Source organism: Echinococcus granulosus (genome assembly GCF_000524195.1).
Source record: "Echinococcus granulosus chromosome Unknown EG_S00007, whole genome shotgun sequence".
NCBI lineage: Eukaryota > Metazoa > Platyhelminthes > Cestoda > Cyclophyllidea > Taeniidae > Echinococcus > Echinococcus granulosus.
In genome coordinates this window covers 384,488-447,776 of record NW_020170387.1, presented here as the reverse complement: position 1 = coordinate 447,776, position 63,289 = coordinate 384,488, and the positions used below count along the sequence as shown (strand labels likewise).

The window sequence follows — 63,289 nt, the reverse complement described above, 5'->3', positions numbered from 1 at the left end:
GGAGAATACGAAAAGACAAGCGACTTTGTCTTCTGATCGGCATCAGAAAGTGATCACAGCGAAAGCTTGACGACGGAGAACTGTGTAACCCAATGAAAAAACACTAAATAGTTGTCGAAGTGTAACGGCATATGAGAAGGCAGTTACTTGGAGGGAGACAGGCAGACGAAAGACGATATGTGGGTAAACAAACAGGGGAGGTGGAATGCATTGACGGTAGGTTAAGTGGATTTTTAACTACGCAGTCCCTTCACCCTCTCCATGTACTGCACTTCCTTTTAGGCAGTATGGCTTATGCCTGGCCTTTCAGCCTTCCTACTCGCTTATACTTGACCACTTGTACACTGGTGTGCCTTAGTACGGCTTCAGAGGTGACTCAGGGTACTAAAGAGGAAAGATGGTCCTTGTGATGCATTGTAGAGAAGGTCAGGCAAAGATCGCAGAGACAGAGGCGTTTAGGCTTGATGGATGTGTACTTAGACAGTGGGTGAACACAAACAGCCAAGCAGTTAAAACGCCAACGTTAGCTACTCAAGGAGAAGAGAATGAAATGCGCTAAGCAAAGATTGTTTACCAGGTGAATAGACAAACTACATTTTACACTACCAATCCCGTAACTCACTGCATATAGGAGAAGATCAAAATCATGAAGAATTTTAACGCAGTTTAAATTTGCTTTAGGAATTGTGGGTTATTTCTCAAAAATGAGGGTACGAGTAAAATTTGCGTAAAGCATTTATTGATAACTTGTTCGAAAAGTTACAAATTACTACCCTCTCATAGGTCAGAAAACGAACCGCTCTTTTTGTAACACTCCTCAAGCGAATTGTGACTCATTGAAATAATCATACCTATTCGTTACGAGGTCCAGCAAAGGTCCGGCTTATTTTGTAAACGTCAGATGTCTACTGAGGGTGTAAGCTACTGCCCCTAGAAACAGCTAATGAACGCAGAGACGAATAGGTAAAATGACAAAGAACTGAAGGTAGAACTGTCTTTTGGATGGGAAAACAAAAAAAAATAACGGGCTAAAATTGTAGGCGAGCAAAAAGCCATTATGGCACAGGAGCGTACATGCACAAGCTCCGCTATGTACTGGACCGAAAAATCATAAGCTAGGAAGTTTACATTCTCTCATCGGTATAACTATTGATACGCAGAGGACTAAGAGAGCAGACGCAGCCTCAGAAAGGTAGACGGGGAAATGGATGAAGGAATAGGAAAGGAGGATCAAGAACCATGTAGAGGAATGGACGTGCTTTGTTCAGCTGAACAACATTTCGTATAGTTTCATCAAAGCTCATTTGAACGTAATTTGATTGTCAAGTTTAGGCAATGAACAAAAATAGGTTCTGCTAATTCGTATGACGCGCACACTGGAAAAGCACAACCTAGCATGGTCTTCATCGGGATTTTAGCCAAAAGCGGAATGCAGTAGTCCAAAAAACGGCTATATACTACTAAATTATGTATCATCAGAGCAAGAATATTCCGTTTCTGTCTTATTGTCTTGATGACCCCGATTTTTTCGTGGCACGACTTATTGTAAACTGATAAAGAACATAGGTCACGCATATGTGACACTGCTAACCAATGTGAATACGAGAGACTGTCTGCGCCTTTTTATGAAGGGTCTGTTCAGCCTGCCCTTTGAACTGATGAATGAGTGATAATTGGTAATCTCCGCATAACGGAAGCTATGGGATGTGTTGCGACCTGTAAACGAGTGTTTTCGGGCATCTAAACATTTAAAGCATTTCTAACTGTTCTTTTATACAAATGGATGGCAAAAAAGATTCGTGAACTAATCAAGTAGGTATATTGGGGCCTAGTGGTTAGTTATCCTCCATCCAGCTGAGAGAAATCTGGTGAGGCAGAACCATTAGTCAGGGACTAGAACTGATGTGATCGATAGGACAGGGAAATAAAAATAGGCTTACTCGTAAAGAGGAGAAAGATATCCCATAAAATGCAAGTATTGATGATGAAAGGACTGGTGAGAATAGCAATGGCAGACAGCTTGGCGAAAAAAGGGGAGCAACAGGAAGGGAGAGAAATAAACAAGCGAAAAGGTAAGGGCTAGAAAAAAGTAAGGCATGAAGTACAGAGAAATGGACAGAAGTGCATGATGGAATAGCACTGCCTAGAGAATAGAAAAAGTGACTTACATGGGGCACGCGCTGTCCATAGAGCATGGTGAGGAAATCGGCATCTGTGGAATCGAGAGGGCCTTGAGTGGCGATGTAGTTGGGAGGGGTACTGAAATCCGCAGTTATTGTGGCGCCCGATGCGTTATGCAGCGGCGCTTGTACATACGAGGCGTTTACGTGGGCCGCTCTTAGCTTCCCACGCTGTCAGTAGAGGATGAAGAGAAAAGGAGATAGTGAGAGATTGGGGGTGTGGGTGTACATCTAAAAAAATCTTTATCGTTTTATTATTCGCCCTTCTCTTCACCTATTCTTATACACTTTAGCCCGATCCTTAATTTTGATCCTGCGGTCACATGTCCTCAACCTTCCACTTTGTCTGCCTAACCATCCTCCCACCCACCTACATGTTTTTTCCTCTGACTACTAAGCTGTCTACTTGTCTGTTTGTATATTCATTCAATTACAGAAGTGCTGACTGCCCTCCTGTTAAAATACTTCTCATTCCATTTGTTCAGCCACTTCCCTGCAACTCTAATACATCACCTATCTCTTCATCTGTTTGTTTAGCAGAGAAAATGTGATAGGAGAATTGGGTAACCTACCACAACTGCAGGTTTTGGGTCCCTTAAAGGAAGCGGCTACTTACGCCCCAGAATTACTAATGACTGGTCATCTAAAATAGATGTGTTGATAAAAAATCTGCGTTGTTCCTTCTGATCTATGTAGAGAAAAACTTAACTATCGTACATTTAACCTACCAAAATGTATTAACTGTTTGATTGAATGGATAAAACGGAGATCTATTAATTACTAATGTCGCTTTGTCATGAGCAGTTAAACGTGGTGCAACGAGGTGGGTTCACGCCCAATAGGGATTTTTAATTTTAACGCAAATAATGCCAAATGGAGCTATACCGCAGAGCTACTCTACACGATCATTACTGTCGTAGCAGCCGACACATATGTGTTGAGAAGCAAATTGCGATGTCAACTAAGACATAAAGCTTTTGATTGCTAAGATTTACCAGCGGAGAGGATTCCAAGCAGAGAAGGAGGAGTTACAACGATTGGATCTCTAGCCGCTCAACAATGCCCTTGTTTGACTTAAACTCCCATCATTGATGAAAGTCAGGCTTGACCACTAATGGTCGCCTTGAGAAATCTCAACTTATACTGGTGAGCTGGAAACATCAGAAGTTATGGCAAGCACACTTATGTTAAACTACAGGTGACGCTACTGGAAATGATTTTTCAAGGTCACTGAAGTGCTAGTAGACAACGGGTCTTAATAGAAAAACCCAGTTTTTTTGTAATCTGGTGCCTATGCATTCTATCCCCGGAGTAATCTGAAGACGAGAACATCAATACGGACGTCTTTAAATGCCGAAGAGTAGAAGTAGACTGGGGCTCTAAGTATTTCGATGAGCCCTGTCCTCGCAGCAATTATAAGTACATTAAAATCTAACCGTTTGCGACAATGGTTAGCCAAGGCAACCAAACGCGGGGTAGTGCTTATAATAATAATTAAGTAAACTTGCGAAGATTGGTCTGAGAAAGCGGTTACGGGAGAGAAATCTGAAACCCTTACTTGATCGCACCTCATTTGTCAAAGAAAACTGTTCAAATTAGGGTTACAGTTTCTGTACCATTAGCCATAAGTGACTGGAAGTATGGCCACGATTACGTTGCCTTTCACCCACTAGGCTTCCTTTCTGCCAGCTGGCACAACTATGATATCCGAAACTGTCACACGTTGACGTATGTGCCTCCGGTGCACGATTAATTTCTTCGCTATCCCTTTCCCTGGGTTTATTAATCAACTGAGCACGCGATGCAAAACAAAACGTTGTGCATTCAGTGCAAAAGAACAATGGACACGACTGGCCATTAGGACAGTGAGAAAAACTACTTTTGCATTAAAAAGGTGGGGACATAGTGGTAGTCAGTTTTCATCTCGAATTTCCATTCACTTAATAAAAGGGGCAAAATCCGCCCAAATTTCAGGTACGGCCTTAGCTTAACCTTGCTGGATCTCACATAGATGAAGTGGTTGCCACGTTAAATATTGCTGCTCACCAGTGCTCTATTTGACATGTCTCCCCTGATAGAAGAGTTTGCTCATGCAACAGAAGCTCAACTCCTCAGATCATCTTCAAGCGCTGACAAAAATAATGTCTTATCAATAGACAAATTCTAACTGATGCAGAGCACCTATACAGTGCTGTCAAAAGAAAAAAGTTCAATTTTCTTATCAGAATAAAAAAAAGTTGCAAATCAAATGTTACTTAAAGTCAGTTACGCGGGATGCCAAAAGACGTCTTTGATTTTGCTAATGCTAAAAGGGGAAAGTCAACAGAGCACATAAGTTTCACTGTTGCCAACAAGTTGCTGAATGTAAAAACACTGCAACGAATTGAAAGTGATTTCTGTAATGTAAAGTCCATAAAAAAACATGAGTATAAATGGATTCGGTAAGACGCTAGAGACCCACAACCCATATGGTATTCGAGAATTGGTATCAACTTAGAAGCTCAATACTTTGCATGAAAATATGTAAGAAAACAGATAAGCAAACGTGGCTTCAAAGTGTATGCAAATCTTAAAAAAGGCTCTGTTTGAAACATAGTTAGTTAACTGGAAAGGAAAAAGGGAATGCTCATTATAGGTGATACAAGCAGGATTCTCATCAGTGATGAGATTTCTATGAGTGATAAACTTGTTCCTGTTCGGATACATATACCAATAAAAGACCTTAGGTGTCACCCAAAATAAGACGTTAAAACAAATATGGTACTGTTTGTGGTTTTAGTAATTCGAGAATTCTAGCAACAAGAATTATGAATTCCTTTTAGATTAATTAAACACATTCATTTTTGTACCGGTTTAAATCATGCAAATTCGCAACATGTGTTACTGGCTGTGCACTGTAAACTAGCGATATTTTAGGCTGTAGAGTTAGTTACATACGAAATTTACTAATAAATGAAGTCGCCTCTTTCTTGGGAGTGGGATACTTGGGTGTCGATTAAACTGCGGGAGTTGAATAGCTGTTACAAATAAGCATACGATTAAGAAAACATAAATCAGCGCTGATATATACTTTAGCTTTTCTTTTAAAGCGTTTTGGATATTCATCAGGTTCGAAATAAGATATACAAATGTAGAAGGATATATATGACAAATCTAACTGCAGTATTTGGGTTATTTGCTTACTCTTCGTTTTGGTCTCACGAATTTCTAGGACTCTGCCTTTGTACTTCCACTGGGTGGCGTGACCCTCAGTCCAGGAATGTAACCCCCATCCGTCAATACCACAGTTCCTACCTTCGCATTATGACTTCTTCGTCTTTAGGACAGACTCTGGTGGCTACACTAACGAAGGGATAGGAGAATAATTCTACAATTATCAAATTGCGCATACTCAAGTGAATGATGCGCATGCAACGCAACGCTACTCGTTTGCATGCGTATTTATCTAAAAGGCATCTCTGATCTCCGTGCGATGCACTTTTAGTCATGCTCCTACGCAGTACTTCCACATTACGGTTTGTGAGGACACGTGGAATGTTGCATATCATAAGTGAATGATGTATCTCTCATTTTTTAATTTTCACTGATTCGTCGATGCTGACATGCTTAGCTATGAAATTCCGGTTAAACTTCATCTCTCCCTGATTCACTGGCTTCTTAAAATCTTCACTAATGAGCTACACTGGGTCTACGTCTGCACCCAATTTTCGGTCTGGTGAAGGAGTAGGCAGATCAGGTTCCAGGGGCAATGTATCAGGTAGGTTCAAGTTCATTCATGAGGAAACTAAAGGGTTAGCACCTAGGCAACTGGAGTTTTTAAAGTTCCTCATCGACTGATGACATAATAAATATTTTTTTAAAAGCACCTTTTAGGTGAGAAGAGGTTACTGTGCGTGAAGCCCCTGACTGAGATGATGCCATTGACCCCTGAAGAGGAGACCGACTCCAAACCTCGAGAAATAAATGGATGGACAGCAAATTATGTTGCGAAAGGAAACTAAAATGAAACCCTAGGAGCACACCCTCGCTAACTGCGCGTTAGTAATATTTATTTTGTCAATGGATTCGAACATACAATAACCTAATTTGCGAAATTAGATTTAAAAGTGAAGCGTTATCTTATTCACAAAAATACTTCATCATATATAATGTTATACATTGCAATAAAGGGACCGTTCATCCTAGTGTGTATTTTGCTTTCCTAATAGCCAGTGCTTCCAATCAGTTTCCTCCATTGTTCTTAAACTTTGTTAATCATGTGCTTCAAAATTAAGTATTTTTGGAATTCATAATATGCACCCACGTCTGACTAAAAAATACATGCGATAAATGAAGGATGGAATCAGATACAGTTATGTGTCTCTTCTTTGTTTACATTTGCGTCTGTTGGGGAAATTTAATGAGTAAACGATGGTTAAGAAACTACTAACGAAGAACGCACGAAAATCATGGACTGTTGGTTTGAACTTTGTATTCATCTACGCGTATCTAGCACGGGTGTGCAATGAAGTCGCTTAGCTTGTGCAGTTGTGGATACAGTTTCGTGTAAAGAATTATTGAATTTAATTGCAGATGGCATCCATTCTTGCAAGCAAAAGTAGATGCTGAGTAGCAATACTGTAGCTACAATCCAAAATTAGGGCTCTTTTAAAAAACTCTGCCAATAGACAATTATTCTTGTGATTAACAGTTCAGGTGACCCTGTTGCAGAGGCTCGGCGGGTTAAAGTATATTTCCTCCTCCACGAGAAATTTAACCGTTGCCTCTCCTGATTATTGGGTGGTTTGCAAAACAGTGACCACCTTGAGATATTAGATGCAGAAAACTCACAGACCGGAATGTCGAGTACAACACTCAACTGTGCCAGGGGGGAGACGCAGAGCTTAAACTTTTGCTCAATTGCCGGCTTCTTTGATTTTTGTAGACTGCGTTCCAACCAAACAACATGGTCGGCAACGTTGACTATTACCGCCTAGCTCTTTTATTATTCCACTAAACAATCTTCCATAGTGACACAACCTATCCAAATATCAAGGAAGACTCGGCTTGACTCGACTAGACTCGAAGTGTCACAGCACTCCACGTCTCGTTACCTCGTACTCACATCTGAGTTCGGGTTCTGGGTACTGAGACCGACTTCTGGGTCCCGAGAAAAGAGCTGCAAGTTGCAAGCCCTTGTTTTTCAAGGTCAAGCTAAGCCAAAACCGGCATTTCCGCCATTACAATCTGCTCTGCATGTGCTGGAAATGCGATCATCCAGATCAGAATGACGACGCCGTCAATGCAGATGGGTGTCTTTGCCGCTGGTCTGGGCGGACGCGACTGCCGACCAGCTGAATGTTAAGTAGCTACTGCTGAAAACATGCGGTGGTCGTCTCTTCTCACATTGATAATGTTTTGATTGTCCCCGGTCTTGACAATGCTTTTTGGTTAGCAAAATGGCGCATACAAAGTCAGTTTGACCTCGATACTAAACAACCAGAGGAAAAAAGGACAAGTCAGGGAAACCAAACAGGAGCACCAGTTTCCTGATGGCATAGAATGATCGAGAATTTATGCGCGAGATTGAGACCTACCTTGCAACAAATCAAAATGGGAGAGTTTTCTTAAAATTTGGATATCCCCGTTTCTTGAAAGTCTGAAATAAACACAACATGAAGACACCACTACCGCCACTGGAGTGGCGCCTGCCTTCACATTCATTTGCGACCAGTTGTACCGTTTTCCACCATTTATCTTTCCTACCATAGGCTAAGTGGCAGTGACACTATACTCGATACGTTAAGTGAACAATGGCTTAACTTTGAGTACTTGACACTCAAATACTTAAATTTCATTTTTTGTGTTTAACAATAATGTAAAGTATCAAGCTGACTTGGTAACACTCCAAGTCAGTCTTTTTTGTTATACTGAGTCTAACTTTCTCTAATTGATAGCCACAGACTACTATGCAGCATCTGACCAGGGTGGCTGCTAGGTGGACCCAGTCTCACCGATGTCCACATACAGAATGCATTATGATGCTTGTTCTTCCCAGCCTGACATCTTGCCATGAGAATGTATTCGTATGCTTAAACGGCAACTTCGGAATTTCCATCTTCACTTGTCGGTGACTTGGGTAAGCTGTGAACAAAGGTAGGCTATTTTATTCATAGGTATCGCTGATATTATCCACAGCGATTGAAGTGCCTTCTGCAAAATTTGGAGCAGATTTATTGCAACTTATAAATTCGCTCAACGAATTTCCTTCTAGACCAATTTTAAACCTATGAGTACTTCTACTGTCCAGGTTCTGCCTGGTCTATATTGACATGTTACGACATTTCTTTGCCCACTGTCATCGTTTTTCCTTCTGCTGATCGTAACGTAATAAATTTGACGTAAATCAGGAAACTTTGTTAAAGGAGTTGGAGAGCTCTAAGATTGACAAATAATCTGGTTGAACCATAGTTGAGGGACAAATTGCATGAATGCCCTTCTAATTGGATTGGCTTTTCAGGACTGAATGAGCTCCATTAAAAGCAAAAGCGCTGCAGAAGAAACGCGGCCTCATCAAACTTTGGAATGTGAACCGGACGACCTTGGTAGATTGATACTGTGTATAGTTTTGCCACAATACGATGCCGGTCGTATTATCAGATTCATAGGCATTACCGACTTCGGCCTCGACAAATGAGAAGGAAATTCCTCATTCAACACTCTACACTCAGTGAGGTATTGCAAATCGCTGTCGTGGGGACTTGGAAGGTGAAGTGATATTCTGATACACAAGTTTTCAGTCTTCTCCAGCTCTATCACTACTTTAATATGGACACCCATGCATAGCTAGAATATTCCTGCCCTACTCTCATCTTTCAAAGCACCATATACCGCCCTCATTGACAACTCGTAGGGCCAAATTTTATGTTTCGTTTTGTTACTAGTAAACACTAGTAATCTGGTTATTTATGAGCTTTTAAGGTTTCAGAGCACTTGAGAGTCCTTTGAAAATGCAACTATTGTTTGTCGACAAGTCCTATACTAGCGTGCATTTTAGCAGAAAAATTGAGTTGGTGTCCAGAATTCCATGATCCATCATTCAACCTCTATAAACACGTTTGTCCTCCTAAAGAAAATATTAAAAATACTAAAGCCATGCCATTGCTCTCTGTCACTTATGTATTTCAAAACTCTGCTTGGGATGAAGAGTCACCTAAAATTGCCCACTTGAGGCTCACTGTTGAACCCTTGAAGACATTAACTAGACTTTGGAAGCTCTAGGGCTTAGAAATTGTGATTAGGATGGCCTCGAAATGACAAAAGCTGTTGCAAGTGCCTGCACTCCTGAGGCATGTAAACGGAGGGGCGTAACTAATATCATCTGACTAGTGTGCAGTTAATAAATCCTCGCACAGTCCCCACACAATCTTTGCGATAGGCACTGCGCACCCCTATTTCAATTCGAACCCCAAAACCATTAGGCATACATCGACACCAGGTTGCATATTGTACAGGTTTTATAAATGATTAAGGCAAATGATATCTAACGACACGCCTCACGTCTGCTATGTAACGTACAACACTCTTGATTATATCGCCTCACTTTCGACTTCTTCTAGTTCATATTTATCATAAGCAAACTTGTAATTATGTGTCTTTGCTTGCTTTATTATAGAAAACTGAAATCTTAATTGCATCTTCCTTTCACTTTCGATGTCGTCATGGAAAGCACCGTTCTTTGGGAATGGCTACTTAAAATTACAAGTAATGCAGGAAGACGCAATGTGAGAAGGTTTTTGAGAACAATGAAGCAAAATGGCTTGAATAACTTTGTTATAGCCATTGACCGATGATCACGGGACGCTGCTAACAATTGCTAAAGCTACAACAAATAAAGTTGCAATGAGCGATTATGATGAGGGTAAAGATGGCATTTTTCACTTTGAGCTGCTAATTTAAGGTACATTTGAAGGAAAGAATTTAAAGCCATGGTCAGCGCGTCTAGTAAATTAAATCACGGTTTGGAACAAAGAAGAAGGAAAACAAGATTCTGCTTACTCTACACTTTTAGATTGCTTTTAAGTTGTAATAATGTACCAATCTGTAAGACATTATTCTAATCGGAGAGGATCCCAGCCAACTTACGCATGAAGTAACAGTTGATGGGAGGGGTTTCATACGAGGCATGGAGGAACAAGGTTAACTTGCTTTCACATTTACTCCTTTTCTCCTGCAGTGCTTTGCACCTAAAACCACAACAACGAGGGCAAAATACTTTTAAAAACAGCTTTTCCGGTAAAATTCAATTCAGGTAAAGTAAAAACTTCATTACTTTCACAAATAAAACAAAACTGAAACACTATTTTATGATTTCAAACTCCTAAGGGTCGTCAAAATCAAACACTTTAGGATCCATTTTCGGTCCGTTTGCATGTGAAATGCACCCTTACATTAAATCAAAATTCTACTAGCATAATAAAACTTCAGGTGCTAAGCTTCTGCGTCGCATTGTAAAGGTCAAACAAACTTGCATTTAGTTTTGCCTCTAGGGGAGCCAGAATGGAGGCGACAATAACCACGCCGCCATGGCTGACACCGCATTTGTCATTAAGTGTTAGGAAGGTAGAAGCACACGGCGCATGTCTACCTGGAATATTCCTTGACTTGGGCATTCGCGTAGTCTTCGCAGCTACGCAAGTTCAAGTCAAGTGAAGTCTACGCTCTAGGTTAACGACAGTCATCACAGCCAATTGTGTGTCAACGCTTTGCAGCTATGGACAATGAAGGTAATTTTTTGCTTGGCATTAATTAAGTGTCCACTTCTTGTCCTGACTGTGCCTGAAATTTGCATATACGTTTTGGGCAGACCTACATCCTAACACATTAGCATAAAAGGAAACTTCAGTTGAAAAAAGAGATTGGGCGCTTATTATTTGTGGTATGTTTTTGCAATAAAAATCAGATTTTAATTAAGTAATGTCTTCTTCACTCTGTTGCTTGGCTCTATTACTGAATTACAAACAAGTCTGACCCAGTGTCCAGTCTTTTATAGGTCTGTGTAACAATCACGAAATCTAAACTAGTCAACTGGTCAACTTGTTTTCAGGTTAAGTAATTTTCTCAGACATGGATGTATTTTATTAGAAATGCGTAAACTATACCATGAGAGCCGAAAACTGTGAAGTGGTGCTTCGATGTGCCCATATGTGCAAGGTGGGTTGGGTCAGTGACTCATTTCAGGCACCGGCTCTGGAGGCCAAATGTTGCCTCCATTTTCATCCTATTTGTTAGCAGCGTCGATTCGTTGCAGCGAAATAGAAGATAGGAAGACCTACTCGTCTCAGTAATAGTATTAATTGTTAACTTGAAAATGTATATCATCAATCATGTGGCGAAATGGCTTGAACATGTAGCGGGCAATCTGCACATTCGTCCCGACTTATTATTCGCAAACTTTGCACCTCTGCTGTAAATATCAACAGTTTAATTTAGCTAGCCACGTCTCCTTTAAAAATAAACTGATGTCTACATAAATTTCCAAATAAGTGTTTCCTTCCCAAGACGTAGTTGTCTTACTTAAAGTTCCCCGAATAACTTGTTTATTTCTTGAATGAAAATCCACTTCAAAAGTAGTTTAGCTGATTTTATAACCAATGTTAAAATGCAATACAAGCAACGGCATTCGATTTATCCCCAATTTTATTTTTACAACGTATTATGAAATGGGAATTATTAAAAAGCATTAACTTCAGGCTTCATAATTATGTATTTTGCTGATACTATTCCTAGACCTTGTAAACAGGAATAAATTTTTATTCTTACCATCGAATATTTAAGAGGTGTTGAATAGATTTGATGCATCAAATCTTGGATGGCGGTAACTGCGAAACCTCTTATCGTTTTGATCATCTAATTCAAAGCTTTTAAAAGTCTGTGGAGTTTTGGAACATAATTGCAAGAATACGCACCACAACCGACGAAAATACCAACCCTTAAAAAGGCGGTGGGTTTAAAAGAACAGAAGCAGCGGATGACTTTCCATTGCGCCTTCAAAATTATTTGCCGAACCAAGTAACTGTCTGGCAAATTTTTCAGTGTTCGGAGAATGTTATTTGGGCTCTTCGTCTAATGGGGTCGCATAAAATGTGCCCAGATCAAGTAAACTTGAAGTACATAGCCTCTTAATGTTCCTTAATTTATTTAGTAACTAATTCACGCAACACTCTTTGGAAGAATTACAAACCATTTACCACCTCTCTCTGAGATTTGATGCAGGCAATTCTGCTCAAGTAGATCACAGTGAAAGCAATGCAGGAAATGCCACTATCTCTATTTCCCATCGAAAAATTTACGCTATTGACAAACAAGAATGCTGCCAACGTTGTTTGCTACTAAAGCAACTTCGACAGAACTAGATAAATGAAACCGCTAAGGAACGTAAGTGGGTACCAAATAGGCCTCTATATTGCCAAATCGCCGTCGGCACATGGAAACAGCCCATTTGACGAGGTTTGATACGGACGATATACACACACCATAAGCAAGTGAAAAGGATTGAAAAAACCGGATTTTTGGACTCGCCAAATAGGATTCCGGATTTCGCTATGATTTGTCACCGTAGAAGTTGAAGGATTTGCTAACCAGGAGCATAAGTGCAAGCAACCACTTGCTAAGATTTGAGTAGCTCACATAAATTAACCATATTTCAAACAGTTATGATTTATGGTAATTTTGGTAATTCTTTTGGCATAATAATGAGGTATCAAGTGAAATTTAAGAATTTGGATCTTTATACAAAAGAGCGAGTTCCTCATCAGCAGTGGTGACTTTGCAAAGTATGAAGCAAAAGCAGATAAGAATGTGGTATTTGAATTAGGTGGGGAAATATACATAGCTGAATGGGTCAAATTATAAGTTCGTTAGGAGTTGGATGCTGTTCTAGTTAGTACAAGTATTCTGGCGTTCTTGAAGATGCGTTCCCCTACTAAGTCCATTTGCACTTAAGGTGTTGCATACACTCTTTCGCCTCAATAAAAAGGGGAACGAATGTCTTAAAGTAAGCTTGTTTTAATTAGTTGTACATCTGTGTGTACTAATTCTTGTTTTGTCCGTGATAATATAGTTCACTCGCAATTTCAAAAGCTATTTATGTTTTTTTAGAAGGTTATGGAAGAAGCACTTAAGTTATTTAAACCCAACTGTCAGAAGGTGTCATAGAAAAATCGTGAAATATGAGATCAGCTTTTCCTAGCGTCAAAAGTCCATTTTAATCAAACATGATACAGTGGCTACCATAACACCCTTTCCGGATAAGCAGGACAATAAATATGTGGCATTTAGTTTGATTCGTTTTGATTTTTTGCCTTGAAAGACACGATATAGCAGTCTCAGAATATGTAGCAGATATTGGAAAAGAACACTTGCTTTTATCGCCCTATGGGTGGTTCCACTACGGTCTCATATCTTAACAGAAAACTGTTCACGGGTTTTACAAGTCAAATGATTGGAGTGCAAAATATGCCGATTTGTGGAGAATGTCTCAATCAAATGCCACAGAAATGCATAAAACGAGCAGATCGGATTGGTCTCGCGGCTGAGAAAAGGTTCTGAAACCCCAAGGGGAAGAAAAAATCCAGCCTTTTGCAAAAACGTAGATCACCGTAAAAGCCCACATTCCAACAGTGAATAATGTCTTCTGCTAACCAGTCTTCTCTAGTCAGCAGTTCTAAACCAAAGGTGAAAAGGAAGCCATGGTAGAAATACTGCAGAATGACTACTTTTATACCGAGCCAGAGAAAGGTTCATTGCAACACCTGCAGGTTTTGCTGTGGCTTAGTATTATCTAAAAACGGTAAAAGCATATTAAAATTACCTATATATTGTAGATTTCATCATTTAATTTTATCAAGACTTTGTTCTTTTGTAGATTTGAATTTACTCAACTTTTGCTAAAATGATTTCTAAAAAAAATTACGAAAAGGTTTGAAGTTCAGGCCTCTCCTTCAAGGCATCGCTATGAACGCAGGGGATGCCCTTACAATAGATTCAGTGTTTTTAAACTTTACTTTTTTAGAGAATGGAACACTTTGACAGTCATCTATTGTCAATTCTTATGTGTTGTGGATTGTCTCGAGAAGGCAGTTTATACATCATGATAGGTTGTTTGAATATAGAGAGATGCTTTCTGTATTCTAAAAACGCAACTATTCAATAAAGGTTGAAATTTGACAACAGGCCAGCAAAACAGAGAAGGCTTTTTAACAATCGAAGTGTGATTTGATTAACTTCGTCGCTCGACTACCTTATCGTACATGTGCGTTATCATGTTTCCCGAGAACATGTCTGGAAAGGAAGAAAAATATCAAAGTACGTAAACATTCAAGACATTTGGCGTGGTGACGAAGGGAAAGAGTAAAATCCAGTCCTCCATTAGACAACCCTCCTCCATTGGATCACAACACTGATTACTGTCTTACATATGGTTGAACGAAACGGTGCATAACGCATTCAACACAATAAGCTGCCTATCCTTGGATTATTTTTTGATTAGACCATTCCGGTGACAGGTTTAAGGTAAAAATCAATCAAATTGGATATGTTAAAGGCAAAGTAAACCCTAAATTATAAGAGGATACATGCCTTCCCTATTTTGAATATTGGCGCGTGAAGGAAAAGCCATTTCTGCATTTCTTATCTTTCTCATGTCTGTCGCACAATCCACTTTGTTTGGTCATTCATATTGGCAAAAATGGCCTATTTGGTCGTCTCACCTACTAGTCGCCCCTCTACCCATTAGTGGCGACTGTTCTACTCGGAAGAAAAAAAATAGCCTGTTTACGTAAAATGCAAGGGGAACGAAGGAGAAGTAAGAACTGTGCAAAACTGCACGAAATTCTTTGGAAAATTTAGTGGCATAGATGTAGGTTAATGGGGTCCTTTATCGTCAAATACATTCCCCAATCTCTTGTAAAAGATGATAGCTAACTCAAACAGACGGAAGCCGGTACCGACTAAAAAAACCACCAATCAGCACAAATTGTTATTCAACGTGATATTTCAGACCGAAACTGTTACTCACTGGCAAATGGATTAGCACCGCCCATGTTGCATTAGGAGCACTATGTCAGAATCGCCCGTGACACTTCTCAGGGTGTAACGTATCTTCGGTTTTCAGACAAGCACATTCGAAAAAACAATTTTACAAAAGATTTGAAGACTATCTTAGTTAAAGTGTCAATGATGGAATAAGTTGTACCAGTAGACTATGCTGTAAGTCAGAGAAAAGGTGAAGTTGTAGGTAATGGAGTGACCTTTGTATAGCGTTTAGATAGCAATAACGAATTAAAACGAATTTCCAAATGGCACTTAAAGCGGATTTCACTCCCATGTTGGTTTTTCTATAAAGGAATGCTAAAAATATTTTTTATTTGTTGGTATTTAAACCTTTTTAGTGTTCTTACATCTGAAGCCTAAAAATGGGTAGATTGTAAATCTACATTTGCAGAACTGAACAAGATGATTTCCAAAAATACCGCATATATTCAAAGCGATGTACTCATCCAATGAAGTGAACTTTATATTTATTAGCATAAATGTTCGCTAAAGCAATTGAAATACCTTTTTTATAGTATGGTAAAAGATATTTAGCAGGCTTACCATGAATAGAACTGGTACCAAAAAGCTAGAAACACGAAAAAGCCCAACGTTGGTGGACATTGTCTTTTCCCGACTTTTCACTATCAATATTTTCCCAACACCCTTCTTAATAACTTTATTTTAAAACCGAAATTGTGGAAGATTGTCATGATTTGTAATTTGGGACCTGCAGGAGTGAATGTCTTGCTAGATTATGTTAGCAGTTTGAAACGAAATGTGCGCTGTGCCCAAAGCCTTTACATGGATATTAAGGAAGCAATCTGAAGGGCAAGTCAACTGTGCATTTTTTTCACATAATGTAACACCCGCATTCCACGTGGCTGTAGAGCTTTGAACCACGCAGCCACTTTTTACAAGGCTATTAATAGCTTCCCTACTTTGATAGCACTGTATAGTCATTGGCTGCAGGGTCGAGGGATCGACCAATGGGCTACGAAGGACGCTACACCTGATTGCATGGGTCGAAGAAACACCCCTCCCTGATTTGTCGATGCTCCGTGGGCGGGTCAAAGGGTGGCACAAAAGCAATTGGCCGCGTTGTTCATTTTCGGGAGCCCTGGTCTGCGTGGTTACTTTTCGGCTAAGCCAAATTTCACGATAAATCTGTAAGTAACTTTTGATACCCTCTTTCTAAGTTAAAAAATTACAATGCCGCTGATTTAGCTCAGCAAAACTTGTTGTACAATTTCAGTTATGAAATATGATGTGCCTGTTTGATTTTTCCGAAACTTATTGTCTAAAACACGGTTTTTGTCATCTATAACTTGACCATAATACAAGGTCTGGGAAATGCTGACTTGACACGCTAAATTAAGTTGGATCTACGAGTGTTTTGGCTTCAATCTAGGCTGTTCAATTAGTGATTGGACCGAATGCCTCCAGTTCCATAGTACCAAGTCTAAATCAAACCATAAGGAAGACAGCTAGAAGAATCAAGATTGGATGGATAGTTTTCGGGCGTTGTAAAATATTCATTCAAATTTGTCCTGTAGTACTTTTATTCACCTGTAACTGTAAAAAAGGGGACAATTTCCTTTGCACGCAATATTTTTCTTAAGTATTGGATGAACTACACACATTATTCCTGTTCGAACTCGCAACTCAGAGGTTGTGGTGAGTAATAATTTCCGAGAAATTTCACAATCCAGATGATGAACAAGCACATCATGGTACTCAAACTTTCTCCACCAAAATATAGCGTTAGGTAGTGTAATATTTGTAGAAATTTTGCACTTTTATTTTTCCACTTTTATGATGAACAACAATTATGCTTGAGGCATTGTAAAGTAGCATTGCAATGCGTTTTAGAGTTTGATGTTTCTGGGATAAAGTAGTTTTGAGTGTGTTTTACCATGGGATTAATCACAGCAACTTGTAAATAAAAACCGAAAGAATACGAATTATGCTGTTACTTTAGCGGTTTTATCTGCAAGAGGCACATGTCTTGTAGCGTGACAGGCTTACAGCTAGCATAAATCACTTTTCTGTGCATTCATCACAGAGGTTCAAAAAGAGAAGGTAAAATGCCGGGTTTAGTATTTCCGAATTTTTTGAGAAACGCAATTTGATGCATTCACTTAACAGGCAAGGCTCACTTATTTTGCATCGACATAATATCAAATTTCCAAAAATAGCGAATCATTTCTAGTGGAACATTAACTTCCATTGACCTAGGTTATCATGCTAACTGAGTGACCTCTTATGGAAGTAAAAACTATTTCCCAAACTCAACTAATTTTCCTCAAATGGTTTTCGCTTTTAATGTCTTTTTGCTTTTTTATTGAAGGACTATTCTTTGCCAATAAAACCATGGTTAGTCTTTGTACGTGCCAGATTTTCTGATCGTAAAAAAATATCCAAAACTTGCAACGACAATTAATTTGTGAACAAGTTTAGTGGTCTCACATGATGACTTTTAACTTTTGCAAGCTCTAGTCACCTCCTTTTACTAAAAGTCGGAATTGCTTAAGCTTGGAACAGGGTCTGATTTATTGGCTCTGTGGTCGATGCTATTCAACTTTTTATCCTATTTTTGCCGTTAAGTATAATTTGAGGATGTCGAAAATTCTTATCGTGTTTAGTAATTTACAGAACTAAACTAGGGTTTAAATACTTTACTGAAAAAAGATAGTAATAGTAACACCTTCAAATGGAGGCGCAAAATTTGCTTTGAATTTTTCACCTTACAGAGCGATTATTTACTGATTTAGCTACAATCAAATTTTGGCAGATTATTGAAAGTTAAAGGTGTAGAATGTCATGTATCCTTAAGTATATTTTTACTTGTCATGTTTAGGAACTTTTTTCCGTTTGTCTCACAGCATTCCCTTCTTGATTTTGATGCACCGTAGCGGATGTTTAGGGTACCTTACTTACGGAACCGTTGTGAACATAAGCTCTATTTAAGTGAAGTTTGGCAAGACTGACAGCAAGCTGGCAGGGAGGCTTCACTTGTTAATCGTTGAAAACATTATTTTAAAATACCAACTTTTTCTCGATTCACTCTATTAGATGCAAAGTTTACTCCAGGCAGCGAGGTGCAATTAGTGTCACTTCATTTTCACGGGCTCTTTGTGCCTTGATTCGTGCCGAGTGCAAGTCTCTGACTTGGCTTCGATAAAAAAGATTTGAAATAACTTTTTACGGAGAAGGCTCTCCTTATTCGTACTTTTTGCCTTGGCAGCGTAAAAATTATTTTTAAATCGGCGCTTTGATTTGCAAGTCCTTGAAACAACGTACGACCAATATGCACAAAACCTAATATGTTTGACATGGTTACAAGCCATTTCATCCTCTTTCCTTGTCCAAGGTATTAACTACCTTCTACTTTCCTTCCCTACTCAAAATTCGGCCGCTTCATCATCGAGGTTGTGCCGTTGACCTTTAGTACACGTCACCCATTGAGACGGCCTGAATTGTCAACAGGCGCTGCAAGAACTTACCTTTATTTTTAGTCCTACAATGATGGACGTCCCTGTTGCTTTTCGTTACATTACTCTACTTATGCCATCAATGAAAGCACAAATATTTCGCATTCAGGTAATCATGAAAATAAGCATCTAAATCTAAAGGGATCATTTAAAACGCTGAAATGCGGAATCTGCATCAGCATATATAAACTCCTTTTTGTCAAAGATTGGGGTAATTGGCATTTGCTAAGATTATATTCTTTCTTAAAGGTCAATATTGGCATAGCAATTGTGTAAGGTAAACCATCCGCTTTATGGATATATAATGAGTAGTATCCGCTTGGTTTCATCTATTCTTGCAAATCCTTAACGACATCGCTAATGACCGGTTTGCGAGCTACTTAAACAAAGAAGTATGTGAACAGAAATGAAATGAAGTCCAACAACCACACGCTGATTTTCTAGCAATGTCCTCATGGAATAGTCAAGCTGCAACATTATTCTCTGCACTAAAATTTACCCACTGATGATCGAGAGGACCGCATTTGCAACACTCTCAGATTTGTGTAATGGTTTTAAAGTCGAACTGCAGCACTACCCCACAGACTTGATGCTTATAATATTAAAATATATAGTTTAAACAGCTTTTAAAGGCTTTAAGGGCGATTGTGCGCAATATTATGGCAATTAGGTTCCTGCAATTATCACAAAAATTATAGCTCTACCAGCAGTGCAGATAAACTCTCCAGAAATAAGACCCTGGAATGTGGCAAATCAGATAAATGCCAACTGCCTCTTTACTTAGCCACTGAGGCCCACGCCAGATGAATTTTATGGCAATATCAAATCTACAGCGCAAATGAAATCAATCCCCTGGCGTGCCAGCGTTTGTACCAATCATCTGTCAGCGTTGGGACGTTCGCATTTACGATTGGCCAAGTGCTCCCCGAGGTCGAGGAAGATGTGATGATATATGTCGGTGTAAATACGCCGGAGATAGCAGAAGAGCTCTTTCTCGAAGCAAAGGGCGCGGGCAAAAAATTTTGACTTTTCTCCCTAATTTTTACCCTCCACGGGGACCATTTTTGACCAACTAAACAAATATACATTTCTCCTTACTCTCTTTTACTCCAACATTATGCTTGCTACCGTTGATATTACTGTTAAGGCACCCGATATGTTCACGGCTTCAAGACACGTTCAACGCTTGGCAGGCAACTTTTTGGACGACGTGGATGACTTTCAAAGAGCCTCACGGGCTGCCGATCGTCGCGCCATGAGTCACTTCGATGAGGCCGTAAGTCACCCCTAGTAACGCGCTCAGTAAATATAATCATCACCTTTGTGCTGCGTGGGTTATTCTAAACTATAAATGTCTTGAGTAATTACAAGTGAATTATTTGAACAAATGTAGTTTAAGATCAAAATGTAGCTTTCTGTTGGGGCAAAATGCTATCATTTTCTTGATAGCTTAAAAAGCAAAATACATTAGCTATGGCGGCGCTGCTAAAATAAATTAATATCCGGATCAGTCAATAAAAATTGTCAAGTGAAATTCGGAAGGTAAGTTCGCAAAAAACCTGTTCGTCGGTTGTGGATGTTCCTGAACAGCCGTCAGATTTGAAGAGTGTCTAAAGGGATTTCCGATTTCATGGCGTGGCACCTGCAGTCCGGCCAAACTCACCTCATGCGCCCACGACGCAGCATCTCAATTTCGCGAATAACCACCCGTCCGTCAAACTACTACCACGTGGAGGGACCGCGAGTGCGTGCGACTAGCGCGGAGCCACGCTACACCACCTACACTTCGGGGGTGCGTCCAGTGACAGTGGTGGGCTCGCGCTACCATCACTACTCGCCCTACTACTATTACCGCTACTACCCGCGCTACTATGTCCACGACACATACTACCCTAGCACTGCCACATATTACAACGACTACCCGTTCTACTCTACATCGGCGTGTAAGTACTGGCCTTACACCTCGAAAGCGCACTACAGCCACTACCTGCCCTCTACGACTTACTACACTCGTAGCAACGGCTCAGTATATGACTACACTCTGCCTACCTCTGGCTTGCGTGCTTCAGTCCCCTCCTGGGTACATGCACTTGTATTCTTTCTACTCATAGTTATATGTTCACTTTTTGCCCTGTTATTTTTTAATCCTACGCCCTCACTCCAACCTTATGCTCACGCATGAGTGTGATGGAGTATGTGTGATTGAAAAGAAGTCGTATTATTATCAAAGGCCGTTATTCAGCTTTTTTCGAGATTTGTATGAGACATAGGACTTCGGAACTGTCTTAAAGCCATTTAAGACATTCTTAAATGCGAAGTTTAAAACGATAGGTTGTGCCTTTAATTTTATCCTTCTGATATAGCATGGCAGAACGAGTTCATGCACACGGACTTGTTGCTAAGGCACTCTGCGAAATTTTGTGGTGATGTTTGCACAAAGGGTCTGGCCTACGTTGGATCCATATTCCGTTGGCTAAATGGTATTTCTTTTGTCCCCTTGATTGTAGGACATTGGCTATAGACCTCTGTCGCTGAGCCGTTGGTACTCATATAGCGATTTAGTAAGTAAATGGTTTGGATATGCACCTAAATGGCAGCATTCCGCGAGCATGAATAGCGATGCTTTTAGTCAGCGGTTGCGATTTTTATGACCCCACTTACGAAGTGCATTATTTTGATTTGAATGTGCTTGACTTTCACTCCTTCACTCAGTGTTTCCACGTTTTTTTGGTGACTATTTTGTTTTGGATGTTATTTACCTAGTCGTTTGTTGGCGTTTGGCATCATGCATCCCTATGTTTTCACTTATTATGTACACCCGCATACATAGCTACTTCATCTGTACACTATCCCCATGTACAAATCCCTCTTACTGAATTTAATAAATTCCTTGCCGAACCGTTCTTAATCAACATTGCCGGGGTGAGGTTCTCTCTAGAAGAGCACAAACCACGCTGCCATAGCAATCGTACTTCGACAGCCGCCTAACCAAAATGATAAGTTAACAGGACACTTTTTGTCAGTTCGAAGTCCACTTATGACTAAATAATCTGCAGGTCGACCCTCTGGTGGTGTATCCATCAAGCATTTCACCGCCTCCGGTGCAGATTTACGATTACCCGCGGCATCCCGTCCACAGAATGCGTTTCGGCTCTGTACCACCTGTTTCCCCCGCAGCGGCCGCTCAATACCGCCGCGCTGGAAGTGTGACCCGCGTTCCGCCACCGCCTATCAGATACGTCACGCAGTACTACTCCGATCTCACGGGGCCAACCCCCATCAATACGAAATACGTAAAACGTTCTACGTGACTTCTTTTAATCACTGATACCTTTTGGCCTTAAGTATCTTTAGAAATCTACAAATTATATAAATGTAGTCTCAATTAATGGGTTAGTTTCAAATCAACTATAAACTCACATGCACTGTGAAAACTTGTGTACACTGTGTTATTTCAATCACGCCTACGTCAAATCATGTTCCAGTAGCAATTTCGTTTATAATCTCTTAATACCTCGAATGCAGTGGGGACAAAATACACGTATACCTAGTCTGCCAAAAACTCTTGTCTTGTTGTCTTAACTGGGATGGGGAGTGATCAGGAGTTATTGCCTTTATTCATGTGCTTCTACGTAAACACTACAGCCTACTGAAGAAAGAAGGTTTGGGTCACTTGATCTCTGAAATAGCATAGGCCACACAGTGCTAGAAGCGGCTATAATTCCAGATATCTTATTGTTCTGGCGACCAAATGCAGATTATTTTTTACTATTAAAGGCAAAGCTTATTCTCCAACATTTATTAATTCAGTCAGAAATAACATGGAGCATCCCTTTAAAAACCTATAACTCTTTCCTGTCTAACCATGGCTTCTGAAGCTTTAGCTACCGCTTGCCGCTTGATAGCAAACTACATTGAAAATGAAGAAGAGTTTTCTCCTAAATTCACGGAAGTTACCACCTTGGTGTGATATTTGCTGTGTCATTTCCTTTTGGATCACTTGTTTTTATTTGAAATCCTTTGTTGCCTCAGTAGGAAACAGAAAGGATAGTTTAGAAGGCGTTAAAAGGCACACAAAAACCTTCACGTCGGAATCAATAGCATCTTTAAAACGGCAGCAAAGGGACACAAAAATATTCTAAGAGAATTTTGAACGCTGCTGTTTTAAGATGATGAAAGGCCATGATGTTTTGTTCTATTTTAGGTCTATCACAGTCCAGCTAGTCTACTTCCTAGACCCGGCTACAGGTCACGTTTCTACCGCATTCCAAACGGACCTAGCAGTTTATTGGACAGGACAATCACTGCGGAGGTGATGGCTGAAAGACGACGCATTGACGTGAGCTTAGCCATCTCCTTTTTCACAAACGTTGGTTATGAATCGATGAGCGCCAAGATTAGGCATCTTTTAGCAGTAACACCATTCTCTCCTCATCACTCATTTAAAACGTGAGAAAATTTGAAGAATCACATTTTTTGATTAGGACGAAAAATTGTTCTCCCACACTTCCGCAATCCCACGCGCATGAACTGCAACCATAAAGTGGGGAGGCGAGCTGTACAGCAGACAGATGAACAATATTCTCACATATATATAAGCAAAATTTCCAACACCAAATTCTCGGCCACTTGTCAGATGACGATTTTCTTAATTTCCAAATAATGTTAATTGGGAAGCTTAGACAATGGAAGTTGCCTGATACATGTAAAATCTCAATATTAGCCAACGCAATTAAATAGCGAGGCATTGAGGTTGCAATAAATTTAAGGTCAGGCACATTGGTTCAAAAAGCCAGTTTAACCCTTTATATTAATAAAATTAGTTGAAGTATTTGTCATTTACCTTATACCATTTTTACATCGGGCATTACTTTTATAACAGCGTAAAATGGATGATCTTCTGACCTACAAGCTTCCAGATGCATCGATTTACGACAGTTTGAAATCAAGTCTTCGCAAAGTACATGACAAAATGGATGTGCATCGTTCGTTGCTCGACCGATACTCAGCAATTGACATGAAAGACGGTCCCTCCTCTGTGGAAGAACGAGTTGCCTCAAAGTGCCGCGAGCTAGGAGAGCGCATGGCCAGATGAAGGAGTCAACAAGTGCAATTTATGCCCCTTGACTTAACTAATCTTTATTGAACCGTCTATCTCTATAGTCACTTACCTTGTTTAACCCTCCGCGCCTCAACCAGTGAAATATACTTAGGCTTGTGGCATGCTGCATGCTTTTGAAAATTGTCCGCCTTAAGTGCCTTTATTTCTTTATCGAAATCACGTTGGGCCTCCTTCATATGGTCATGCCTAGCTCCCCTATGAACGTTTCGTTTTCCTTCTATTCGCCCACCCCCACCTCCCCTTCGTTAGTGTGCTTCCTTTAATATTGCAAATGAAAGTGCCTTGGGTAATTGGTCATGTAGTTTATCCTGAACGTTGGGTGTTATGAAACATTTTCTGCCTACTGCATCGCTGTGATTTTAGCCACAACTTTTGTATGCACCAGGGGTCATATTCAGATGTCAACTTTATTTTTTCAACTTTCAGCTCGATTCAAGCCCACTGGTAAGTCGCATTGCTCTGTTTCGCATACTTCTCCTTTTTTATTTCACCACGTTATTTTTAATTGAACATTTCATTACCACTAGAACCTTCTTAGGACAACCAGCATCTCCTAAGCACCCCTTATCCAATTTTCCCCGCATTGTTATCTCAACCAGTAAGATGTTGTAATCACTTAACTGGGGTATTATGGAGTCACTCATAGTGGTCCACTCTGGTGGATACATATAAAAGAATCACATTACAAAGTATGTGGATCCAAAACACCTAGTCATACTTAATTCCTAAATACATTTCAAAAACTAGGAAATGAGGATGCAGGACGCAGTGACCAACGTTCCAATTGAGAGGATTCCGCGCGCCCGTGGTCCTGACTTAAAAACTACACCACTAGAGACCGAAATATACTACCGTCATCCTCAAACCACCACGGTGACTGCTAGTGCTAATCGGGCGTAGATAGAGGCCCGGGAGATTGCATGTGTGACATCATGGAAGTGTCTATATTTGCATGCTGACTACTGGAAGTAATCTGTACAGCTTTTGCCTCTCATCTTCTAACAATCTTCAATATGGGCACGCCTTAACACTGCGCTGACTGTATCATTAACATCTTGTATTACAGGGCTACCGGTACTACCGATACTACTAGTAGGCTGAAACACAACACGTGAGTAACAAGCCAACCACACTAGCACCTTACCAACGCCACCATGGCTTGTATTAAGGGAAATCTGTTGCAGGCGGCTACAATTATTTGCTTTGTTATTCGCTAGTTTTAGCAGTTTTAATGCTGCCTCCCATTGCTAACGTTTACCTGCTGCTGTGCAACGTTTGCTGAGTTACTATGCATTGTCAGTGCAGTTCAAAGATTCTAGGATATGGTTGAGCTTATTTTCAGAGGAGCTCTACCGATTACCATTTTGACTGTCACCAGGAATGTCATTCTGCTTTTTAAAGCTTACACGGGTTAAGATACACCGCTAATACCCAACGAATTTCTACATCAGTACTCATTTGCGCGCTGCATGCTTATGATTGATGAACCAACGACTAAATGCCTAACCGTTGCAAACTTACCTGTGCACAGCCTTACGATCGTGTACTCTAGAAGGTGACATATTTCCATCTTTTTTGTTTTAAGGGCTATGGACCACCTCTAGTTCAACCAACTGGCAGTTCAACAGCCGAGCTTCGTGGTCGTATTCGTCGTCTCATCTGCCGTTCGCGTAGAAACCCGCATCATTTTCGTTATCTCCCATCTTCCTACCCCTCTGCTTGATTGTGAGCACCGAAATTCCTTGCCCAAACGGACCCACTTGCCCTATTTTTCTGCCCTTACAGATATAAAAAAAGAACTTGTTTCCGTTTTTGCGTTACCCTTAATTTTGCCTATCCCTTGCGTCTAGACAGTTATTTATCAATGCTTATATATGCTGCTACTGGTGGTAGCAGAGACGTTCAACTTATAGATTGTGCTCTAATCTTATATTCACTAGTACTAAAAAAATGAGATTTTCTGCCCTAGAAGTCTATATGAAACTTGAAGAAGAGACTTGCTTGTTATGACTAGTCCTTACTCAATAAACCTTACGATATTTTCTTTTCGCGTTTTGTGATAAGTAGTGTTTTGGAGAGTGGAATTACTGTTTCATGAGGATTCTACACAACAACGAAGCAGCTTCGACCCTCCTTTATTCGCTGTTTTAACATCGCATTCATTTAACCGACATATGAGAGTGGCAATTGATAAGAAAGACTACGTTTTCAAAGTTTGTATTATTAATTTTTGGTAAAAAACGCCGCAAAGGAAGGTAGCTTGTCTTGACGAAGATGGTAGACGTGCTAATATCCTAAACAAACCAAATATTGTCATCCCACGTAACACAATTACTTCTGGTAATTTAAATCACTGTGTCTACTGAAGTTTGATCAAACTGATAGCGCTAATAAATAGTACAAAAGCCTCGTAAAGTTTCGCTGTATTTTCTTAGATTCTATTCATTGAAATACTGTTTGGTTCGATACAATAAAATATGGATGAAAATGTGTACATGTGCATCAAAAATGCTCAAAAGACAAATCAAATAATGCGTAATGCATATAATGCTGGAAGCCTTGGTTCTGACCAAACCATCTGCTTGAGGTGCCTATCTACCCATCCCATTCGTAAGCTTGCCTTAAAATGTGGTAGAATCGTTTCTACGGCCAATCCCGTTTTCAACTATCTTAATGCTATGTTTAATTCTGAAAATCCAAGCTGTTACAATCCAAAGATTTAAACGAAGGACTAGGGGCACAATTCCTTGCTGACAGATTGAAGGACTTTTATAAACATACCTACATGTATTTTGTCGCCAAAATGCTGATTGTTCCCCACCCATTTTGAATGTGTCCATAAATGTATTAACACAAGTTGACAAGCATTTATTTTTGTCGTCCAAGTTCAAAAAGTCCACAATTTTAAAGCCGAAAGAAGAAACCACATTTGAAGTGCATGTTTTGAAAATATGTACGCGATCATTGGCATAGGCTTAGGTAATAAACTTCCACTATATTTACAACTGTATATTTGCAGCAAGATGTTAAGAACTTGTTTTCTGTTTACTTCTCTAAGGAGGAATGCAGCTCGGTGCAGTGCACTTTGGTGACTTAAGTACTATGACCATCAAAACTGTCCAAACAACTAGTTTAAATAAACTCAAGAATTCACCTTCCAAGGCGTCTACGCAAAATGGATCTCACCTATAAGGGGCCTCAATAAGTTCCTCTAAAACCCTTTTACCATAATACATATTGCTCATTTTAGTTCATCTTTATTGCGTGACTTTAAGGTCACATATTAGGTAGTACTCAAAAGGTAAGTAAATGGTGGTTCTTGGTGCAACTGGCGGAATTTAATTGGATGAAATAAAACGCTCACCTCTACTTGACAATTTTTATTATGGAAATAAGATACACTTTAAGTCGTACTGATTTGGCATTTGTTTTGGTGGTCATTTCACGACACGAACCGATTAGCCTCCATGAGTCCTCCCTCCATCTTGCGGCATAACATTTCGGCCCTGTCTATAGCCTAACGGCTATTCCGCTGTTTTGGTGCGCTACATTGCGGCCTTGGGGTGACTGGGGGGGACACTACAAACCTGTTATTACTTCTACGTCTATTATTGTTGGCTTAATTAATCGCACAGTTGCTAAAGCTCTGGTAGTAGTAAACTGTCCTCTCTCAATGTTAAAAGAGCCTAGAGACAATAATTTGAGTCAAAGTTGGGAACACAACAGCTAAAGGAATGAAAACTGATGTTAAAGTTTTTTCTTTCGGAGAAAATGTACTTTAATTGCGCCTAGGAGTTGCTTGGACGCACTTTTGGGGCGGATAACAGGCTAGGGGTCATTGAAAATCTTTAGCGTACTTTGTTGTGTGTCGTAAGACGTATGTTGTGGATCTAAATGGTCAAATTATCTCCATACTTCCACTGGCTCGCATAGCTTTGTAGCAATGCAGCAATATAGCATTTTCATGCTTAGTTCAATGCTTCTGACGGTGACTACCAGTGCCTTAATATGATCCAGTATCTCATTCGCATGGGCTGCTTGATGAATGGAATTGCAAACACCACAACTGGGAAATGCAAGTTGTAAAGGACAATTCGAGGCCCGGGATAACGGTGCAGTTAAATGTAGCACCCGATTAGTCTATCAGAAGTTCGAACGTTATTCGTGATGCGGCAAAACTTTCCAATAATCGTCGTGGACGAAGTTCATTTGTGGGTAAAATTAAAACCTGAGAGTTCATGCTTAATTGGGAAACGGGATTCACAGTTGCAAACTAAGAATTCAGAATTTTGATTTTCATGAGGTCATATGTTGAAGTTTGCTTAGCATTCCGAAATACTGGCCGGAATCATCGGACAATGACCGCGTGGTCAGAACTTGTATATTTTATAGCCATATATAGAACACCGATATTGCTCAAAATTAGTAACCACTAAAAAAATGTCCTGAAATAGTGACTTAACTGCAGCCATGGGGTGGATTCAGGAAGAATTTACCATGATTCAGAGATGCCTTAAAATTTGAGGTGTTAAAAATATCTTTAACCGGAGGTGCCCAAATAATTCAGATGAAATGGTAGGCGACTTTATATCAGGGAGCAGAATAATGTGATCAGTAATAAAATCCACCAAACAATTCGCAATTATTTTTAACTAGTTAACAAAAGTGCCTCATTTTCTTACTTGGATTCCAGAGATAGAAATGATACTTAGGTGGAATGCACAAGGTTTTTGTGAGGAAGTTTGACTTCTTTTGTGGAGGAAACCCGGCAGTTTAACTTCATAAAGATGTTCATTGCAAGCTGCGTACCCACTGCGGGTTCAACTCCACCTTCGGTGCATTCAAAAGGCCAGCGGTTTCAGGTAGTAATTCGTTTCACGATCACGTGTCAAAGATCAATGAACACAGAGGGAGGCGGCATTTTCAAGCATGATGTTATAGGAGATGCGACAATTATGGAACCTACACGGAGTTTTTCTAGAACTGGTCGATCATCCTCCATTTCAGACTACGCCGATAATGAGTCAAAGATCATTGAACAGACATTTTTGTGTCCTCTTGATAACAGGAATTTAAGTCAAAGGGTTCATTGCATCGAAATTCCCAAAATTCGACCACGAAAGTGCCTTAGCCCTGATACTAATCAGTCGGGGAATGCTGTATCTCTTGTACTGCCTTGCATACCTGAGCCACAAAAGCGTTCAAGGCGAACCCATTTTTTATCCACTACTTTGCTTGAAAATACAAATGATAACCAAAAAGTCTACTATCCCCATGCCCGAGCGGATTCTATGCTCGAGTCACCAGTAGGAGGAAATAACACGACCGTTCATAAGACGTCCTCATCCAAAAGGAGACCTCTGTACCTTCCACTGCCTCGCAGAATGTCATGCAAGTACCCTGGGGATTCCAATCAGGTGAATCGACGGGGAAAGCCTATGTGGAACATGTCTTCGAGAGTCGATATCAGACCTCGCTCTGTGAGTAGTGTCTCTCCATCCCCTGTAAGATCGGTGCGGTCGACATCAATACCGACAAAATTGATTCCCTTAGAGGTGAGTGAGCGCAAAGCCAGTAAAATAGATGAGCCTGATTGACCTTTTCAATTAAATGCCGGATCTGTCTTAAGGATTTAGGAAAATTTCTCAAGTTTTATTGAGTTTGAGTTCTATTGAAAAGATATTGCAGCCTGACTTGAGTTTAGTTTTCATTTTCTGGATATTAATTAGAACTTATAATCCATTTTTTAGCATTCTAAATCAAAATTGACGCCAATCAAAAGAGAATCGGTGTTTGACAGACTTTATAGAGAGGGCGGTCGACAGAAAAACTCAATGCGGATAGAAGCAGTAGAAAATCCTATTAAAAACCACTGGGAACACAGGTTGCTCTCACCTCCACAGTCGTTTTTACACACTACGCGATCAAACCTGACCTATTCACTACCCAAGAAACGCCCATTAGATGCGCATAGTATTATGGTCTCTCCAGTACACCCTCCTCATCCCGTAGGAATACCACCTCCTTCTCTTAGTAAGTCTCATATTGAATGGCGGTCTGCTTCGCCACAGCCGCGGCCGCGTACAGAGAGTGCGGCGTCCGCTTCGGCCTTCTTCACACTAATGATAAGAAGAAGCAGGGAAGAGTCGGAAAAGGTACCTATTACCGTAAATAAAATACAACAGCCTCTTACTTGTAGAGAAGACGCGAAAGAATGGGACAATATTAGCGCTAAACCATGCCAGTTAGATGATAAAGATACCATAAATGAAAGTCTGAATGAGCTGATTTTGCAGTTGATTGAAGAGCAGCCAAGCGCACCTATCAATGCCTTTGTGAGCGAGAACGTGGTTTCCTGGAAATCTCTTACGGCCTTGTTTGCTGAAGAAACTCATACTTCAGCAAATATTAAACAAGTGCAGGGATTAATTGATAAACTTCTACCCGATTACACAAGCAAGTGGGAAGAACATAGCGAGCCTCATGCAAAATCGACAGAAGTATATCGTTCAATGAAACCGATGCATCAAAAACTCCCGTATAAAGAATTTGAGTCGGTCGTAATATTCGATCCGGCTTGCGCAAATGCCATTCTCAGAGAACACGATACCGATTATTCCTCCTCTCCAAATCTCACGACAGTGGCTGATAAAGTGATCGACTCTGCTTGCCAGGAGGTCTCCTCACATTCCGACCTACAACTCACCTCTTCTCCATCACCTCATAAAATTAATACCAATAGTATAAATAGGCCTGTTAAAGGCGATCGCTATGATAAGGAAGCCCATGCATCTACTCCCCAACCAAAGCAGGAAGAGGTCTCAGTAACCATGATGGACAGCGGAAATGGACTTAAACAAGGCCAAGATAGTGGTTCGAAATCAAACCGCCTAGACTGCATGGAAAATAAAATAATTGTGGCTAACGCAACGTTAATGAGGTCGTGCATAGAAGTGATTGAGCCTTATGGAGAAAATAGTCGGTTAATGGATTCCACTGATCTATTGGCAATTCCTCCTCTATCAAACAATTCCTCAACAGAACGAAGAAGCGAAAGCGGAGAACAAGATTCTTTCATCGATGAATCACTCGTTTCACTAAATAGTGCTAGTGAGTATTTTTTTCAAGAGTATGTCGAACTTTTGAAACCAAATAAGGCTCAAACGAATGAGCTCGTGGATAGGGAGGAGGATGGGAAGACACAACGAAGATTAATTGAAAATCATGCGCCAGCCACGGAATGTCTTGATCAATTGAGTGTACATCAACTACTGTATCAAAGAGAAGTGGAGAATTCTGAGTTTTCAATGTCTAAGGTAGAGGTTTCTCAAGACCGTTGTTTCGAACAGGCTACTCTTAATAAATCAAATTTTGCGTGTCTATCTACTGATCTCGAAAGCTACGAAACTGAGAAAGTGTGCAAAGTCAAAGGATCACTAAATCTTTCAGGATCTACTTTTGCCTCAAAAGTGACCAATGAAGAAAGACAGTGGTTAAAAGCTGCATCTAGTAGCAGTTCATTCATAGCAGCAGATGTGAAGCTAATCGTTACACCAAAGGTAACCGTTTATACTTTATAGTTAGGCTCTGCAGAAACCCTTTGACAGAAAGCTTTTATCTTAAATAACTTTGCAGGATTTACATGACATCCATTAACCAGAATCACTTTGCACTAACTTCATAAGGACTAAATGGCAAAATTACCGGGGCAAACACAAGTTGAGTGCAAAAGAAGGAAATGGAGGGAAAGATTCCCTACTAATTAACGTGTATTTGACCTTTTACGACCATTTTGATCGCTAGGATGGCTACCTTTATGATGTTGAGGTGTATGCAACCATTCCAACTAACCTAACTATGGTATCTCCGGTTAAAGTATGTTGGTGGTTGCAAGTAAATTGACGATGAAGAATGCTCTTGCCAGAAAAAGGGGTAAACAAATACTCCATCTAGTATATTAGATCTGAAATTGTTGGTACCTACTTAGCCCGATCATAATGCAAGCTGAGCACATGATCTCCTATAGTCTTTACTGTTTATACGCGCCAAATGCATTCATCGAATTTTTTCACGCCTCCAATTAAATGGCATAGTTGGATTTGCATTTTCACATCTTTATCACTTTCCCGAATCGACTTACACAAAATTTTTTTAAGAGAAGAAAATTTCTGCTGTATGCCAGCTTCATTAAAGTGCTACACGAAGCCTATCACTTACGCCTTGAAATCAATCCAGATTGTGCTATTTATGCTTGATTTTTCTGTTCATCTCTTCATTGTTTTGCAATAACACTGTAATGAAGGCGATAAACAGTGATTTTAACACATTATAGCTCATTTAAAAAAAAATGCTAGTCAACCTCATTAATTGGCAGCGAAATTATTAAACCGCAGATTTTCGGCAATTCTCAAAGGTTGCATTTCGATTCTCTAGATGAAGAAATCTAGTCAAGCTTTGGTTACAAATAACAATTCTTTATATGAAGGGCATTTTGCTTACGCCCTTCTTAGAACAATGCCTGCGCTTCTCATCGTGAATACACAAAGATGCCATTTCACGATTTCGTTGCACCGAAGTTTTCAATGACTAGATTAAATGTAAACGAAAAGTGGTACAATCACACACTTCACGGAAACAACATCATACAACCGATGCTAGCCTGATAGGCATGGAGTCCTTCCATTTGAAGTTCTTCTGTATTTATCTTTTGCTCATGCCATCATTTATATGTTTCTAGTAAAGGTACGTAGTAATCTAAATGCAAAATTTGGCGCTGAAAACCAAACTTAGAAGGAGACGAAATGCAGTGTACTCAAACTATTTAAGTATTTTTTTTTCATTTTGCGGTACTAATAATGTTTTGAAGACACCTACGTGGCACATAAATCCGATAAGTCTCCACAGAACTCAGTTTTGAAATTTTTATAATGAAAAATTTTCAGAGCTTTTGTTTTTAGTGGATATTTCATTCCTTTTTGAAATCTCCCAACTGCAACTGTGACCTTTAACATTTTGACAGTGTGACAAGTTGAATACACAAGTCAGATGTCTACATTCACGACTCGGTAAAGTCGACAGTATTACTGCGAATACCTCTATACCTTGCAGAAAGCACTTAAGCTGTAGATCGTACAAGCTGTATACAAATATGATAAAGTTGCTGTGAAATATGATTTTTAGAAGTGGCTATGGCTAAAGTTTACCAACAAAAGCTATGCAAGCTGTGCATATAAGTAGGATGATGGAACATTTCCTTCAATCTTTCTTTCAGGGTAAAAAGACTGAATTCTCCCAATCATCTCTTCACCCCTTATCACTTGGAACCAATCTATCGGCTCAACAAGGAAGCTACAAGATTTTTCAAGGTATGGATAATTTTTGCTTTGACATTGTCTCTGCAGTCTCATCGCTGACTGGAAGCGAATCCTCCAAACAGGAACTACTAATATTACCGGATTATGGTCCTTGCAAGCACCAAATAGCAGAAACTCGTAGGTTATAAAATTACTTTCCCTGATGCATCCACTTAGCAGATTACGTTTTCCGAAGAGCTACTCCTGAAGAGACAGCAAAAGAGGTTGCACGGTTCAGAGAGGTTCTCTCAAAGTTGAATGCTCGATTTAAAAACGCTGGGATAACCACTAAGAACTTGGCTCGGGAGCTAAAACTGAGCTACCGAGGGATCATTCTAGCCATACGATCTCGTCTTAGCTCGAAGAAGGAGATCATATGTCAGAATTCCACAAAAGCTCTGGGCGCTACCCTTATGCAGTGTGTGGAACAGTTCGTGCATATAGTGGACAATCAAGTTTTGCGTCACAATTGGCTGGAGGCCTGGGATAGGGGCTGTCTACTACGACTCAAGGCGGACTTTATACGCTACCTTTATGAAACCTTTCCAGCTAATTTGACTTACCAGCTAAAGTGTCGGGAGGCCTACAAAAGCGCGCGGCTATTCTTTCTGGAAAACGGCTTGCAAGATAAGGCCGAATGGGTCTATCTCCAAATGAACTATGCCACTTTCCTGTACATGTTAGGTGAGAGAAGCACTGCTCAATTTATAAATGAAAGACTGATCAACTCCCTGGTTGTTCGTCGATGTGGAAAGGATATTAAGGCAAAGCTGCAGTTGAATCTTCAGTTTTACAGCAAACCCTAGTAGTGAGTTATACCCATCCATGTATTGAGATCTTTTATTAAATCAAAGCAATCAAAGTTGTTTTCCAGTGTCGTTTTTACCAGAAACAACTGAATACAGTTACCATTAAACTTTTACTTTGGCTAACCAAATGCTGGAATTTTTTGTTTACCATGAAGGAAAGGCTTTATAAGTTTCCACTTTCGGCATTCATTCCTCAATAAATTCTGGGTGTTTGTTCTCATTGAATTCATTGAAAATAAATATTAATAACTGATTCGGACTTTTTTCTACTAAAGGAGCAATTAACCCCTAAATAGCTCAAAGCATTTTTTACGTAAAAAATCGTATCCCATAGCCTTCATGAGAAGCTGAGAATAGAACTACTTTTTTGCCTGTTCGGTCCATGTTGTGCAATCAACGGTTTGCCAAGGATGGCCACATAGCCTGCAAAGACGTGTGGATTCAGATGAGACGCGTTGTGGAACACACGCCATATGTGCACACTCCTTTCCCGGGTGTGGTGAATTCAAAGATCCGTCCCTTGTAGGCCACACGGTCAACTGTTGCACCGTTATAAGACAAGTTAGGGAGTGCGGTCGAAAGGTCGACATCAGGTGAATCACTGAATGAATCAGCAGTAGATTTAATGAGTCCCGCAAACCCTAACGCCTAGTTTATTTCGTTGCGCTCAATGTCCTCTTTTACAATACTTTCCACTGAGCTTTCGAAAGTAATATTTCAGTAGCTTGATGGTGTGGTCAGCTTAATGGGAGGTTAGTGAAGAAAGATTTCGTGAGCTTTTGTGGTGATTGATGTTGTGAATATTAAGTCGGTTTTACTTAAAATCGCCAAACACGAAATGCATAAATATTCATGACCTGAAGGCAAATTCAATTAAATAAGGAAAAAACAGGTAATAGAATATTCCACACGGTAGCTAAATATTCGTGAGGCTTGACTTTAATATGTCCGAACAGTATTAGCATTTCCACCCGGCTTAAGAGTCTTGAAGCACATTCCCAAGCAGTATGCCAAATTTGGCAAAATTCCAAAGCCTATGTCGAATAACTGTAAATTTGGGTAATTTAGAGGTCACCAGTTGCTTAACATTACGTCTCAATGAAGAAAAAGAGCAAAATTCGGTAAAATAATAAACCTAAGATGTCACAATTTGCACTTCAAAATTTGTTTCAGACCATAAATTGCAATTGCGTGGCAAAAACCGACTTACCGACTTACTGGAAGTTTATTTCAAACCGGTAAAGTGTAAAAAGCAGTCCGTGTGTGCTGAAATAATGACACTGATGATGACGATGATGGTGGCAGTGGTAGTGTAGTTTATGCCCTGATCAAAGACTGCATTACGGGCACTGCTGGAAATTTTGCATTGAATTGGTAAGTGAGTCTACATGAGAATGATTTCCTGAACTAAAAATGAAAGTGATATGCAAAGAAATCTAGAAGCCATACTTCGATTAATAGGTATGTGATGTACCAGTGATAAGTAGGTGCTAGCAAAATGTGCTAGAATATAGCAGCGGCACAGGCACCGAATTTTTGCCATTCCTCACTTACTGCTAAAACACCTTTAACAAAATCATATGCTAATCAAGGCAACTCATAAAACACCTTGTTACACGAACACTATGCAAAACCAGATTACAATGTTTAAAAGGATAGCGACCTCATTAATCTATGGAACTCAGAGAAGCAGTGCCCCAAAAGACTCATAAATATTATGTAGCGTCCCAAGACTCCCTAAAGACGAAAGAAGACGCAATACTCGGGCAAGCTTTATTATTCAGCAGAGAGAAGGTGCCTGAGCTACTGGAATAGCCCAAAGGCCAGCCCACCCAGCGAGGTGCAAGAAGGCTAATTAGACGTACAAAAGTAACTCCTCTCCAATCCTGAGGGATAAACCACCATCGTATTACAATTATGCTTAAGTGTTTTAGTTTGCGACTGCAAAATGCTACGGGTGGTCATTGATAATGATTTTTACATCACATAGGATCAATTTAGTTGCACAGATCTCATAAAAGGCTGCTATCCACTATTTGAGTATGTCCCTGTGTTCTATCGATACAAAATATAATTCATAGCCTTAAGCTTGGTGGAAACCACATCTGAGAACTCGTAATAATAGTGTAATACGATGGTGGTTTACCCCTCAGGATTGGAGAGGCGTCACTTTTGTACTTTGAATTAGCCTTTGTGTACCTCGCTGGGTGGGCTAACCTTCGAGCCATGCCAGTAGCCCAGACACCTTCTCTGTGCTGAATGTATGTATATATTCTGCCTCAGTATTGCGTCATCTTTCTTCTTCAGGGAAGTCTCGGAACGCTACAATAAATACGCGCGTAAGGCGTCTGAGCTGTCATAAATATATACGTTAAGTAGAAAATAAAGAAAAACTTATTTAAGTTTATAAATAGTGGGGCCTATTTAAAGAATCATAAATCGTCAAGAGGCTAGCCAGCCTTTTCTTAAACCGTTACCAAGGAATTTGTGTTTAAGCGAAAAAAGAGAACAGATAACAGTTAACTTTCTTTATCTGCCCCAATTACAAATAGTATATTAAATTCACCTAGAAAATCCCATGGCTGCGAAAATGGCAACAAAGGTTTTGCCGAGCAACCTTATAAATATAGATCAAATTGCTTTGAAATTAACAGTGATAAATCCTAGGCTTATCATAATCAAATGCGTCAGCCCCTTATCTAAATTCATGAATACATAAGGGGGAAATTTAGGTAAACATTAGTGCAAGTTAATTCCTCTTAAGTACCAAAAACCGTCACTCTGGTGTTAATGCAATTACACATGTGTCTGTCAATAATTTTTAAACTTTGTCTTTTAGTTTGCTAAGCTGTGGGCTTCTTAATTCTACTTTCACTAACTTGACGTTTTGATTAAGCAGATTTTCACCGGGCCTTTCGACTATGCTCATCATCAAATAGCGCAATTGCGTGTGTGATGGTTGTCCTTCGTGGATCTAGTTTCAGCCATGACCTCGTACGAGGTCTAAGGATGCTGAGTATGAGAAGTGTTAGATCAAAACGTAACGCAAAGCCCGATGCTTCACGAGGCGTTACAAATAATGAGCTTAGGATGGATCATGAAATGTTTGACGCTGTTGAACATCTTTCCGATACGTTGATAAACGATACTTCTCGTTCTGTGGCCGCGAGTATAACTAAGGAACACCAAAGAGCACGTGAGAATATTAAGGCTCGAATAATTTTTCGGAAAAACTTCAGGTGTTATCTTCGTTATAAGTTAATGGGATATCTAGGGGCCCTCCTGAGTTGACAATTCTCACCTATCGCGCTAGAGAGCAGATTGCACATTTGTCGATGACCCAGCCATCCGAGTGGGGTGCAGAAGCCGTTTCTGAATACTTTCCCATTTCCTGCTGCGGTGCAGCTTTACTCTTACAAAAGCAGAGGAAAAATCCGCATCGGTTTTTTCGTTCTCTCGATTTTGTCGTAAACCATGATACTCAGTCAATTAAGAATTGGCTTACTCTTATCGAAGTTATTTGTACAGCACAGGTTGAAGATCAAGTAAAGGCGAATGAATCCCAGACACTTCAAATTTTAAGTACTCGTCTGCCCAGTGGTTTACGTTGGATTGGAGTTGCGAACGTTTTGAATAAGCTAGCCTTCGCCGACGGAAACCCAGCACTTCCCTATCCACCTCAAACGTCCATCGAAGCATTTAGTTTCATCAAATCGCGCCATCAACCGGGGTACTTCCAACAAATTGCCGAAAGATTTTGTAAACCCATTGACACAACCAATGAATCCATCTGTGTGCGAGAACAGCAATTGTCTGTCATCAATAAACTGATTAGTCTTTTCAGGTGCATGGACTTTTCCGTGTTTACTCAACCTCTGTTGGAGGACAGTGCATTGACCTTCAAAACAGTTTGTCGTAATTGGTTGTACATTGATTCCAACTCACCGCAGCTGGCCCAGTCTCGGTTGCCAAAAACTAAGTCAAAAGTTGACTGTGATTTTACGAAAAGCATTCGTTATAAGCGAGTTTGTACATAATCCACCTAAATAAATCCTTTACGCAGAAATTTCTTTTTGTCCTCTTACGTGTAGACCATAACTAAGCGGCTGGCCTGTCTACCTTCAGGACCTTTCAGTCGGATCATTGAACGAGGAGTCTATATTGTCTTCCACAGAGGGCGGTGGGTACCGTCATTCAGCCTTAGAAAACACAATTCCAGGGCTAAGCCTCCAGATTTCGCCGTCCATGGATCGGTGTTTAAGTGTACTGCCACCGATTGACACCTTCAGTCACCAGGTTACTTGAATTATTGTCATTCTAGTTCCCATGTCTCGTGATATTGATGTGCCACGGTTACTTGCAGGAAGTCGAGCCGAGATTCAATAGGCAGGAGGAGAGCAAACGTGGTTTGAAAGTGAAGAGTGTATGTGTTTCTGGACGATTTTAAGACTTTAATTTATCTCCACTGAAACATCTACGGTTTCTTACCTTTTTTAGCGACGTAATCGGACCTCAGGAGGCATTCAAAAGCAAGCCAAACCCCTTTCTATTTCTAAAAACGGCACTACTCTCGATAAGCATGGATTCCCCTGTCCCATACCCTCGTGCGTTCGAGCAAGTCCGGAAACTGCGTTCAAGCGACGGTACCTTTGAGTCACTTGCTCTGTCTTTTGGTGTATATTTTACCGTGTTTTCACGCCTCATGCCAGTCCCTCATTGAGCTCTGTTTTGCTTTTTTGGCATCGTAAGACGTTAAAGCACATTACGTTCAACTTATTTTACTTATTATTTTTAAACTAAAGAAATACCATTTAAGTATGCTCGAAATTGTGTAGTTGTGCAAATTTACAGTAATTCTTTGACTCAGCTATGAGTTCGGATTGGAACAAGTAGTTTAATTCCTGTAAATCAGTATTTCAGTATTCTTATCTTTTTGGTATTTTGGTATTTTAAGAACTTTAGTGGTGCCACATGGTTCTAATGAATAAACCGTTATTGATTTGGAATATCCAGATATCCCACAGGTCCTAATCAGCAAAACCGAAACTTTCCATTTTGGTTGAAACGATTATTTCCACTAAATTTGACTGAAAACAGGTTCTACGGTATAGTATTTAAGTTGTTGATGTTATAAGATTATCTTATTCTTTTTTACTGTTTCATTTAATGAGCACGCTTATATCGGCTTTTCTTGAATTAGGAGTTTGGATAACGTGCTCCTGCTGCAGCTAACATCGACACCATTACCTACCTTTCTGCTTAATTCTATATCGACTCCATTTCTTATCTCCTGTTTTATAGTTATCCGCTGCCAGATGTATCCTTCCATACTTCTGACCGTTAGGTGGTTATGTGATGCCTGGTTCGTTGTCGAATGTATCGTTTGCCTATTTTGGAATGAGAACTCTTCTTTATGTGGCCGATTCTTTCGTGATGCAATTGTAACTTTGCCGCTGCACATTAGTGGTTTTAGCTAACGACTTTTCACCAGGCCGCCAAATTTGGGTCGAAAATGCAAGAAAAGCAAAAAATAACCCCCCCTAGTTTATTTATGAATCTACTTAAAAAGATTTCATTCTTTCTTTTCTTAAAATGAGTTTTGTCTGCCTTTGATTATTGCGTTTCATTAATTTCAAATTACTTGAATCCTGAATGGAACATCTTGAATTTTCAACAAATAGTAAATGCTATCCATTCATGCTTATGTATTCGCTCTGATAGATATCTCATGCAAGAGCACTTGAATTTCCACAGGAGGCAAAAGCCCTTCTGCTGTGATCGCTGCCCTCAACGATTTACTTCAAGGCAGAACCTCGCGCGTCATCGCCTCATTCACGCTGGTATGTTCACGGGCGCCTTAAACCCTCCTATCCTTACACTGATCAATTATTTGTAAATAGAATCATATCCCCTTATTTTCTTCATGAATTAGCTAACCCCTCGATGATGTTTTGATATTTATGGACTGCCAAACTAGGTTAACAAATGAACGGCCCTTTCGTGAATTGTCTAAGATGTGGAATGGTTGTTTAGCTTTGAAAAACTTTCACAGAGTAGACAGCCAGGTCAACTCTTTCACCTTCATTTCCGATCACATTTTTTGATTACTTAACTTATCCGCTGTCGTTTTCAAGAGTACTGTCCTTCGCTTCATTCCCCCTGCGTTCTTAGGTGTAACCTACACCTGTTCCGAGTGTCGTCACGTTTTCATGCGATCCTCTGATCGCTCCAAGTGCTTGCGAAACCATAGGCTGCAGAGAATCATTTCTGAACAGGTAATGAATAACAATCTTGCTCTCGGTTCTATTTTTTGTTTTAGAAAATATTTACTGCTAGAAGGGGGAATTCCGGTGTCAGCATTTCGCTGAGTGTATGGTCTAAGTACCTTTTCAGATAAAATAAATTCTTATTTTAATCCTGTAGTTTCGTGGCGATTGATCTAATTTAAATGTCGCCTTTCCACCGCAATTTATTCACGAAGCTCCAGACTCCACAACAAAAGTTTAACACTTCAGTTTACATTGAAATTTGTTTCGGCAATTTCTGAGTAAAGGGACAACCGGGGCTTAATAGATTATTCTGCTACTAGTTATCTTAAATTGGTTCTCATTTCAGGGAACGAATGCTAGGCCAGCTCCCGCAGTTGTGGTGCCTAAGAATGCGTCGATTTCCTTTCCCACCACTATCAATGGCCCTTACGTCTGTCCTTTATGTCCAGATCAACGGGGGTATAAATTGGACTCCTCTCTGCGAAAGCACATGCGTCTCCACCATCCCAACTACAAGCGCACCATGGGCATTCAAGTCTCACGAGTCGACGAGATTCCTTCCAAGGTGGCTACCCAGCAGGTTGGAGACCCTCGAAGAGTAATATTGCCAATTTTATGAAAAATCGTAAACCTCTCGCAATTTTGGCACTGCCCTCATCACTAGGAGGACATGGTTTTATCATCATATTGTCACATCTGACCGCCATGGAGCACTCAGTTGTATCATCCGAAGTAGGGAGTAAGTCGGAATAACTTAATAGCCTAACCCAATTATCAGTAAGTGAATGGCGTAGCCTGACGACTTCGCCTCGTTACTGCGCTCAGGATTCCCTTCTTGGTGTAACTACCTTTTGCCAGTCGAGTTCACGTTTTGTCCGTATTACCTGCTTTGCTAAACTATCGCTTCGCGTCATTCATCGTAAAGGATAGGTGAACATTTCAAAGCAGATGTCCCGGACAGTTAGCCCATATTGTGGTTAGACTTTTTAGGCATTCAATAAATGAAGCGTACTGCAGCACAGGGCAACCACCAATGCATCTAAAACCGTAATTTTGTCATTCGAATTGCGTGACCTTTAAAAACGAATTTGTTTTGCCATAAAACTACCCATAGCTGACACACACGATGGGATATTTGCATGATTTATGTGCAGCATTGGTGCGTACATAATGGCAACAGCTTTGTTAGTGGTGCTTATTACCTGTTGTTGGTGCTCTTTATCACACTACTGCATGGTTTTTAAAATTCCTTGTCCTGTGCGCTTGTTTTTTCTGTCATTTTATTTATTTGGAACCATTGTTCACTAATCTTGGTATTATCTACTGGCAAAGGACTTAAAAAGAAATGCATGGTTGTAATGTCTTCTCAGTCCAACCTGGGTAAATTATAATAATTTATCTCATTTCTTTGTTGGACATTCCGATTCATTGAGTCCAACCCATTCAATGGTTAAGATATAGCCTTCTGATTGATTGACGAATTCTGTATCCTAGTTAGACTCCATCATGCTAATATATCCTCCAAATGTATGATATTGTAGCTTCAATATTGTTAGGTCAAACTTACTTATTGTATCCCTTTCAACAAGGGTACATGGCACATTCATGTTCGCTCTCTCAACACTTTGTGTCTTCCATGATGTACTTTTCCACTACGATTATGCTACAGACATGGTGATTTTCAGAATGTGCTGTGTAAATCCTTATTTGCCGTGCTCGAACTGAAATGTGCAGAGACGAGCCGATTTACTTATGCATGCCATCCTTTTAATGTATTAGCTTATTTATTATAAGCCTTGTCACAATGTACTTCTAGAAGTTACACGATACCCAATCTAATGCGAAATTTGTGCCATTCCGTAGGCATCATAATGCTGCACTGCGTAAGCTTAAGTCAAAATCGTTTTCATATGTTATTGAGGTTATTTAAGTGTTTGCGGCGCCTGAAGGCTGTAAGTTGTTTCGCATAAACTTTTGCACATTCGTGCCCATCTAGGTGATAATTTGAACTCCTAACGCCCGATTTTCGGCATCAGTACCCCAATGGAGCTATGTGTGGGGAAATTTTGTTTTCCTCGTCCGTATATTTCTCCCCTCTGGGTGATGTCTTTTGGCCGAGGCCACAAGTGATTGTGTTAATGCATCCTGTCTACAATTTTTCACAACAGCCACCTTCGGAGACTGCTGTAGTTAACTACAGTTTGAAGACACCCGCAATTGCCGTGGCATCAGACCCCACAGCTTCTCAACTGCCAATCAGCCTCGGTTCTGGTACCGGGGCCTACCTCCTATCCACTGGGGATATTTTCTATGCAGTAGTTCCTCAATACACAGGAATTGACCAGCCCATCCCTGCTGTTGGGCCTGCCGGAGTAGAAGGAACTACTGAGCAGGTTGGTACCAAGGTGTTGTAGTAGATCGCCCTCATGGTAGAGTCAAGCATCAAGTATTCCTTTCATCTAGCGTCCCACCATTTTAATGGAGCTAGCTCCTGCTGGATCGGGTGTAGTGGGAGAAGAGCCTCGACGGTCAGTTCACAGTGCCGTCTTGGGAGTCACAGAGGGACCCCTGATATTTACTCACTGCCTCCCTGTCGACCTCTGTACTTCGGCACTCTGCTTGACTGTCACTGATCCTTCGCTTCCAACCTCCCTCTCCCCTGTAAGTTGACATTTAAGATCATCGACTTTTTCATGATGAATAAAAAGTGAATTCATCCCCATTCATGTTAGGCGTCAGTGGAATTATTTCCTCCGATTCATAGATTCCATTCTTCTAAGATACTAAATGCCTCATTGTCAACCAGCAGTATTTGCGAGGTACGAACTGAAATAGGGAATATGATCCCAAGTGTCGAATTAATTGTATGCCTCAATTTGCAAACATCCTCATAGGGTTTGTGACAATCTTCATCCAGTCATTTCAGCCGATTTTTTTTGCTTGCGTTGTGTTCGGGATGGTTTTTTTCGGTTGTTCAAACATTATTTTCTTTCAAAAGTTAGATGTGAAGGCTGCGTTGAAATGTGTATGACAAATTAGAAAAATAGAAAGAACGAAACTACTTTCCGGATTCGTATAAAATAATATAGATATCCACCTCCACAGCCCCGAAATGAAAAGGTTGAGAAAAAAAACTACCTGCTCCTTCTCATATTCCGTTTGCGCATTTCGCACTTCATTTCCCTTGGCAGTAGCACCTGAGCCCTCCCTGAAGATGCTGTAAGATGCAATAACGCGAACTTAGAGAAGGGCTTGAAATCTGCAGGGATAAGTGGCATTGGCATGGTCAAATCGCGATAAGATCGAAAGGACCACCGTTACAGACATTTCAGCAGTCTAAACAATCGCAAGATATAAACGAGGGCGAAATGCATCAGTAGTAGTTCGCACCGTTGGCTTTGAAGAGGATTCTTAGATATCACGTCATCCTCTGGGCTAACTACATGGGGATGAAGCCAATTCAAAAGTAATGCTTAAGACGACGCTGCACATTCCGTAGGAGAATTCGCTTAAAAGCAAATCATAAACTGTATCCATCAGGAATACTATGGCCATTTTATTAAGGAGAGTTTGGTTTCGTCCAATAGTGGTCTCATTTTATTGCCAGTCACAATGTGTTGCTAGAGATTGAGATAGTTGCTGAAATTTGACACGGTCTGAATAATCCCTCTGCTTGGTCTCTGCAGGTGGGTTGTGTGGTGTTGTAATGAAGTTATCAGCCTGGGAAAAACGCGATTTTTCCTCCATCAGGCTGGATTCTCTGACGATGTCACTACTGTAATGTTTGATTCACACTGAAAGTGCTATAACACGAGCCCAGAGATATTGTTGTCATCGACGTACGGATGGACTTTGAGAATATTAACATGTGTCGTAGTTAAACCGCGGGAAATCCAAAAGTTCTTATGGCTAAATATACAATTTGAATACATACTATTCCAATACGCTTCTGCCTGCAGACGTCTCAGCATCCGGCAGTGATTCCTGTCCAGACCAGGGTGTGTTCGTCGATTGCTGGTGAAGGAGCCCTCGATCTGACCGAGCTGCCCCATGAGGTTATCGATCTGTCGCACAGCAACCCCGTCGACCTGAGCAGTGCGCACCCTCATGCGTCGAGATCCACGCTGTGGGAACCGGAACCGGGTTTCAGCTTCACCGATCTCCTCAATGTGGATGACGAGGATCCCAGAGGACTTCTTCTAGGTAGCGAATTCGAGGTTGGATTGGATTTACGGCTCCCTGAACCTCTGTGATACTCTTCTCTCTCACACATATATAAGCACACACAGCAAATGAATTTTTTACCACCAATGAAATTGTTACGTTAGTCTGTTGCAGTACTCTAGTTATCCTGTTGGTCCATGGATGGGGCAGTGAAATGTGATTTTTTTGTTAAATACTGCTGTTTTTTGGTTTGAAAGAGGTGTTTGTGAATTACATCGGATATCATTCCAATAACTCTCTCCTACTCCCCTGCGTTCCTGAAATTCTCTGATAGTGCAGAAATTTTCTTATACGTGTAGCCCTCTAGCTAAAACATTTTTCCATAGGATCGTTTGTTCTTTGTCGCATAGAAGCGGATTTGGCAGTAGAAAGCGACACAAATTTTACTTTCGTTAAAAGTTTGTTCCACATAACGAGTATGTACCTGTATCTCTCTGAAATGGCAAGTAGCGACTTTGAGTAGTTAAAACCAACACATTGCGCATTAAATTCGTGTAAAAGAGCATTTTCTTAGACCTCGAGAACGTTTCCACTGTGAATCTATCGAATGGTTCTGTGGTAAACTTTAAATTAAATCAACAATTCAATTAGTTGGCAATCATAATTTGCTTCTGTTAATTTTTGGAAGCACTAATTTAATGAATGCGGTCTTTCCTGATCGAAAAGCGATGATTTGCTGATTGCATAGAAATTACCTTTTACTGGTACTTGATTTGAAATCGTCGGTTGTTCCTGGGCAACATCAAATAATTCTCAGTATTCTCAGTGCGGAAGAACTTCCTACATAATTAATCACCACCAAACTGCGTGAAAAAAGCCTTAGCGACGCGCTAAATTTCATGTAGGGCTAGCCTGTAGCACGTTGTCTTTCAGTTAGGAGGGCTTCCTCCCAGTGCGATGCATCTGAGCGTGGCCTAACTCTAGACGCGGTTAGGACGCCTGCGTATTTTAATGTAGTTTGGCTGATTTTTTGCAGTTAAAGGAAGACTTTTTTTTCATCAACGGTCGCTATTGTAGTGACTTCAATTAATTCTCTGGTCAGAACTCCGCATCTCATCTCAACTCGAAATGCCTTCTACCGAAGTGATATCATCATTCGCATTCAAGTGCCAACTTGCAGTGGTAATCATTATTCAAGAAGCATTGTTGGTAAGTGCCTTTGGTATGAGGACTCACATCCTTTAAAGTGTTTTAGTCATCCTTCGGCGACTTCCACAAGAGGTGTGATGGATAAATATTAAGTTTCAAAGAGGTAAAGGCATGAATAAGGCCTTTTGAAGTCTAGCCCCGTTAAAAGACACACAACCTCTTCAAATCGTCATGGTTTCCTACTTGAGCCAACTAGTTGTCAGCGCGAAATAAAAACTGTTGCCAGAATCTATATCACCCCTTTGGGAATTAATGACTAACATCCCGTTAAAAACTGCCCCAGCTCATCTAAATGTTCTTATGAAGAGCCTTCATAAACTTGTCATTTGTACTACTTTAGGGCTTTTGAAATCCGATTTGAAGTGGAATTATGTAACATACTGAACAAAGCTTAGATGTGTACTAAAAGAGTGCCTCGGTAGGTGGTGTAGCAGCAACTGTGGGAATTTTGTGAGCAAACTCGTGATTAACTCTCTTTTGGTGAATATTCACCGAGTACCCATAAATAGGAAAGTAATGCACCTGGGTTTTTTGAGTCCAACTCTCCCATCGACCTCATGCATTTGCCTGACTCGATAATATTGTCCTTTAGATTTGGACATGTAAGGAGACTGAAATTTTAAACGACATTTACCGCTCTTTTATTCGTCTAACGCATGAGAAGGATAACAAGGTCTACTTTTATTGCTCTACTCATCTAATTCGACTCAATCAAGTCCCTCACCGGACACCACTCAACACCATGTTGGTCTGCCCCAAGCCTCTTCCTATGATCATTGTGTTCTCTGGTATTTGTAAGAAGGCATAAATATGCACGAATTAAAAAAAACAACCTTTCCAATGTTATGATATTCAGGGGAAAAATGAGATGGATGGAGCAATTTGTTTTGAGATGTAAAACGAAATGTAACCAAACTTTTCATGTGCAATACTTTTCCCAAAAAAGATTTCAGTGGTTCTTTTGCAATAAGCTCCATGTTTCTTTCACCTCCGCCTTCATAGCCTTGGGACCAGTAAACGAATTTGACAAGGGCATGCTTTAATAGGTAGCGAAAAATAAAGGGGTAACGCGGTTTAAGTGTGTTCAGGGTATGTTTTTTTTCCTCAGGAGACGATAGCGTCCGACTCGTCACGACGTTCGTGTTTACCGACCCTCTCTCACCTAAAAGGTACATCTAAACAAGCATGGATTACACTTTGATAATTTCACCTTTAAAAGTGTTTGTTATTAAGCTGTTTGTGGGTCCATCCCATCCGATGGTAGAATGTGTAACATTTAAACTATGCTCATAAGATGAAATCGCTGCATTCCACTGATGACCAAACTGGTTTTTAAATAACAAACTCCATTGTTTATTAACATATTAGCTTAAAAGTAGTTGGAAAGGAAATAATTGGGGAAAATAAACGCTGCAACAACGACTCGCCTCATCATTGTGGAATTAACCGAAGTAAAAGGAGCTGAACCACAAAACTTAGTGTAGGAAATTTACGGCCGTCTGTATTTTGAAACATCTTTGAAATCATTTCACTGAATAGTGTCACCGTCGCATGAAATGAAGAAGGATAATTAAATAGCAATAACTAATTCCATTTTTCCAAATGAGGGACCTTGCATTTGACCACAAGAAAGTAGTGATTAGTTTCTCTGCAGCGTAGAATCCAATCTCATTCTCAAGCCAAACCACACGTCACTATTTTAGGTTTTGCTCGCATGCATTTGCTCAATTTGATTTTTCCTTCATCTTATGTAATTTGCGGTGGCAGAAGGTATTGTTAGTCAGGCTTTTCGATTTTAGAGTATAGGCGCAGTAGTGACTGCTCCTAAAAAAACATGGAAGAGCATCCCATTCCATAATGTGAGCCTTTGCGTCCTACATCACTAACACTCACTATCTCGTGCATTGGGCGGCTGCTCCGAAAGGTACACTTTTACTTCTCTGATACCCTTGCTTTTGGGCTGAAACAAAGAAGCTGTAAATTCATGTGATATACGTGGGAAATGTTGTGATTGACGATTCATGGAAAAAAGTGGGTCCATCTCAGTCACAAAATGCAAGACGATACAGTATCCGCCATTGGTAGAGCTAATCGAGGTGAACTCACCATACATGCACATTCCCCCAAATTACATCACTTTCTAACGGTAAAACATTCCTTTTAAAGGCATCCGCAACTCGTTTTTCGGATGTCTATTTGTTTGGTGTAAAACGGAATGGGTTCTTCCACGTTTGTATTAGAAGGAGCACAGATAACTTCTGTGTATGGACACGACACTGCCATGGCAGAAAAGTAGACATGCAAGTGCTGAATCACGTGGCACGCTCCTTAGCAAGGCCTTGCATTAAGGCACTGCTTTTAACGCTACGGCAGCCAACTCCACTTCAACTGTGCCTCTACATTAGAAGTGCGTGGAACGTCATCCATTATGGGCGATGAGTGAAGTGGAGATTAAGGAAGACACCGTGGAGATCACAGGAACCAGCCTAGGTTTAGGTGTTCTTAGTGGCGCACATTGCATTGATCGGATGTCGATGCCTCTGGCGGACGTCATTGCACATGAAATGATGGCTAGAAGCGGGGCAAAACACCTATATATGCCAGGTGTGCATATATCCCATACCTACTCTGCATTTTGCGGTTACCCCGCAAATGAAGGACTTATGTTAAGCTCGTATCCACTAGTTTAGTTGTGGCGCAAGCAGAACTGCTGGCATAATAACCAATGGGATGGTGAAATGCCTTTGCGCTGGCATCGTTCCTCCCAAGCGTACGGTGCTTTTCTCGCACGAGCTGGTGACGAGTCACTGTTTTTACTCATAACAGCAAGGAAACATCCCGCGATTAGAGTGCTTGGCAAGGTGGCAAAAACCGGATTAAATGAACAAAATGCTTGGATAGACTTTTCTCTTTGGCTCTCTACCCCTTGTTAGGAGTGAGCGAACAACTGACTAGTCATGAGCTTAAATGCCACTCAGTCGGGATCTTTCCAACTGTGGTGAAGGGCACAAACTTTCAAGCCTGTAAAATCGCAGTAGAATGCAAACATTCTCCTGAGTAGCACGTGGCCACAAAAGGCTCGGAGGCAGGGAATCCAGCGGCACATGAACTGCTGCATAGTTATGGCAAAAGCTGTGTTTACGGAATGTCGTGTGTGCGCAGCCCCCGCCACCGAAACGCAGACATCAAAAGGCACGTGGTAGTCACGTGACTAGCGCGCGGATCGGTCTCTGCTTTCCCCTTGGTCAGGTAGGCTGTCGGACTCTGCAACAACTGTTAGGTAGTATTTGCTTTTGACGACTGTAGCAGCACACTATTTTTGAAATATCGTTGTAATTGACGCTTTAATGCACGGGTTATTCTGCTGGGATTAACGGACCTCATTTTGAGCTAATCCCACACAAAAATTGTTTTGAAATTTGAGAATATTGTTTAGACATGAGTGACTCCTAATGTTACACTTGAATGTGAGCGTTTGGCAACTACGGAGACCCAGCATCGATGACACTTGTCGAGCGTCGACAAATTAGGCTCTTTCTAGCGTAATGTCCCATACCAATTATTGCTACCGAAGTAGACAGCTTGGTAGTGTCTCCATATCTTCAACCTCATTAATGGGCACCGTCTGATTGATGCATTTAAAGGTGATTGAAGTTAGCATGCAAAACACAGTCCCTTTCAACCACAAAAGTATTTGTAGTTTACGCATCATGTGTTCCATGAGGTTGACCTAACAAATTGTGCGAGCGAGAGTGGACGACATGATGAGATGTGAACTTGTTAGGCCGTACGGTGGCGTGGCCGCACTTATGCTTCAGTCCGACTTAGTCATTATTCGACTGACCGCTTATCAGTTTCATAGGGGGACACTAATTTCGTAAGTTCAGTGTTAAAAAAACAATGGCATTTTGGCCGAGTTTAGTTTGTCTGAAAATATTGAAGTAGTGATTCAGATCACACTGAGTAGTTCAAGTTGAGATGAAATTGTCAAATATGCGATTCACCGAAAGGATGGGTGCATCAATGGAAAAGTGCAAGCATATGCGGATGCTGGAAACCGTTGTTAATTGTTTTACGCAAATGCATCAGCAAAGAACCCAAATTATGTACATTACACGTACAAAAAACCGCATAATCTATGGATGTTATGGCGTGAGCGAGACTGCGATTGCTAGGACTTCTTCTATTAGTCCGCCTCAATCACCAATCAAACGTCGACGACTGTATCGACAACGTGAAATTGCGCAACTGGGTGGCGATTGCGCACGCAAAGCCCCATGTGTGCGTGTGCGTGCGTGTTGGTGTGCGGATTTTTTTGGTTAGCATGTGCCATTTAATTTTCCCCGATTTGTAGATTCACATTCCGTTTTGAACCCAACAACTAGTGTTGATTTCTATTTTTAGCCACAGAACAATTTCCCCTTCGTGTGACCTTGAGTAAATACGATCATACCGGTCGAATTTTCCTGCTTTGCTGCTATCTCAGCTGCAGTAAATGAAATGAATATAGTGTATTGACTGATTTCGTATATTAACAGGGTCGATGAGTTGCTTTCATTTCGCTTCACAGTGATTTTCTGACGGAAACCTCGACAATAACACCTTTTGTTTAAAGCAGAAGCCGTGTTTGAATGCAGGCGCGCCAATCGAAGATACTGATTCCTGGGCGGAAACAGCGGAGCTACGACCAGTCAAGAAAGCGTAGGTGTACTGTCAACAGTAATTGGCGCTCATTTTGAGTGATTTCATTCCTTTTTTACTGTTTGTTAAGGCGCTGTCACCCCTATCATTGAGTGGTGCCCATATCGCCGCTCTTCCCCCCACTTTGTGTTACCGGGTGTACTCGCATTGTCGCTATTGCCAACCTGTAAGATGGGCTTGCTCAACTGGCTGAGGGGTTTCCGTTTCTCTTTTTACGCACAATAGAGCCCCAGATTCACGACAGAGCGCAACTGCGGCGCCCACCGCTCATGCTCTTTTGGGGCCTGACTGCGTGTTCCGCGCTCGGCACAGGCTTAATCTAGTGAGAATAACCCGCTGCCTCCTACCAAAGGATCATACAGGTCCCTGTGGGAAATAGGAAATTAAGCTGTAAATTTCCTGACATTTAATTGAGAATCCCGATAGGTAAACGTACACCGAGATCAAGGTACACGTTGCCGCCATGCCGCGTGAGTACACACAGCGCCATCAGTCAGGAAATTAATTGCACCTGATATGCCTCGTCCTCGCATTGATCACTGGGTCGGACCCCCGATGGAAACACCGGAATCAAGTGCTGAATGACTAACTTGCGGCACGAACGACTGTAGATCCTGACAACGCGAGTGACCGATGCCGATACCTGCTCCGGGTGGAACCTACGTGCCTACACGTGAATACATCTTGTAAATGAACATACTTCATACTACCCCATAGCGATTGATTCAATGCTGACACCCGATAGTTCAGAAGAAGGCAAAATCAGCGGGGTTGGGTAACTGTAGCAAGGATGAACCTTTCTTGATAAAACAATTAGTGCTGCACTCATGTGTACAGAAGGGGCATCAATTAAATAAGGGAGAAAAGATGTATACAATTAGTGCCCTAGCATGGCGGGGAATAGGATGAGAACAATGGCGATGAAATTATACACAAGAAAGTGCGTATGCACAGGGAGCTTTAGGCAGGCATAGTGGTAATTTCGTCCTCAAACACGGGTCCTTAAAGCAATGTTCATTAAAGTATGTACAAGAAGGACCGCGGGTGAACGTAGGGACAAGGTATAAAAGTAGTCGTAGCAAGAGCAGCTGAGAATCAGTGCAGTTTCTTTCTTTCTAAAGTACCAATGCGTTCAATTTTGTCCCCTTCGCAACGACACGGCAATGATGGTCTTGAATTCGCGCGGCACAGCTGCGTCTACACTGTACAGGAGGAGGTTTTCAGTGTTAAAATTGGCGCAAATATAAATGTGGAAATATAAGTAAGGTATTTTGGTGCCATGGAAGCGGGAGCAAGGAGAGAATACCGGCCGTGATCTGCAGTTTCGCAATTTAGGCCTCTTTTGGGATCGGTTTTAAGAAATGCTGTAAAAATAAAGGCCCATCGCTCAATTGGTATACCCAGTACTTCATAAGCCTAAAAGGAGAATAATTCACGTTAAAACGATTTTCAGGAAATCAGCATCAAGCTCAGATAACGTTTCGAACCAAGTTATGCGAAAAGAACCACAATTATTTTTGAAAATCCACAGCATCTATGGCAAAAAAAATAAGCAGACATCGTCGACTGTTTATTTTAGGATAAACAACGGCACCAGGAGACTCGTATCTGTTGTGAACCTAAACAGATGGCAGATTACAGTAAAGCGACAGACAGCTAGATGGAGAGGATTCAAGGGACCTGAAAGGGATAATTACCGTTTCCCCATAAGTTCCAACAGGAACTGTTGACGATAAACTCAAGTTGCCGGACATTTGATGTCAGTTTATGTAAAGAAGCATTCGTAAATCAAGTTCCCATTTCAATACTACTGTTTAATTTTAACTTACAACCTGAGTTCTTATACAGTTTAAGGATTTCGACTGAGCTGGATAGCTTCTCTAATGGTTCCTCGTCAAAAATAGTGGAATCATTTACACCGACTGCCCAATCTGATGTAACATCACGTGCCCCTATATAACGGAAATTCATCAGCCTCTACGAGCGAGGACCTCTTACATTAATCTTTTTATTTAAGTTGTCACCTCGAATGAAATTAGATTTGATGATCCTGAATTAAACAACCTATCTAATGATGGCTTCATTATAAAGTGTGACAAATTTTGACCACACGAACTACTAGTTGTCATAACGTACCATCATCCGCTCCCACTGGCAGCGGCCTTTTGCAGATCGCGGAGTTGTGCACGCAAATGCTCCTGTTTACGCCTCAGGGTCTCCTGAATGCTCTCCATGTCGTGGTGGTTAAATGCAGTGGTGGGCGGGGCCGAAGCCAGTGATTGAGCGAGGTTGGGATAGGCATGAGATCTTGAAGCAGACGGTTGAGGAGGAGTAGAGATGGAGTACGAGCGTGCATGATTGCCTTCAAGATGAGTAGTGCTAGAACTCGAGGTATGACTGCTTCGTTGAAGACGCGCAGTGGACGGCTGGAAGTCTTGGTGCTTTCGTTCCATTTGCCACTGCAGAATCTCGCGATCACGTCGAAGAATATGCTCTACAGGAGGAGGATAACAGGCGGTGGGAGAGACAGGTGGGGTCGCTGAGTCTGATGCGGAACCCAGATGGGGGGGCGGAGGCGGGGAAGCTCGCCTTTGGGCGTGACCCGAGAGGTGTCGGTCACAGCCGCCAGGAGGGCGATGTGGTGGTGGCGATGCCTACAAAAGGAGCACCGGGCACAAACTAAAGAACGGGTGCTTCATAACGTAGGTGCATAACAGGCATTTGACAAAGAATATGGTACGGGAAAGGGACCAATTGGAAAACAATTTGTAAACGCATTAATAACTGATAACAAAAGTCGAAATGTGGAGAATGAGCTTACACGTGGCTTTTCAGAGGAATCGATGCTGAAGGAATCGTGAAACCGTTCAACGGTCCCTTGCATAGGCGACGGTAAGGATGCTGGTGCCGACAAGGGAGGTGGCTGTTGAGATCGGTGAAGAAATGGTGTCGATAGCGTTGGCAGAGAAATATCCATTCGTTTTTCCTCATCCTCATCACTGGGAGGTTCACTTGGTGTCCGAGGGCCTCCCAGAGGAAACTCACTTGTGGGTGGAACGAGTGGCAGTGAAGGGAGAGCGAGTCGTTTCAAATCAACTGCAGGAGAACCGGGAGGTGTGGTAAGTGAAACAGGAACCACTACCGGCGGGAGTGCCTGTGCTTTATTCGCTCCTGTGGACTCTACAGAAGCTGTACTCAGACCACGACGACGACGGTACTCCGAGAGAGACATTCGTACCTTCTCTAGTTTTGGTTTCCTTGGTGTCCCTGGTCTGCTACCATCGCCTACTGTATCCTCCTCAGACTGACGTTTTTTCAGTGGGAGCCTCTGAAAGAAAACATGCCATGATGCCGATTCGATCCCAAAGGACCAGCGTTCAATAAAATCTACGCGCAAAGTAGCTGATAACATCCGAAGGTAAGATAAGTACTTACCGATGCAGGTGTGGGAGCATCAGAAGATGGGGAAACCTCTATATGAGAATCAAGTGGTGAAGGGGATTGTCGTTGTTGCGCCATCGCTTCCTCTAGCTGTGAAATTATTCGCTTCTTAGGATTCAATGCTCGTTGATTTTGAAAGTTGAGTGGATTGAATGTGGAATCAGGTGGAGTTAGTGAGTCCACAGGCGATGGTGTTGTCCGGCTAGGAGGATTTTGCTGATGTTGTTGATCTTCCTCCATCAGAGCCTACAAAGTACAGATACAAATGACAGCAACGGCCTGTTACGCAGTAGCTTTAGTTTAATAGCTAAAATAGTTGAGCGAAAATGTGCATATAGTTGATAAAGAAGGCACGACAACAAAAATTTAGACTAAACTGGTACTATAGTAAGCAACAGTTGAATTTGAGATTTGACGATGATGATAAATCAAAGATTCATTATAGCACAAACACATTACTCAAATACACAGACTCCGGGAAGTGGCAATAGCTAAGGTTAAAACACATTTGACAGTTCTTTACCCAGTACTCACTAGTATGCACACTCGTAAGCGATCGAACATGGATGCATAGCACAGTTTTCAAAGCAAATGGTTGGGAAAAATATGGAGTATCAAGAATATTCAAGACAATTATAATGACGATACCCTATACTTCCATAAAAGTACAACTAAAACCCTCCCAGCAAGGAAATATGGAATTAGGGAAGGAACAACAAACGATTAAATAATCGTACCTGCGAAAGCCATCGCTTTTTAGAGGGTTTGGGTGGAGAAGAGGAACCGACAGATGGAACTGCATTGGAGCAGCTGGGGTCATTGAAATTCGAGGCTCCGTTCGCCCCAACAACACCACTATGATCATCAAGAAGTTCTCCACCAGCAGGCAAATCTTCATCCACAAAGCTCTCCACCAGACTGTACGATCTGTTTAGAAAATTTTGCTGCTGACGGTGATGGTTGCCCGTACGTGAACGACTGAACTTCGCCATTGGGTCTTGTTCTCGACGCTTATAAACAATCAAACTGCACTCCGCCTCGCCTCCCGCACCATCAGTGCCACGATCAGACGTCTCCTTCTTCTGTGGAGAACGGCGCGGAAGGGAAGACTTTGCTCCACTGCTGCAACGTCGCCGCTGCTTTATAGAAGAACCACTGGTCGATTGGTGCTGAAGATGGTCACCAGCGGGAGCGTCAGAAGACTCCATTTCAGCGATTCGTTGAATCTGCCACTGCATCCAACGGTCTTCACGAGACAGTGGAGTTGTAGGTGGATGAGATCCAGTAGAAGCTGAAGAAGCCGGCTTTCGTAGTGCCTTTTTTGGAACAACTAACAACTCCCCCTTGAGTGCCTCATCTGATTTAAGGGGAATCTCCTCCTTCACTTCCACTTGTTTTTTATCTTCATGTTGATCAGGAAAAAGAGGCTTTGGAGGGTGTAGTTCAGGTTCCGGTTCCACGGATTTATTATCTATGTCCACTTTCGGCTTCTTTGTGGGATTTTTCTTGCGCTTCTTTTCCATACGTTCAATACGACGCATAACTTCAGCCAACCAATTATCCTCACGAGACTTCTAAAAGATGAAAGGCCATTTTAAGACTAATAACAAAGAAAGAGTAAAACTACAACCAGTACATCTTGCAAAATCATTAATAGAAAATTACCTAAACATATTTTAGAAAATTTGTATATTCGAGACTTCTTTGGGACTTCACATCAAAGAAATATCCAAACGATGATATAAAACAAAATTTAAAAGTGGCCCATAAAAATCACACAAAGAACGACACCTAATTTTGGCATTGAGAAATCGTCGTTAAGGGTGCAAGATATAGCACTGACTTTGCTACTAAGAGCCTATGACAGCAGTGAAAACCTACGCTTGATCGTGTTGTCAATGCTTTCTCTTTGGTCTTGTCTTCTCCATCCCCTTGTTCACCCAAAGGATGATCACATGTTTCCACGTTGGATTGACGACGAGTACGCTTGGCAGCGGACGAACTGCCCTTTTCAAACAGCCTCGGGGAGCCGTCCACACCGTTCGACAAACGACCACCCGTTTTTCGAACGCGCTTCGCCTTTTCCGGGAAACCAAAGTAAAAAGGACACTTAATTCCTTCCGAAAAACTGCTATACCACAAATAATGGTTAAGGTGTACCTTCGACATGGCTGATATTGGTGACTTCAGTTCCTCCGATGGCCTTTCAATAAACACAGAATCAGCCTCCGGCGGCATAACAGGTGAAGTAACTGGACCGTTCGACGTTCCCATCGATGACCTCCTGCATGTCCGACGTGGAGAGTGCATCTTCGATGAACGACGCTGTCGAATTTGATGCTGCTCCCTACGAGCCGAGCCCTTCTTGTTGACACCAATATTTCCGAAGCAGTGTACACGTGACTCTATAGCAGATGAACGCGTAGAACAGGTCCATGGGGAGGTGGCTCCGGGCTCCGTGACATCTGTCCGGGGAGAAGACGAAGTGGGTAAAGCACAGTGATTTACTCCGTCTTCCTCCTCCCTCTCCTCTTCCTCCACATCGGAGTTATGTCGTTGGAGTGGAGAGCAAAGAGGTGGAGGACGACGAACAAGGTTGCGTTTTATGCTGCTGCTGGGTGGGCGACCACGTGGACGACTGGCTCTAAGATGTTGCTGTTGTTGACGGATGAGCCCACCGCCACCGCGGCCGCGACCACTGCCGCGAGTGCCACGAACTCCACGAAATCCGCGCTTGCTAAGCCCAAACGCAGCTGGCATGCCGTTTTGGTGCCTTCGATACTGCTCCTGAACCATATGCTTGGCCGATGGGTACGGCACACGTGAGAAGGCTGGGCTAACATGCTTCGAGTTAAGCAGACGCCTACAGGATATTATTAAAAAAGAATCATGGCGTTAAACAAGTTTACCAGTTCTAAACCAAAACAAAGGAACATTTCAAGTGAGTTATTTAACGGCATGGGTGACACAATTCTATAAGTAATTATACAATCACAAAGAAAATGAGCTTTTATCACGATCAATTGGAAGGCCAAAATCATGAGAGAAAACACCGTTTAATAGTTAAAGAGCATTGAGCTCATTACCTTTGAGGCTGTAAAAGGTAAAGCTAAAAAGAGTCTCTTTTCTCAGTTCAACCCTGCGTTCTGATTATCTACTGCTAAAATCACAAGAAAACCAAAATCGACCAAGCCGAATTTTGCAATAGCAACGCCAAGGCATTAGAATGTGCGCAAAAAAATACGCACTTCAGAGCAATCCGACTATGAGTTGTTTTCTCAACGAATCCATGATGATGACGACTTCGATGCGACAAAGGATTGCGATCGTATTGGTAATCAATAGCCTCACTGCCGTCATCAATATCATCAAAGTCGCAGTCGCCTTCACCTTGATCTTCATCGGCAGTACGCCGATGTCCCTCCTCCGCGTCGCAATAGTCGTAGCCATGGAGGCTGGAAGACGAGTGATGATGACGTCTAAGCCAATCAGCCACGGCGCATAGTGGTGCCCCACGGCCACATGCACACCGCACAGGATAGTAACATGCCGTATAGTCGAAATCGAAGGCTAAGGTGAGTTCTGTGCCAGCAGGAATCACTCGGCTTATCGACGAGGTAACGACAAACTGAATGCATTGAGGATTTACTACCGAAGAGAAGGAGTCGGCTGGTGGAAATGTGAGCCTGACCTAAAGTGCGGGAGCGATTACATTCATGGTTATTTACAAATCAAAATAAAAACATTCCGGTGGACATTTATATGCCACTTCGGCATAAGATTACATAACTAGCTGAGCACTTTGTAATAGCGATGAGAAGACTGGTTTACTGAAACATAGCAGTCAGAAACTAGAACAAATTTTCGAAATCGCATCATCTGTTAAAAGACTCAAGCACATTTACATAGCAATATAGCAGAACTCCAAGTCCAAAAAGGCCTTAAATATCAATTCGCAGAGAATACATAAACTGTTGACTTACGGCAATAGAGCAAATGTATCGTTAGCTAAGTTGCGCAAACCTCGTCTATGAGTCCTTATAGAGTTATGCAAGCATGGAACTTTAAACCAACTTTTGTTGAATAGAATTGCCGGCTTACTTCACAGTTCGGCATACAAGAACGCCGTATAAACCTCGCTTCATTCCCATAATTACTCGCGTCCAAGCATATTGCTGCTTTATCCAGTTGTTTGTAAAACAGCACGAAGGGATTGTAGCTATAATACGCAATAAAATTTAATAGCGTATACTAAAAAAAGGACTGAATAGACTAGAATAAAAACATACTGCCGTTTATAGTTGTGTTGCTGGGTGTATTCGTCCAGTAACATCGCGTAGCCCTTGTATTCGATAACGGGTTGATTCGGATAGATGCACTCAGTTGCAATAAGACCCTATAGTTTGTTAACAGTTACCTTTGTGCCTGTCTTTGTAAGTTAAATTCCAATTAAAAGGATTTATTGCGGTACCTTACGACCCAATTCGAAGGAAGTAACACGACAACGTTGCTGACCGCGCGATAATGCAAAAGAGTCCGCCATTTGCAGCGTTTTAAGTTCACGCTCCGAAGGAGTAAGAAATATATTTCGGATTCGTTGTTTAAGCGCATCAGAGAGGCGTGTTTCTGCGGCCTTCTCATAAGAGTCACTCCATATGACAACATCAGGTGAGGCAGGTTCGGGAACACCAGTGGAGAGCCCAGTAACCGCAGACACATCACCGGTGACTTCACTGAAGGCCGTGGCTAGAGATCCGGACGATTGAGGCTTAGCCCCTTCAATCACGTCCAAACCACACACTGATCCAACCACTTGCGAAGGCGTGCGATAAAACTTAGGCCCAGGTAATTCATTACCTTCGCCGCATGACAGGGTATTGGTGTGATCGTTATTGGCAGATACGGGCATGTGTTGACCGTTCGCGACGTTAGCCTCGTCGTATGAATAGTTACTTGTCATAGCGTCGAACGAGACTGACTCTCCTGCAACTGAAATAAAGTGAGTAATTGACATACGACAAAAAATAGCAACCATTTCAGTAAGTACATACGTGTGAAAAGATCCTGCTTTCGTTTGGAGGATCGCTGGTTACCAACAGTCGTCATATAAGGCTGCGATTGCTGCCTAGCCACGGCAGTGTCCAGATTAATAAAGCGCGGTGAAAAATGATTGAGAGCTGCTGAGTCGACCTGGTACAAGGCAGCACCACCACTAGAAGAACCCACAACCTCGCCAAGTCTCACTTGGATGGGTCGAACTGATAATGACGTAGCCGCAGTAGACTGACCACTAGCACCGCCTGTTAAAAAGAACCGATTCGGTGCAACAGTTGGGTTATGCACCCGTGGCGTAGTGGGAACGTTTGAACGAGGCAACCGAAACGCTGCCGTAGGACCCGTCAACCTAATGGTCTTCGTTGCTAAGGAGGGAGAAGTGTTGCAGATGGCCATTTTTCTGCGCTGCAAGCCAATAGCCTCACTAATCATGACGGGTCGCGGTTGACAAAGTTCGCAGCGGTAAGGTTTTGGAAGAATGCTACTGGAAGAAGGGGCCATGCATTCAGCGTGTTGAAAAACCCTAGGAGAACAGACAATGCAATTGCTTTAATATGCGACAAAATACACCGAAAGACAAACCGAAAAAGCATATTATCAACTTACTTGCAATTCGTGCACTGAACCAGACAACCATCATCACGAGTAAAACCGCAAATACAGCGAATAGACCCGTTGAAAGTAGACGAAATACCATTAGAAACATTTCCAACACCAGTAGAAGCAAAATCTGTCCTCAGAAGGACCTGAGATGTGTTAACAGAGGATACACGATGGATTTGGACTGAAGCACCCAAATTTCCACGACTTGGCGTAAGAAGTATAGTCCGGCCATTCGAGGTCGCGACCTTGCACGTGGGCCCAGAGAGCTTCTGCTGGATCGACGAGGATGTTTGATAATTCTGATTCAAGAATGGAGTTTTAATAATCGTCACATGAGGCACACTGGGGCTCCGGTAACCAGGACTTGAAATCACTTCAGTGGAATTCGACATGTTACCGTTGCCAGACGAATCTGACCGCTGGATTTCAACATCAGTGCTCTCTTTCCTTGACAGTGCAACTTTAGCCAATAAGGCCAATTGGTTGTCACTGTTTGATTCTTCCTCCCATACTTTTGCATAATTATGATCCTATACGATATGGTAATAACAAATGAAGAATACATTATAGGGCAATCCGTACAACTCCCCCGGCTCTCCATAGGTAACAGCGTGGAAAGGATAATCATCTAGATCAGCACTGAAACAGTTCAAGTTAATAGGAAAACAAGTCTTACTTATTAGCCGAAAAGGAACAGAGCACTCGTTTGCCTGTCCATATTTTTGAAGGTGAATCGCAAACACTTTCGGTCTGATTTTCGCTGATAACAACAGTGCTACCAATCTCAGGCACAAGAAGGTCTTCATTGAAATGTAGAATAGTCAGGGGGAACTCATCATTCTGTAAATTTTCACACTTCACATCCATTACCTATCATATCTTAGAGCAAAAGAGTAGGACCAGTGTACTTATCAACATTACAAAGCACGGCACAGTAATTCCGTGGTTGGGAATTTTTCAGTAAAACTAACACAAAAAACGGAATTTGAAAAACACGAATTAGCAGTGATAACTACTAGGAATACCAAGAAAACATGGCCCAATCCAAACTCACCAACCTTCTAAACAAAGAATCTATGCAATTGAACCGGGTCAATGGTTATGGTATCTACCGATTTAAAGAAAGTAGAGAACACAAAGTTATTTATCAGATTTAAGTTGCTACAGCTAAAAAAAGCCAAAAATAATAATACCGAATGTATTTTCCAAAAATACGCCACTGAACCTCGCGCAAACTGCATAGGGTTTAGTTTACTTCTTTTGCAATACCAGCACTGGTTTAGCCCCGTCTTATTTATTAGCTGAAATATAACGGGATCTACATCAGACCAAAATTTGTTTGCACACCATATCCGAGGCTTATATGGCAGAGTTAAGGTACTAATCCCCACAGGTAGATAAACGGGTTCACGCACTGCCATAGCGGGCACCTCGTTTAACTCTCCTTCCAGGACTTCAATCCTCCCAAACGGGTCTACTGACTCAATAAGGGCACACCAACTAGCAAATACAAACAAGAACGTGCAGAGCTTCGGGACTATCCCACAATGATGCCTTCGTTACCAGTTTAGTGTTCATTGAACCATTTTTACCCAAAGGGCGCGCTTAAAAATAGCATTGCAAAGCGTATTCAAGCATACTTATTTCAAAGCAAACACAAAGAGTGCTTTTTAAGGATGAATACATATAAAATGTAGCAAGACTTTTTAAAAGTGCATAATACCGACATTCCTGATATATTCACGGTATTTTGCATCCTTTTATAATTAGAATTCTGCCTTGCTCTTTGTTTCGTTTATTTGTAAGGCTGTAGTTCAAAATTATTTAATTAAATGCTAGCAAATTAGGTTTACCTAAGCAAATTAGTAATCTGAGATCTACAGAACTTTCATTTTAACTGATTTGGCCAAGAACCGAACACCAATATCTGTCATATCTTTCTGAGGTCTTCCTGAGGTTAAAACAGGACAAAATAGTGCAAAACACCTGTTTTATTGGCGTACAGACGGTTTCAAAAGCCACAGGCCTAGTTCAAAGTTCTCGTCAGCTATCGGACGTGAAATATGCACCTACTTATGAGCCCAAAAGCAACAGGACAAAGTATCGAATTACCTTAGCCCTCATTTACAAAATAATAACAAAGTTACTTCCCTAAATTGAATAGACTTCTATTACTGCGATAAATTGCCTTCACACACATATTGGAGCCTTAAAATTTATTTTAACTTGTACAGTTTTTAAATGCCACATAATCAGTTTCGGTTCTCTCGGTGACCTTAAATACAGGCTACCTATTTTTATCACTAGATTTTCCCAAATAGGGCAACAGCGGTGTTTGTACACCCGGCTAATTAACTTACTAAGCCTAAGGAAATGCCCTCTCCCATCTCCTAATTTCTATCCCTCGTGGCACAGTAGCAACTGGTCAGCCTTGAAGCTTGCAAAAATGTAGACTGCTACTTAAGTGTAATTTGACGGTTAGTTATTTCTCGGTTTTGACGAGGAGCCACTTTTGACTTGGCTTTTGTACCTCGCCGGGTGAACTGGTTTTCGGGCAATGCCAGTAGCCCAAATACCTTCTCTGTGCCGAATATACATTTTCCGCCCCAGTATTATGTCTTCTCTCATCGTCAGGGCGGTCTTGGGACGATACGTTGGTGGCAGCGGAAAGCAAACCCGATCCTAAAGGGCATCTAGCCTGATTTCCGCTGCTGTGTGATAACCCTTAGCGGAGCGGAAGAAGCACACATGTTGCTCATGGAAAAACGGTGCTGATTCCAAACCAAAGGGCCAAAATTGACGTCTACCTTCAACATCTACCTCAGTCCCGCGTTCTGCAAAAGAGCTATTAATAACTGAAGCGATATTAGCTGTGAACTATCTGGAAGCCTTGTTATATACTTTCCAACCTTACCTGCATAAAGCTGTCGACAAAGTGAATTTGCCATACCTCCTCCACTTCCTTACTAGCTGAATAGAGCCTGGTAGATATGGCTAGGCAGCTCCGAAGTGGAAACAACATGGCAAGGTGGAACAGACACGAAACTCTTTCCCACAGACCTGTGTTAGATTCCGTCCTTCCTTGCATAAATCTGTTTCTAGGCCAGTGTTCCTACTTTAATCTGTGTAAATGCGTGATGGTCAGCACAATTCCTCGTTCCTGAATCCATTTTTCAAACCGGAAGAAACTCCAAATTCGGTTAAATTACCAAAAGGGATCAATGACGTTGCGGTCAAGTATCACCTCAGTTGCATAGAAATTTAATGACTGTCACGGCCGGAATGCGTTTGTCTTAACAGCTCCGACTACGATGTGATGGCTAACGCGGCAGCTTGACCAAGAGGAACGCCAAAGACAATGCTCAAAAGAGGAGAGAGTCCATGTAATACGATGGTTGTTTATCTCTTAGTTTTGACGAGGAGCCACTTTTAACCTGGCCTTTGTACTACGCCGGGTAGGCTGGCCCTCGAGCCATGCCAATAACCCAAATACCTTCTCTGTGCCGAATATAAATATTCTGCTTCAGTTTTATGTCTTTTATCGTCGTCAGGGAGGTCTTGGGACGACACATAGGTAGCAAACACACAGAATGCATTTTGTTATTTATCCAAAGAGTAGCACATGTTTTACCAATATTCTTCAGTTTTAGGAACGCTCATTAATTATGCATTAATGGCGTAGACACATTCAATTTGCTCAGCTGTGCATATAAATACATAGACCCGCTTATATACCAGGGTTACATTTCCGCTTTAACGTCAAGGGATTATTGCGATCCAAAGAAGACGTCGAGTGCCATCGCGTCATAGGTCTTATG

The 63,289-nt window shown here is 41.3% G+C and overlaps 5 protein-coding genes across 5 annotated transcripts in view; 3 read left to right on the top strand and 2 right to left on the bottom strand. All coding sequences in view use genetic code 11, as the record gives it.

Moving 5' to 3' along the window:
• EGR_01766 (hypothetical protein) overlaps positions 1 to 3,753 on the bottom strand; it is a gene marked incomplete at both ends in the record, with an annotated part of 12,114 nt that extends 8,361 nt beyond the window's left edge. Inside the window, 3 exons of the mRNA XM_024491015.1 lie at positions 1,941 to 2,143; positions 2,797 to 2,863; positions 3,739 to 3,753. Of these exons, the coding sequence (XP_024354471.1) occupies positions 1,941 to 2,143; positions 2,797 to 2,863; positions 3,739 to 3,753 (285 nt within the window). The remainder of the gene's footprint in view (positions 1 to 1,940; positions 2,144 to 2,796; positions 2,864 to 3,738) is intronic.
• Positions 3,754 to 19,862: 16,109 nt separating this feature from the next.
• Positions 19,863 to 23,840, top strand: EGR_01765 (hypothetical protein; the record flags this gene model as incomplete). The annotated part of the gene is made up of 6 exons (XM_024491014.1): positions 19,863 to 20,021; positions 20,394 to 20,825; positions 21,253 to 21,306; positions 21,802 to 22,038; positions 22,950 to 23,084; positions 23,628 to 23,840. 6 exons carry the CDS (start codon positions 19,863 to 19,865, stop codon positions 23,838 to 23,840), a joined length of 1,230 nt encoding a protein of 409 aa, XP_024354470.1.
• A 4,982-nt stretch (positions 23,841 to 28,822) lies between these two features.
• On the top strand, positions 28,823 to 31,447 carry EGR_01764 (hypothetical protein; the record flags this gene model as incomplete). The annotated part of the gene is made up of 2 exons (XM_024491013.1): positions 28,823 to 29,128; positions 29,618 to 31,447. The coding sequence occupies 2 exons, from the start codon at positions 28,823 to 28,825 to the stop codon at positions 31,445 to 31,447; spliced, it is 2,136 nt and encodes a 711-aa protein (XP_024354469.1).
• A 5,537-nt stretch (positions 31,448 to 36,984) lies between these two features.
• EGR_01763 (PR domain zinc finger protein) lies at positions 36,985 to 44,551 on the top strand (the record flags this gene model as incomplete). Its single annotated transcript, XM_024491012.1, has 11 exons — positions 36,985 to 37,268; positions 37,304 to 38,054; positions 38,155 to 38,325; positions 38,351 to 38,452; positions 38,527 to 38,672; positions 39,751 to 39,869; positions 40,201 to 40,304; positions 40,645 to 40,896; positions 42,467 to 42,691; positions 42,762 to 42,959; positions 44,258 to 44,551. The coding sequence occupies 11 exons, from the start codon at positions 36,985 to 36,987 to the stop codon at positions 44,549 to 44,551; spliced, it is 2,646 nt and encodes an 881-aa protein (XP_024354468.1).
• Positions 44,552 to 46,444: 1,893 nt separating this feature from the next.
• On the bottom strand, positions 46,445 to 60,338 carry EGR_01762 (hypothetical protein; the record flags this gene model as incomplete). Its single annotated transcript, XM_024491011.1, has 11 exons — positions 46,445 to 46,674; positions 46,882 to 47,015; positions 51,809 to 51,906; positions 53,194 to 53,700; positions 53,808 to 54,059; positions 54,337 to 54,462; positions 54,551 to 55,387; positions 56,723 to 56,786; positions 59,475 to 60,001; positions 60,035 to 60,110; positions 60,148 to 60,338. The coding sequence occupies 11 exons, from the start codon at positions 60,336 to 60,338 to the stop codon at positions 46,445 to 46,447; spliced, it is 3,042 nt and encodes a 1,013-aa protein (XP_024354467.1).
• Positions 60,339 to 63,289: the final 2,951 nt, after the last annotated feature.